The sequence below is a fragment of the Apteryx mantelli genome, chromosome 22, assembly GCF_036417845.1.
Source record: "Apteryx mantelli isolate bAptMan1 chromosome 22, bAptMan1.hap1, whole genome shotgun sequence".
In the NCBI taxonomy this organism is placed as follows: Eukaryota; Metazoa; Chordata; class Aves; order Apterygiformes; family Apterygidae; genus Apteryx; species Apteryx mantelli.
In genome coordinates, this window is record NC_089999.1 from 2,459,845 (window position 1) to 2,520,792 (window position 60,948).

The 60,948-nt window shown below is 44.0% G+C and overlaps 2 protein-coding genes and 1 pseudogene across 2 annotated transcripts; 1 reads left to right on the forward strand and 2 right to left on the reverse strand.

Moving 5' to 3' along the window:
* Window positions 1-1,344: 1,344 nt before the first annotated feature.
* LOC106496096 (eosinophil peroxidase-like) lies at window positions 1,345-19,633 on the forward strand. Its single transcript, XM_067309928.1, has 14 exons — window positions 1,345-1,373; window positions 2,430-2,527; window positions 5,825-5,830; window positions 6,203-6,296; window positions 7,174-7,349; window positions 9,184-9,307; window positions 12,062-12,191; window positions 12,845-13,045; window positions 13,176-13,491; window positions 14,701-14,861; window positions 15,281-15,533; window positions 17,456-17,626; window positions 18,674-18,911; window positions 19,435-19,633. Exons 1-14 carry the CDS (start codon window positions 1,345-1,347, stop codon window positions 19,631-19,633), a joined length of 2,196 nt encoding a protein of 731 aa, XP_067166029.1.
* A 4,147-nt stretch (window positions 19,634-23,780) lies between these two features.
* LOC106496109 (1-acyl-sn-glycerol-3-phosphate acyltransferase alpha-like) lies at window positions 23,781-28,990 on the reverse strand (annotated as a pseudogene).
* A 7,212-nt stretch (window positions 28,991-36,202) lies between these two features.
* MPO (myeloperoxidase) lies at window positions 36,203-60,634 on the reverse strand. The gene is made up of 13 exons (XM_013956696.2): window positions 60,559-60,634; window positions 58,727-58,820; window positions 57,192-57,367; window positions 55,570-55,693; window positions 53,232-53,361; window positions 51,788-51,994; window positions 49,871-50,186; window positions 47,115-47,275; window positions 45,009-45,255; window positions 44,281-44,451; window positions 41,794-42,031; window positions 39,651-39,874; window positions 36,203-36,217 (listed from the first exon to the last, which is right to left on the reverse strand). The coding sequence occupies exons 1-12, from the start codon at window positions 60,632-60,634 to the stop codon at window positions 39,652-39,654; spliced, it is 2,163 nt and encodes a 720-aa protein (XP_013812150.2). The 3' UTR covers window positions 36,203-36,217; window position 39,651.
* Between the last annotated feature and the right edge of the window lie 314 nt (window positions 60,635-60,948).

The window sequence follows — 60,948 nt, forward strand, 5'->3', positions numbered from 1 at the left end:
ATGCTTCTTTCCTATAGTTCAGCATTGTTCCTATGTGTTGTTTTTTTTTTTTTTTTTCCCACACTGAGCATTAGTGATGACTTTTAGATAGGAATTACCATGATATCTGGATTATTGCACACTTGGACAAGAAAAACTTCCTGGTTGCTCAGTGGTTGCCTCCAGCTTTTCTTTGCACATGGGAGACTTTGCTGAAATTCACTTCTGAGCTGCAACACTGAAGAGTCATTGGGTGCCATCTTTAGAACTTTTTCGCTCAGCATAGTCTTTTGAAGTCATTATGACTGATGTTCAAATAAGTAAACTCTTTATACTACCTTCCTGTTTATACACTGAAGTGCATCCTCTTTTCCCACTGTTTAGCTCTTGGAATTCATGCTCAACTACTTGACCAACCCAACATCTTGGCCTTTTCCAGATATTTCAGGATGAAATATCCCATTCTGTACTTCTGACCTATTCTTGTTTGCACTGAGGTAACTTGTTGTCTGTATTAATATACATTTGATTTGACTGGAGACAGCTCTAGTCTGCTTCATACAACTGCCTGGTTCTTTGTCTGGTCTTTGGCATTCACAATGATTTAACAGTGATTTAGCTAACCAATTTTAGTTCAGAGACAGCTTTGGTTTTCCTGGCAAATTTTTGTGGGTGCCTCGAATGGCATTTATCTAACTACGTCCTTTTAAAGTCAGGTTGAAATTTTCAATTTTTATCCTTTATAAACATCATATCTATTCAATCCTACCAAATCTATGAATTTCAATAGCAGATTACCACTTACAGTTTTGTGTTGCTCTCTGATGAACAAATATATCTTTCTTCTGCATGCCCATGGTCTACAGTTCACGTCGGTTATTCTGAACTTACAGAAATTGCCTGCAGCCCGCAGTTCCCTCATTCAGACCTACCATATTTGGACCTCGGTATGCCTCACAGAAGCAATGCTGGCATGTGGCACATTTTCCAAACCAACAGACATGTCAAGGAAAAGGGAAAAAGAAGACAAATTCCACTATCATCTTTTGCAATAATAGCATTAAGACGATCTCTTTTACCTTGCAGAAGAGAAATGTGTGCCTTTATTCCTGTTTTTTTTTTTACTTTTTACTTGTTTTTTTTTTACTTTGTCTTTTTTACTGATTTGTCAAAAAGGAAGTCAACCCTTACCATAAGGAATGGAGCAGTGCACACCTTTCTGCTTAGTCCAGGAAAGTAAAACAACTATTTCCTCTTGGCTCAGTCTTGTCCCAAGTTCTCCTCTTTTGGTCACGCCCAAACCAGACTCAGCTAATTTCTGCCCTGAGCTAAATGCAGATGCTATAAAAGGCCGCCTTATTCCAAATGCCCTACCAGCTCTGCAGACATGGCAGGTGAGATCAGTGCTTTTTAATTTTCTTTCTGTATTTAAATGCTTTGATATTTCTGGTGTGGGTATTGGTGTGTTCTTTGGATAAGCCCAAGGAGATGAGGAGACAGAGTAGAGCTCTAGGAGCTGGTGCTCCTTCATCCTTCCTTATTCTCCAGCCATACATGAAATACATTTATTTTAAGAAGTGAGAGAAGAGAGCTTTTCTGTCTCATGTGGTGATACCCTGCAGTAAAAGATTGCTAGGAATAAGCAGCCTTAAATTCCTGAAAATATGGTTCAAAAGTTTCCACAGATTGCAAATAAAAGATAACCTGCCCCACTGTATGTAGTTCATTAGTTCTTCCAAACTTTGTCAGTATTTCCTATTGTAATCTGAGTCAATTAAAATATTGACTAAATGACTTTAAATATATCTAATTGTAACTTTCCAGTTGTCTCCTTTCAGGGAAGGTACTCTGCCTCTGTATATAGAACGATTGAGCGAGTGTTCGATAGAACGAACGAACGATCAAATGATACACAGTTCTGGTGTTGGTGTGAAGAAGATTAGTGACAAATATCAGGGATCATGAAGAAGACTAAAGAAGGAGATCAAAGGCTGGAGGACCTGTGCTAGTCTTAGCAGCTTGTTTTGCTCAGCATATCAATAAGAATATAAAGAAGGGGGCAGAGGGGACAGGATGACAGTGGACATATTGAGTCTAATCTTCTTTATGCTAGCCACCTGCCACGGACCCTCCTTACCATTCAGTATACCAGGATGCTGCCCTCTTCCAGTCCACCTGCCTGACAGTCTTCATTGCTGAAGGCTGAACTGTATTTGGCTACCTCCTCCTTGGCAGTTATTTTGTTCAATTTACTGAATGCCCCACATCACAGGTACGGCCCATGTCCTACCAACACTTACAGCTTCTTCAGCCAAGCTACAAACATGATCAGAGGCAGTCTGTATTTTTTTCATAGATTCTGAAAGAAATATTCAAACCAAACAGGAACAGTCACTCTCTTTTGATGCTTTGGTGAAAGCCTGCCCATTCAGTTACAGCTAATTGAGAAGACTTCTGTTGTGTTTCTCTCTAGGGATAAAACCAAGAATTACTCTCTTAGGATCCATCATCACCTTGTGCCTAGTCGGGGCATTGGACTCATTAAATAGTAAGATTCCATTTCTCCTGCTGCTGCTGCTGCTGCTGCTGCTGTGATTAAAAGGGTGTAATACTGTGTGGAGGATTTGGGCCAGAACGCAGTCCGAGTTCTTAGTTAGATATAGTTCAAGTACAAATTTGAAATATCCTGTAGACTTCCTCACCAAAAATGAAATCAATGCCCAAGAAACTTGTCTATATTTGGTCTTCAAAGGGCATGATTATCATTTTATGACAGGCAGACTGAGTCACAGGTCATGTATTTGGCTTCTTCTAGGCATGTTCTAAGTGTATGTCCCTTCTTCGAGGAAGAATATCTTCAAAAAGAAGGGCAAAAAATAATCCCTTCAAAACCTCCCATAACCATGCAAGTCAGATCTGTGAAATGGATGACAAACTACTACTATATGATCATTTACGGTCCTGTAACTTTCAGCGGATTTTTGGTAACTACATCAAACAATATAATATCAGGTCAACGTGAAAATATGCAACGAGTCCTATCCAATATGGGTGCACTGAAAGTACCATATCACAGGCAAAGTGGCTTCAGGACATTCTGGATCAAAATGACTGTCATGTAGGGCCATGCATTATGAAGGTGTGAATGGGTGAGATATAAGGATATTGGTATTTACCCATATAATTGTGGGGAGGGTTCCCAGTATCAGTGGATATGTGAATCTAGGATCAGGATGTTCCCACAGGGCTTCACTGTCATATCATCTCATTGCGTTTACTTCTCATCTCCCACATTATATATGACTGTCACACAATCCATTGCCCTATCAGAAACAAGTTGTTCTGTGTTCTGTAGACATATGACATTCTATTTTCCTATGTATTTTGAAAATGAGGTTTCCACTATTTTCACACCTGAGAAGCATTGTGCTCCTCAGTGGGATTACTTATACAATAAGTAAAAGTAATCTCTTCTCTTTTCCACAGAAGTTTTCTACAGAAACTTCTTTGAAAGTTTCAGCAGAAGTGTGCAGTTCATTTCTGAGAACAAAGTTAATGGGGAGAAGGATGGTTCTTTTGTCACATTCAGGTCTTTTTTTCCATGTCTCAGTTATAGTCTGACTCTTCAAAGAAAATGCTAGCATTTGCAAGATTGTTTTCTTCTATGCTTTTTCATAGGAAGAGATGAACTGTTTTATCTCACTATTAATATCCAACTTACATGCATTGTGTTCATGCACATTTTGGCCCAAGAACTTAAAATTCAGTAACTTCAAAATCAAATAATTATAAGTGGATAATTATAAGTGGAAATTTCACACAACTAACTTTACTATCTTCAGAATGGAGACTGTAAAAAGGACCTTGTGCAGGTGGCACCTGACATAAAAAGAGACTAGGTTCAAGGAACCAGGTGGCCCTTTACATGCTTAGTTCCAAACTCATCTCTTCTAACTCGCAGCATGCTCCAGAATAAAGGTCACAACTACAAGCCTTCACTTGCAGTAGATGGGACAGGATGGTGCCTGGAAGGGGAAGCTAGAGAAAATCAAATTAGAAAGCAAGCAGCAATTTTTGCTTGAGATACTCTTTCAAACAATTCATGCACAGACATGAACATGCCATGGTTGTACATTGCAAACATGTGCAAGGGTACACTTTAGCATAATGTATAGCCTTAATGCAGAAGCAATGGGTTGGGTTGTGTAACTATGCTGAAGGTCTGATCACCATACAGTGAACCAAAAGGAGGATGACCAGCAGTTTTCTCTGCTTTGGGAGAACTGTAGGACAGGATGTAGCTGTTGCAACACCATCTAATCCAGAGTTTTATTCTGGCAGCAAAGGGCTCCAAGACCCTCAAAGTCATGTTTGTGGGTTCAGAGCACCCCAGGCCAGTAATCAAGCCAGGGGCTGAGGTGGGACAAGCTGGGGGCAGGAACCTTGGAATCAGCTGCAGGCAGAAGACTGAGCAAGTGAGGGTAACAGCACCTTGCAGAGGAACCCAGTGACCCATGCCTAAGGGCCTCAGGAGGACCATGTGGGATGTATTGAAATCATGAAAGCCAATGAGTGGCTGAATAGAAAGTTAGGCCCCACTGAGACACCTGTACACGTGTGAGAAAGGGATGTTACAAATGCCTTTGTCCTCTTCCCAGGCAGATCTGAATTTTCTCTGTACTAAATTTTGTTGTAATAAGACCTAGCACTAGAGTTCACAAACCCTGTTGTCATATGCATTTAAAAAACATTATTGCCAAACCCACCCAAAAACTCTGGCAGACTTGTGGTCTCGTGTGCTCTTAGAACCCAGTCCTGGGGAGAACGGCCTTTCCTCCAGGATGCCAGAGCTCAATGTTAGGGTCATATCATGCATGATCAGGCCTTATTAGTTCAGTTACACCCAAGTGAAACAATTGCTGATTATTTTTAAATCCCAGCTGCAGCAAAATTTGCCTGTCCTTTCACACAAAGGCATCTGTCAGGGAAACAACTAGATGAACACTAAGGGGACCTGATAGATAATGCCTGTCTTCTTTTCTCACTTTTATCCATTTTTCTCTAACTAGTTTTCAGCTATTTTTTTAGGAGCCAGGGCTTGTCCAATCACTCTCTGTGTGTATCCATGCAGCCTCTTGTACCCATTCAGTTCCCATTATCTTTATGAACCTGTCGGCCAATTTTTATTGCGTTTTGGAGCTCTCAAAGGTAATTTCAGTTTTGCAAGATCTTTTGTGTCATTTGTTTGCTCAGTTCCTTGTTGCACTTCCTGTTACTGCTGCTGGAGCTCCTTCACCCTGTCCTCTTCTCCCATTCTTCACCGCCATTCCTTGTGTTACATATTGTTGCTTTGATGGCAACTGGAGGATATGTTTTGCTGCTCCTGCCATACTAACCTGGCAGCTGCCCTCCCAGTAACCTGTTTCTGCCCCTCTGTCATCTGGTCAACAGGTTGGTGCAGTGGGAGCAAGGTTCTGAGACGAACCTAGTGTGGACAAAGCAGAGTCATTGCCTGTCGTGAGCTTCAGCACATCTAGCTTGAGGTTCATCTTGCCTCCGTTGGGCATCTGCAATGTAGATGCCACACTCAGCGTGGCCTCCCAGTGAAGAGGGGGAGATGCCTGAGGGTATGATTTGTCTGAGCTATTTTGGATGTGTACCTGAGCACAGCTAGGTGGTGCCTGGAGTGCCCAGAAAGGCCAAGGACTAGCCGAGCTGTCTGCATTTAAAGTTAAGTCAGGAAAGCTTCCTGTGGTCTCCAGCTACAGCTTCATACTACACATTTTTGCCTCATCTGGGATAATGTAATGGGATTGCCTCTAACCTGCTTTGCTCAGTGTAGCAGCCACATGTAAGCTTGAAATGGGAAGGTAAAAAGCTCCAGCAAAGGCAGACATCAGCTCAGACATCCCTACACATTAATTTCCTTCCTAAAAGAGGCTTGCAAGGATGAGTACAAAGATCCTGGTACAAGAGCTTTATGCAGAAGAAGCGAAGGGAGAAGGACAACTAGGCAGAATTAGCCCTGTGGGAAAGATGTAAGTCATCAAGATAATGAATCTAAATAGTACCCAGATACTCGGTCTAAGTTTAGCCTTGGTTTTAAGTGCTTCAAAATTTGTCCAAGATATTCAAAGCATGATGTATGAAAAAATGTGCTCCTTTAGCTCCTGATGTACATCACAAAGTGTCTTTATGTCCTGCTCTTTTCTTTTTTGAGTAGGGTACTCAAAGATGCTATCAGACTCATCTCTCTTGAGCAGCATTAGTGAAGCCAGACAGCTGGTAAATGCAGCATACTTACGTGCCCGAGAAAGGTGAGTCCAATTTGCATGAGGGGCTTAACATTACAAAGAAATAAGAGAAAATAAATTTCTTCTAGTTCCTAATGCATATTCATTATGGAGACACCTTTGTTCAAGGGGTCTCTTTGAGGTAGTCAGACAGATTCTTCTGCTCAGCCTTCCTGGCCTCTAGTGCCCTCTCTCAGCCTCAGGACCACCCTTCATCACCCTGCAGCACCCAGCACCACTTACACCACTGTTACATGCACTCTCTTTGTAGTCCGTAGTGGTATGAGTAGGCCAATACATGTTGAGCTCTCTCCTGGGTGCTGAAGTTCTGTCTTTCTCCAAAAGGAGCAGAGTCATGAGAGAGCTGTGCAGATGAATACCCTGTAACAAATAAGCTTTGGTGGAACTCAGAAACTAGGTATCCCTCTGTTTATTGCCCCAAAAGGTTGAATCCAGGCAGCAGCCTGTTTTGGAGAGGAGCATCTCTCTGTTCACCCTATGGAAGGTGTTTCATTGTGCAATAAAGATCCATGGGGCCAGAAAGAGAGACAACATGACCAAGACTGTCTCTCTGTTCATAGACTGTATCTTGTGACATATTAAATGTAAAAAGTTATCCAGTCACTGAATAAATCATTTTTTTCATATATTGTTCCAGCTTTACACATAATTTACCAAAATTTATTGTGACAAGAACATAATGCAAACTGAAAATAAGGGATCACAATCATTTGTTTGCCAAAATTCAGCTAAGAATTGGACATGTGTAAACTTGATGAGTAGCCAGCTTGTTATAGGTGAGCAGAATAGTGATATTGTGTACATGAACATGACCCAGCCCAGCACAACAGACCAGGTCTGATTTTGAAGATGGTGCTTAATGGGACTCTTTTATGTTTAGCTCAAAGAGAAAACTAGAGGAAAAGGATGCCACACCAGCAGATTTCCTGAAGCACTTAAAAGAGCCAGTAGGAAGAACCAGATCTGCAGTCCGTGCTGCTGATTATTTGGAAACTACTTTGAAACTACTGAAAAGGAAGCTCCAGCTGTGTGGGAAAGGGGGTTTTAACGTTACAGGTAATGTGCTTTAGACCAAAATATCTTGCATACAGCTAATAGCAGAAAAGCTATCACAGAAAGAAAGTCAGAGGGCAGCTCTGCCATGATTCAAATAAATGGTGATAAAACCCTTCACAATAAAGGTGTTTCCACTTGACTTTAAGGCCCCAGGTGACCAGACCTTGCAAGTGGTAGAAAGATAAAGCATGTCCAGAGGCAGACCCAAGCTACCTCCTATTTTAATCATCTTCTTTGGCAGTGCCTTTCTCATACCTTTGACTATAAAAACAGCCTAGGGTGAGAAGGATAATAACAGGGGTGCTAACAATAAGTGAGCTAAATCTGGGGCAAAATGCGTTGAGTGCTGGGAGACTCCTGCCCCTGGGAATAGAAGCCCACCTTTGACTTCTGGTCCTCATGCCCAGCTGTCCAGGGTGTATCGTTCTGAGAGCTCCCGATTTTTTTTCCAGTTTAGTGTAAAATATTGCTGGTGATGGTGCTCCCCATTATTCTCCTGCAAGACTGTTCCATGCCATACCAGCTTCCCTTGCTCAGAGATTAGAGCTGATCCACAAAGGGGTTTAGGCACCAAATTAACAATTCAAATCCAGATGCTATACCTCCACAGTTCTGACTCAGCTCACAATTTAGCATGACTCTAGATGCCCAAATCCTGACAGTGCTAATGAACAGAAGGGATTCACAGATTAGAGATTTCTCATCTATTTTGCCTGAATGTTTCTGAGATATCAATCAAAATGGGCTCTCCAAATCATTCCTGTGGTGCTGACGGCACACCTTGTCTTCTTCCTGATAGATCAGTTGTTAGAGGAGTTAAAACAACTAACACATGACCTTCATGATTAGAGCTAAATTCTGTCACTTCTCAGGAGTGCGTATCAGCCACCAGGACATGCTGGGCTCAATGCTCATCTACTGGAGCACAGACTGGAATGCAGCTCTTCCATATAATAGGCAGCAGTAGCGTCCTTGTCTACCCAGCTAGCATCGATAATTTGCCAGTGCAAAGCAGTTCCTGTGCAAGGCTTCATTAAGAGCTGAGCCCTGTGGCATTGTCCCTCTCTCCTAAAACTCAGTGTCTGCCTACTCTTCTCATTGTTTCTCAAATCTCCACATCACCATTTTTTCTTGGAGGTGATTTGTCTCAGCTGAAGTTAGCTGCATGAGGGCTAGGTTTTAGGTTGAACAGAATTTTCATAGAGAGGAAAAGGCACTTGTTGGAGGTGTTTTATCCCATATTCCTTGGGATCTGCCTGAGGAGAGGATGAACCACCCACTGGACTCTCCATGGATTGTGGCTGACAAGGGTAGACTTAGGTATTCCAAGAGTAATTCTGGTTGAGCTAATGGTCTATGGCAAGTAGAGGGGCACAGAGACACAAATTATTCTGGGGAAACCAGTTACTGAATATCAGCTGGTGCAGAGTCACTTTCTGTGTATATGCTCTTAAATCATTATATGCTGGGTAACAAATATCTGTAACAAAAGAGGGACAAGTGGAGACCTAGTCACCCTAAGGTAGATGCCTACATTTGGTCAGATGAATCATGTTCTGAATTCCGTCAGTGTAAAAAGCCCTGGGTGTTCTCAGAGAAGCTGTCAACTCTAGACACCCAGAGTTAGTGCATGAACCTTCTCCATTTATGCACCATTTTCAGAGAAAAGGTACTGAACTGTCATTAGATGTTTTAAATCTCCCCCAAATTAGTATTTTCTTGTGGGATTTTGTGGTTGACTTATTCAGCATAGACCTGCTCTGTTTTCCATGCCAAGTTTCTCATGTTGCTGAGAGATGGAAAAGAGAAACTTTGTTACTGGTTCCTCTTGCAGACCTACTAGATAGACAACAGAAGGAAATGATATTCAAAGAAACAGGCTGTTACTACCAGATTCGTTCCATTAAATGTGAAGAGGATAGCAATTATCGGACCATCACTGGAGAGTGCAACAACAGGTAGGATTTGTCTGTGGACAAAGAGAGTCTCCAGTCTGTGTATTGACTCAGGATAGATGCCTTTAGGTCATCTGCATAAGTTTCTTTCAACAGAGCAGCAAGAAGGACTTGCTCATTTCAGTGATGCCTGTACAGTTGCTTCATTTCTGCCTATTGCCTGGCATGAAAAAGATGTCTTTTCCATGAAATTTCAAATTTGAGCCCACTGCTCTCTATGTGCTGCTTAGGCTGAAGGGAAGCTACTTCTTGGGGTGGTGGAGATGAAAAGAAGAGGAAAGTAGATATTGGGACTGTGGCAGTCAGAAAGTGATTCCAACTCAGCCTCTTAACTCATCTTGAGACCTCAGAAAATCACTTCTCTTTCTTCTTTGATGCGGATAGGATTATTTAGCCCAGGTTCAGGCAGACACCATTCTTTGAATCTGTTGAGTGCATTGACAGTCAAATTTCAGATGTCTTGGACTGAATACGTGAGCAAGATTTTTAAAAGCGTAGGTCTCCTGGACATTGTGAATATAAATAATCCATGTTTATTGTACTCACTAAACATCATGGCACATAAGTCTAGGTTTGGTGCCTTGTTCATATGTTGCATAATGCAAATGAAAGTATATTTATAGTTCTCAACATATTTGTGTAGCTACCCAAATACAAACTTTGTTGTGATGTATAAGGATGGGAAGTGAATGAAGACTTTTATTCTTGGCTTTTCTAGCTCTGGCTAGTGTGATTCTGTGAGCTGAAAAAAAAAAAGAGTTCTTCAGCTTTTTGGGCATACCCTCACTCCTGCTTTGAACCTGGGATTATACATTTATTTGCTTATTTGCTCTTTAGCTTTTTTTTTTTTTTGACCAGAAGATGACAAAATTTCTAGTCTGATACCTGGAAATCAAGGGCTGCTTTCCTGTTCTTTGACAGATTTGTTGCCTTGTGTGGCATCCCAGACCCCAGATTTGAGTGGGGTTGTATCCAATGTGTAACTGGTATGAAACCAAATGCATGTACAGAGCACAACCCTACATCACAAATGCAGGAAGCTCACACTCACTTTGCACGTTTTTTTAGTTAGTCTATACTTTTGCCCATGGTCCCCAGGACCTTCAGCACCCACAAGGGCAACAATGTCCATGCTGTTACTTAGGCTTAGATTAGGGTTGTCCTCAGCCTTCCTAATTCACCTAGCTGCCAGAGACAACCTTGCACTCAGAAGGAAGGCAGTTCTGTGAAACTTAAACATTTCTACAAGGATCTCACTCAGCCTGAGAAGCACACCATGAGTTAGTGCCTAAATATTTTGTAAAAATCTGTCTGTAAGGACAGTCATACCAATCAAAACAAGAATTGTGGTGTTCCTGCGCTCTTAATATTCAGTGGAATTGCTTCAGCTACAGTGTGCTAATTGTTCTAGGGTACTCTTTTATTTCACAGCACACTGCTATAAACTGTGAGCATGGCACCCCTTTCTTTTAATATGGGCAGGTATTATCCAGCATTTATTGATGTAAGAGCTTATATACAGAGAATTGCTATGCAGCAGCTGATATTCAGTAACTGTTTTCCCCCAGAGAGCTTGTGTACATGCATCCCTTTATATGCCATAGATCATTAGCTCAACCAGCAATACTTTTTTTCTGAACAAGTGTTACTGAGTTAACTGATGACATTTTTTAGAATTTAGAATAGTGTAGAAATACATAATAAACTACTGCCTTTCAAGTTTGCTTAGTTTACTGAAGTTAACTTTGAGTTTATTGACTAAGTGATTTCAGAGGATGTTTGGGGAAAACTTCTGATGTTTCATAGTTGCCTACCGGGAATTTGCTCTTAGTGCTTCTGCTTCAAGTCTCAAACCAGGACTAACACTATTATCCAAAGTCATCTGAAGAAACCTGCCTTCAAAACTGGTAGGCATGCAGATGTGTTGAAGGGTGCACTCACATTGCAAATGAGCAAATTATATCAGAATGAACATGACCAACAGTTGAGGGTCCAATTTTGGATCCCTGAGTTCAAGAGGGATGTGGAAAAAGTGAAGAAGGCTCAGAAGCAGGCTTCCAAGATGCTCCAAGACCTGGAGCATGTGGCATCTGAGGAGGTGTGGAGGGAGCTGGGCTTGTTTAGTTTGGCAGTGAAGAGGCTGAAGGGAGATGTAGTTGCTGCCTCATCTGTTTGAAGGGTAGTTACAAAACGATGGAGTCAAAGTCTTTTCAGTAGCATGAAACAATATAATAAGGGGAAACAGTCAAAGGCTGTAGTTTGAGAGGTTCGTGTGGGACGTGGGAAAAAAAAATCCTGAAGGGACAGCCTTGTGACAGGTCCCCACAGAGGTAGGAGATCTCCATCCTTGGAGGTTTTCAGGCCTCAGCTGGACAAAGCCTTGGCCACCCTAATCATTGGTGACAGTCCTGCTGTAAGGCTGGACAACAGACCCCAGAGGTCCCTTCCAAACAGCACTTCTGTGAATCTGTGTGGGGAAGCCCTGGAAACAGATATGATAAGAAACAAAGATTTAAAATACAAATAAAATTAATATAGTCACATGAGGACTCTTTTTTTAACCTCAGAAAAGTTGATTTTTATTTACAGTAATAATCTTGGTATGACTTTCTCAGTGTTTTCTGGACAAAACGCAGCCATCACCTCTGTTATGTAGGAATCAAACATGATTTAAAGGATTGCAAAACATTTGCATCTACAAACCTTTTCATTTGTGAAATAATACAGGTGTTTGTGTTTCTTTTTCCAATATTCCAGAAAGCATTCTCATTTTGGAGCTTCCAATCACGCATTTGCTCGCTGGCTACCTGCAGAATATGAAGATGGAGTGTCTGTTCCCAGAGGAGTAAGCGAAGGAAAGCTTTACAATGGATTTCCGCTCCCTCTGGTAAGAACCATTATTTTTGCCCAAATAATAACAGTGAAAACTGCCCTTATTGCATCCATTAGAAATGAAACAACGACAGCATCCGGAATGCAAACTGGTTGATACTTTTCTCTGATCTCAGTTACTGACTTGGAGCTTGTTTTCTACAGTTGATCTGTGGCTTTGGCTGATGTGTTTGTCAGAGACAGAGCTGTGCAAAAATGTTGCAAGTACTTCACTAAGCAAAATATGGGCAATATCATAACATCTTTTAAAACGCACCTCCCCAGGTTTTATGCAGATCATGCTCAGACATAGCAGGATTTTTTATATAAACAATAAGATGCATGTGTTTCTCAGCTGTCTTCCTGACTTTCTGGATGCGTGCACACACATGAGTTTTCAGGCACAATAAAGGCCTCTTCCGAAACTTGGCTTAGCTGAGTGATTGCCAGGCGTGGAGTCAAGATGGAGCAGCCAAAGGGCTGGAGGCTATTCATTACACCAGTTTTGACAGAGCTGGGGCACAGTGTAGGTCTATTTAATGCCAAAGGTAACTCTTATGAGCCTATTTAAGATAGTCTTGTCCATGGTCTCACAGGAGGTCTTCTACTGAGAGATAAATTCATCCTGGTAAAGATAGTCAAACACATTTTCATTTTGGTTTTCTGCAGGTTCGAAAAGTGTCAAATGAAATTGCTCGAACAGCCAACAGTAACATCACTCACGATCGAGAGCTTTCTCTTGTTTTCATGCACTGGGGCCAGTGGGTCAACCACGATATGGATTTAGCCCCTTTCAGTAGCGCAGGAGTGAACCAGGAGCTTCACTGTGAGACTGATTGTGCCTTCAAGTCCCCTTGCTTCCCAATTAAGGTATCATGACCTTCATTCCACTCCATGCTACCTTAAAACACCCCCAAATACCTTAAAACGCCTTAAAACTTGCTAAAAAATAACAGCTCACCACTTTCTCTCAGGCATTGCTTATGTTTGTTTGCTTTAGTTCCCCCCCGATGACCCACGGATGCAGAGATCAAATTCTTGTATGCCGTTCATCCAGTCAGCTTCAGTGCGCAATCCCAGGATATTTATTCGAGAGCAGATCAATGCAGTCAGCTCATTCCTTGATGCCAGCATGGTGTATGGTAGTGAACAGTCTGTGGCAAAGAGTATTCGAAATCAGACAAACCAACTGGGTTTGATGGCTGTGAACCAGAATTTTACTGATGCAGGGTTGGAATTATTGCCCTTTGAGAATAAAACAAAAAGTGTTTGTGTGTTCACAAACAAGAGCATGAACATCCCCTGTTTTAAAGCAGGTAAGACACGTCTGTGGTGCAGTTTTCTGATGTGAACAACAAAAATCTTTCTCTGGCCTATAAAGTCAAAAAAGATCATTATGGTCAAGTGACTGATAACTCATTATATTTGTATGAGTCATTGGAAGACATTGTGTAAGGTAAAGGATAGAGAAAATTAAATAGAACAAGAATTGAACAAGAATTGTTGAACTGAACATAAAAACAAATTTTTTTAATTTTCCAAAAAGGTTATAGGAAGTCATCCACCCTTTAAAAGTTCTTTCCAGAAATAGAAGAAATTTTCCATAGAAAAAAAACCATTATTTAAAACTTCTAAGTGATTTTCTCACCTACCTAGAATTCACCATTCAGTTTTCAACTCAATACTAACTGTTAATAGCTTTTTATCAGTACAGTTAACTATCCCTAGTACTACATTCTACATTTTTAATAGTTGAAAATACTCAACTTACTTCAGAAGATAAGTCTAGAAATTTCAGTCTGAAATTTAAACAAATTTACATTCAGAACAGAGAGTTTTTTAAAATGAGAAGTGCTCCAGCATAAGCAAAACATTAAAAAAATTATTAGAAATGTGAAGTTTGCAAAGTCAATCATAAGAATATAGAGTGTATATCCTATTGCACATTATTGTCTTATTCCATGTGTGGGAGAAAAACTCCTTGCTGAATGAGCAGATGCTCAGTGTTTCTTCCATCCTCCTCTGTCAGAGAGACTTCACTGCATGCCATCCAGCTTTCTGTCCAGCATCTGTACTAAAAGTACATTCACAGATCTCTCAAAGGCATTTATAACTTGGGTGAACTGGGACAAATTTTCAAAACCAAAATTTTACACTGCTGATACAAAGGAATATCATTAAAAGCCTTGATGTGCATAAGGAAGGCAGGCATTAGATTTTCACAAAATGAGAAACAGCTGACTCATGAAAATGTGCAATACATTTTAAATTGGCAAAAACGCCTTCTCCATAAGAGCTAAATGGTTTGGAGAGGGAGAATGGTCTGTCTGTGCTGGAAACAAATATCTGGCATTAATGGTTTTGTACAGTGTGTTAAACCAGACCTTGTGATGACCTCTAGGCAGCTTAGCCACAAGCCTTAATACCAGTCATGCTATCAGATGTTACTTGTCTGTTCTGACATAAAAATCTGCTATTGAAATAAAAAACAGTTTACAAAATTCCTAAGATATTTTCATTTGTAGGTGATATACGGGTAGCTGAAAACCTGGGACTTTCTGCTTTGCACACTGTCTTTCTAAGAGAACACAATCGCCTGGTTACAGAGCTGAGGAAATTAAATCCTCACTGGGATGGAGAAAAGCTTTACCAGGAGACTCGAAAGATCATAGGTGCTATGACCCAGGTACTGGTCACTGCTCATTGTTTATCATCCATATGCTTAGCACTATTTTTCTCTCAGAAAAGGAGGAAAATCATGCTTTGTAGAACTGTTAGAGTTCTTTAAGGCAGTCAAAAAGCTTCTGAAAAAAGACGGTCCGATGGAGATGGTACACTTGCCAAGGGCTTTTGTGAAATCCATGTGTATTTTGTTCAGCAGATGTTAGGATGTTCCAACTCAGCAGTTCTTCTTGTCACCTTCTGTAGTAATAGTCAGGATGGAAAGCATAGAAAGTCCTCCTCCTCTTGCTCAGATGCAAATGGCTGCCTTTCAGCATTTTTTATTACTTATTTTACCCTTCACATTCATGTTCTGCATTTGGACTTTTGATGTCATTTCTGCTATAACTACTGACCACAAGCTCTGCTTACATGCTCTTTCAGATAATAACATACAGAGACTATCTTCCACTTCTGCTTGCAGAGGAGATTAGAAAGTGGATTCCTCTATACAGTGGCTACAATGAGACTGTGGATCCTGCAGTGGCAAATGTTTTTTCCCTGGCTTTCCGGTTTGGTCATACTTCAGTACAGCCTTTTGTATCCCGTTTAGATGACAATTTTCAACCTTTAGGTTCACTCTCTCATGTTCCTCTTCATTTAACTTTTTGCGCTTCCTGGAGAATTATAATGGAAGGTAAGAACATGTGGCAGCCAGCAGTCCTGCTCTAGTCCTGAAGCAGATGTTCAGGTGGTAGTTAGCTGGTAAGACATGCAGACCTAGACACCAAAAACTTCTTCAGCTCCATTTATTTAATTGGTGTCACCCAAATTACGGTGCCATTCAGCTTGGAAGATGCTCATGGCATGTCTATCCAAGGGGAGGCAGTCAAATTAGTGGTCTGCTAAACGTGGGACAACAGGACAGAGTCCTGCAGATACAAGCAGAATTGTCTCCAAACACAGCCTAGTAACATTGGCGCTGCATTGTACCCAGGCAAAGAAGTCCTGCCAAAAGTCATGTGTTGTTATGCTCCAACTGTTGAACGTCCTCAAGCACAAACTTCTCAGAGAGAGCCACTTTAGTGGCAATGATAATTGCATCCATCTTCTGAACACGCCAGTAAATAACTGAAAAACACAGCAGAGCGAAGGTATTTCTCAGGCTGCTGCCTGTCTCAATTCAATGAGACCTGACAGTGTGTGCATTGTACATCGGCGCAAACTTAGTGCAATTGCTCACGTTATTCTTGGAAGCATCAGCCTCAAGGCACCAAATGTCAGTTAATCAAAATTTAGGTTAGTCTAAACTAGTTATTTTATATTGCTGTGTAATTAATAGACACTGCCAGAAGGTGACTCACCCAGTCTAACTGAGCTAAGACAGGATAATTGCTTTCTAGTGGTGGCCATCTCTCTTCATAACTCCAAAGAGATTTTAGACACACTGCTTACATAACTGACATCTGCAGTCATGATTCTTACCAAGGGAGACAAATGTTGTCTCTTCCAAAATAAATAGTCTAACTAGTTCTGGAAAACACACCAAAATATACACATGCTTCCAGTTTTGCTTTGTTTTAGTAATTCTGTCTTCTTAATGGCTGTGAAAACAACATAGCCAAAAAGAGATGAGCTGATGTCACCATTGCATTTAAAGTATTAATAAATAATTGTCAATTAATAGCTAATTCCGAACAAAATAATTGCAAAACATAAACCTGGACCTGAACCCCATGCATCAGTAGACACTGGGGACTGACTGGCTAAGGAGTAGCTCTGCAGAAAGGGACCTAGGGGTCTGGGAAACAAGAAGTGGGTTTAAACCTGGAGAAGGGACAGCTGCAGGGTGGGTGGAGGGGAGAGAGGTGGAATCTGATTGCAGTCTACCTGGCTAATGAGGGGGTTTATAGATAAGATGGAGCCAAACTCTTCTCTGAGGTGTACAGAGAGGGAACAGACACAAGCTACATCAAAGGAAATTCCTATCAGACGGAAGAAAAAGAGTCTCTGGGACAAGCGCTGAAAGACCTGGTGGGATCTCCATCCTCAGGCAAATTCAAAACTTGACTGAACAAACCCCTAATCAACCTGTTCTAGTTTTGAAACTAGTCCTGCTCTAGCAGGGGGTTGGAGCAGGGACTTCAGAGAACCTTTCCAACCTTAATTCTGCTATCATCCTAAGATTTAGGGTGGGAATTAGGCATTGCTGTCTGAACCAGGAAGGAGAGCGTGTAACAGTTTTCTGTTGGAGTCTTGTGGTGGAAACTCTGCTCCTAGTTTGAAGGTGGACTTGATGAGTAGATGAAAGGGATTCTGCCTGTAAAAGCAAGGGACTGGATTCAGTGCCCAGAAGGTGTTGCTACTACTGTATCTGTTGCCCTTCCTGGAAATTTCACTTGAGATCAAATGATCATTAGAGTTACTCTATAGTCATCCTTCCAAAAGGTCTAAGCTGAAGGTGGTATAGTCTCATTTGGCTGGACTAGGTGAAATCCACACTGCCTAAAGTAGAAAGGACATTTACTGCAGCACTGTTTCAGCTGCACAAAAGGGACCATCAAAGCCAGAATTAGGTACAAAAAGTCTGTGTCTTTTCTTGATTTGCAACAAACACAGGTGGCATTGACCCACTCATACGAGGAATGATGGTTGATCATGCAAAGCTGATGAAACAGAGTCAACTGCTCGTTGAGGAACTCCAGGATCACCTTTTTGAACAGACAGCGATAATAGGTTTGGATCTAGCAGCTCTGAACTTGCAACGGGGAAGAGATCATGGTCTTCCAGGTAAAGAGATACAAGTTCACACTTCCTGTGGACAGTACTCCTTTTTCCTCAGCTATTTAAGGTAGCTCCAAGAGTGTGCTAAGTTTTTTTTCCTACCAATGGGAAGAGGCAGCACCCTGATTTGAGGAGGAAAGATCAGTGGACAGTTAGGTTCTGGGAAGAAGAGCTCTCTGTATTATAAAGGTCTTTTTCTGAGGGATTTAAGAAGAGGACAAAGGGCTTGGAAAGAAAAGATGATAGCTGGCCTGATGTATTAAAGAAGGGGGGAAGCAGTGGTGTATTGCAAAGCAAAAGCACATGGAGTTTAAGTGATGCATTTGTAAAATGATCTTTGCTGAAGTATTTGAAATAGTTATTTCAGAGGAGACTGCATTTGTGAAGGGGAAAAAATATATATTAATCAAAACATGGTATCAGAAAGGCCTAGATATGAATTTGGCATTCTGGGATGAATCAGAAAAACTGTAACCTAGAGTAAATACACAGAAAAACCTGGCAGAATTTAGATATAACCTACACAAAAGATGCCAGAGAGCTCTAAATTGAAGAAACAGGCCCAAGAAACCAAGTTCAACCTTCACACAAGTTAGGCAGAGCATCTTGGCCCATCAAGGCTTGTTTTATGTCTTTGCCCGCAGGTGTGATTACCACTGGGTCTTGGAGAGGAACTGGTGCTCTTGGGTTAAGCACAAGCAAATAGTACTATTTTCTAGGATTTTGATCCTAGAAATTTAATTCCCACAAAATCACATGAACTGGTGCACTCAGTCTCACCATCAGATAGTTTTAACCTTTACAATGTGCTGAATCCTCAATGTTGTGTAAAGACAAATCAAATTGTTAGTTTAGTGTGTGCATACAAAAAGGACCTTTGAAAACATCATGTTTTGTGACTGTGTCCACCTGGAAAATACTGTCTCCCAGATTCTTTAATGACATGGGATGAAGCAGGCATTGCTTATGAGCAAAGATGTGTGTTAAGCTCCTGAGTCTAGGCAGACAGTGGGAAGACAAGGGTCCTGATCAGTTGCCATTCTGCTTTTGCAGGTTACAATGCCTGGAGGCGCTTCTGTGGGCTCTCCCAACCTCAAAATGTGGGTGAACTCTCTGAGGTGCTAGGCAATTCCAAGCTGGCCAAAAAGTTAATAGATCTGTATGGGACACCAGACAATATTGACCTCTGGATTGGGGCAATCACAGAGCCTTTTGTTCCCCAGGGCAGAGTTGGACCTCTCCTGGCTTGCATCATTGGCACCCAATTCAGAAATCTTCGTGATGGGGACAGGTAGGCAGTTCTAAGAGCAAACCTTCTCCACAGCATTTGCTATGGGAAAAAATGGTGATAGTTTATGCCACACATTGATCCAGTCCACCTCCAACATGTCAGTGAGTGCTCCCAGCAAGGTTCACACTTTGATTTTAGTCCCAGCTGCCAACGGGCTCTATTTGCAGCCCCTACTTACAGACCCATATGGTTGGGGAGTGCCAGCTCCATGCCATGGATAATCTGAAGTTGTTCCTGCCTGAGGTGACATTTGGTCTCAGGGTACTAACGGGGAGGATCAGTCACTATGTCCTCTGTGAGGCTATGTAGAAAGAGGTGAGTTCTCTGCCCTGCAGATGAGTGGAAAAATCCAGAGGTGGCCCAGATCGCCCTGGAGACACTTTTTTCAAATGGGTGCACCTAGTGCTTGATGAGTCAAGGTGGATCTGAGCAGGAGATGTTGGCCAGATTTCCATCTTGGCAAATAACCAGCACCAAATGCCTTCAAAGCAATTATGAAATGCTTCTGAAAATATCTTTGCAGATTCTGGTGGGAGAAACCAGGAGTTTTCACTCTGCAGCAGCTGCATGCCCTGAGAAAAATCTCACTGTCAAAAGTGATTTGTGATAATACTCGTATCAGAAAGATACCCAGGGACATGTTCAAGGTCAGCATTTATCCTGAGAACTTTGTAGACTGCCATGAGATCAACACACTCAACCTCTCATCCTGGAAAGATTAGCCTGCGAGTGGCATGAAAGGTATGCAATGGATTTTCCTTGCTTGAGGCCTGTCAAAAATAAGAAATGACCTACAAGATCAGGGCATTTAGAGAAATAAAAGAATTAAGGCCATTGTAGTGACTCTGCCCCCCAAAACACCTTGACTATCCATTCAACTCCATGCTCAGAGAGAGGTGTCCCCTGCTAGTCCCATCTCAGACACCATCAGAGGCACTCACATACTGCTAGCCTAGTCTCTCTGCAATCTATCATTTTCATCATTCCTTAGTAGCCTGTCTCTTTCTTGTCAACTGGATGAAAAATTCCAGGCAATCCAATCTGTTTTGGCCCCTGTGAATGTGTGTTCCTCTAAAAGTGCTTTATTCCAAGTCAGCATAATCTGTTTCAAGACTATTTGATTCCTTCATGGATAGTCTTCCTGTCAAGAAAGATCTATCAGAATTAGTCTATATCTGCTTCAAAGTCAAACTCTGCTGGTTCAAGACCACACTCTCACCTTGCCTTCCCTCAATCTTTAAAGCATCTTAAGACATATTTCGAATTGTTTTGACACTGTATGGCCTGACACCACAATACTATTACACTCAATCAGTGATTATGATCTGCCACATCCTGAAAGACAGTAAGACAGTGTTTATGTAGAAGAGAAGAGGAACTAGAACTAGCTTTGTACTCCTACTGACGTATTTTTGGCATAGGCTCTCCCAAATGGAAATGATGAAGGGAGAACTGAGACAGGCTTGGCTTGAGCAGAATGGATTTGACTGAACTTTTCCTTCTAGCAAACCATGTATAGATTATCACAGTATATTAGGATCACTTGTGTCCTTCTGCAAGGCACAGACTGGAAAGCATCTCCATGCAGTTCCTGTATTGAGTGTGACTAGCTGTTTTTGAGACAGAGACTGACTTTTAAGCAAGACATGCTCCCACCTGATGTAAAGACCCTAAATTTTGGTCATTCCATCCCAGTCTTCAGGAATATCTTCCAGTTGCTTCTCTCTAAACAACAGACGCTTCCAGATTAGTTTTATTTACTTAACTTTATGGTCACTGAAATTTTCTGAGCCACTAGCTGTGGCCTTTTTTACTACCAGGCTGGAAATGATCTGAAGCGTGTTTGCATAACCTAGCAACGTTGAAATCCCAGGGTGTTAAACAGAAACTGTTAAAAGTTAAACATTCTCAAGTGCCAAGAAATTTCCCCCAAAAGCACAAGTCCAAAGGGTTTTCTGGCATTAGGTCATTGAAGCTATCTTTTGAAAGGACTAGAAGCACTGTAGTGTCTCAGATCTAAAAAGATAAACAGGCAAACCTGGGTATCTGGCTCTGGGTACTGGGTGTTCGGGGAAACTGAATACCCATGATCAATGACTGTTTTAAGCTGTGGAGTCAAGTAAAAACGTTAGGAGAAATATTATGTCCAGGAAAGACTTTCTGCCTCTCAGTAGCCTTTTCTGCTTTATTGACAGTTTCTAATCTTATTCCTCGGACCAACGTTGGGAACTCCTAATGGTGCTGAACTGCTCTTGGAAAACTGCTGCCTGCATCATGCTTAATCTGATTGCTGTCAGTTGAACCTCTTGCACATGCTTTTCCTGGAAAGAAACTAAAAACTGCATCTACTGTTGTATACTGTGATTTTTAATTCATTCATTTGCAAAAGCTTCCAGCAGTGCAACTCTTCAGACAGAAGGGGTAGTGACATTTTGTTTTCTGTTGTCCTAAATGTTCAGAGGTTGGCAAGACTTAGTCAGGTGCTGTACAGTTTACGATTCTCCAAAGAGATTAACAACCAAGACAGAAGTTTTCTACTTCCCATTTTGAAGGGGCAGCAAATCTGAAAGCTGCAGTGCTCTCATGAAACAGGCTTTAAATGTCATCTTTGTTTACAATCTCTTCATTACTAATTTAGCATTCTAAATCAAACTCCTTATCCTTCATACCTGCTCAGAAATTAGCAAGTTCATGTAATCATTATCACAACTTTCCTTATCAACTTGTTTTGCACAGGAGCATAAATTGTTTGGACTGTTTGTAATTAGCACAGAGATTTCAGTCTTTAAAGACACTGGAGAATGGCAGCTGCATATTGATGCCTAGAGGCATCTATTATTTAAATCCTAAAGTGAACTGTGTTTGGGTGTGCTAGGCATTAGTAAAATACATAGTATGCACTTATCTACTTTTGGCATCAGTTCTGGTGTGAATTAAACATCTGTCCAGAACTTCTTTGACTATGGTTCATAGCTAGACCTAGCAGCATAAAAAAAACAAGCCATAATGTAATTCACAAATGTTAGGATTAAAAATTAATTAACTGGCTGGAGTGATAACTCCCAAGATACTATTAATTCAGTAAATACCAACATGCACAAATTATATTGTTTCCATCTCTCCTTGGCACAGCTGGAGAGGAGGGCAGGAAATGGGAGCAAGACTAAGTTACAAGCAGTGGCAACCTAAGCTAGACTCAAGTCTGAAGTTTCTTGGTGGAGTAGGTGACTCTCTGATGAGGAGTCATTATAGCCTGGTAACACCCCCTGGCTACAGAGCCTGCATGCAGGCTTTGCCACGGGGATGTGCTGGTGAGCCAAGCCCATCTCACCCCAGAGTGCTCCAAGAAGGCCAAAGAGCTGCTGCCCACCCATGACCCAGGGAGCCCGATGAAGACCAGCTGTACTGCCAAGGCCTGGGGCTCAGCAATGGAGAGTGGAGAATGTGCCGCATAATAAGCCGGGCCACAGGTCAAAACTGCAGGGACCTCCAGGCAGGGAAGGCAAGACTCCAGGAAAACCAAATAAACAGCAGTCTTACAAGTGGTGGCTGTTTCCAGTAATGTGCCTGAATACATGCCTGGCTCTTCTGCAACTGGTGCCTTGTGGGCTGGTAGGTGCCTGTGCACTTCTGCTTCCAGAGACCTGCAACCTGTTTTTGCAGAGTGGCACAAGATACCATGGCACGCTAGCTGTGCAGCCTGGTTTCCCAGATAGCACTGACTGGATCAAAGTCTCTCATGCCAACAGAACCTCGTTCACTTCCCAGATGTATCCTTGCAGGACTTCTTGGGAAGCATGGTGAGCTGCTGTCTCTTTCAGGCCATGGACATGAGCCTGGCCCATATACAAACACATACCATCATTTTTGTTTTTTAATCATAATACAGCTCACAGCAAAATTGAAGTTAAGTGCCTGAATCTCAGGCTTTCTGCTTTGTTTTGTTTTGTAGCGCTCTGTTGTCCATGGCCTGCCATAGCTGTTGCTTTTAGGACATTAGAAGACAAAGCAAAACCAGGCAATATTTAAAAATCAGTGATCTCAGAATGCATTTGGATTGAAAAATCTTTAGAGTGTGTTAAAAACCATGAGATTATCAAGCCACTGCCAGTGTGTTAAGCAATACATTTCTGTTGTTTGCCTCTGGTACCTAAGTCCCTTGGGCCCATTCCCAAGCCCAACCACTGAAAGCAAAATATTGCTTTGTTTAAAAGGAAGTCTGAAAAAAACAAAGAAACCACCAACCCTTGCAGACACATGTAATGTATGTATTGGTCTTTAATTCCGCTCTCCCAAAGCTGCCTTGGCTCCCCCATCTTGTGGCAGAAGTTATCCTCAAGTCCTTCCCCACTGAGAGGCAGGAGACAGTGCTTCCTCCTGAATGAGCTTCCAGGTGAATGTGGTAACCCGCCGCCCCAAGCTGTATTTCCCCAAGGGTGTCAGCTGGGGGGGCCCAACATCTGACGGGATAGCCATGGACCCACAGATAAATGTCTCCACCTTGTTGGTTTTGGATAGAAAAAGGTGATTATAAACATGCAGCAATGATCGTAGGAAGGGTCCAGCTCTGTCTAAGACTGGTTGGTGTCCAGTTGGACAGAAGTTCTTAGGGTTATGATTAAAAGACATGTCCTCCTATCCATGGTGTGTTTAGGGCACAGCTCAGGTGGCCCAGGGGGTTTTTTGGAAGCAACAAGGGATGATTTCACCAGCTTCACTTAAAGTTCTCCTTCCTCTGTGGACATTTTGCTCATCACTGGTATGTCAATGTTGCAGTCCAGGGTTGTCTCTGTTTCCAGATCTTCCTGTGGCTGCCATGCCCTCTCCCTAAGCACCTATACCCAAAACTGGAGCTGAAAGATAAGATCACTAATGGGAAGACCCATTCATCATGCCTGATATCCTCTGATAGGTGGCAAGCATGGAGTCACGGACTTGCTCGGTGAGCTTGGGAACATCGTCTGGGCCCAGGTCAAGGGTCTCCACTTCTGGCAGGATCTGGATGGTGATTTTCCCTAGAAGAGTAAGACAGGAGGTTCAGAGAGAGGAAAGGAAGCATGTGAGGATTATAGGAGAGCCAGAGAAGGTGTAGCATAGGGATCAGTGCAAATGAAGAAACAAGACAGAAACAAATGGAAATGTCCTCTTCCACACAGCAACCCAGTCGTGTCCCAAATACACACAGCAGAAACCCAAACCAGACTTACCTTGTTCCCAGAGACCACAAAATCATAAATACAGAAACAGGTGAATCTCTCCCATACACTAATCCCCTAGTATATCCAAAGCAATAATTCATGTGGAATAAGGGGCCACTGTGGGTCGCAAGACAGGGAACAGGCAGTAGGAATAAATGGTCAGTTTTCACAGTGGAAAGAGGTCACCCACAACTGGGTAGTTCTAGACTTCAGGGTCTGTCCAGACCAGGGCAAAGAGGATGAGATGTCTGTAATACAATACATCCAGACTGGCCATGCTCTGATCTATGTATATTCAATATAGCAGAGTTGTCCCTTCCAGGATGCACTTTGGGATGAGAGAAATCATGCCAGAACTCTCCGTTTGGCCAAGAGACAAGAAGATTAAGCAACAGACTGCTGGAAACAGGATGAGTGTTTTGAAAAGTTATCATTATACTCTTCTGTTCTTCCACCCACTGGCCTTTATTCTTGCCAGTGAAGACAAGAGACTGCCTGTACATAGACCCACCTGAAGACCTGGAGAGTGTCTGTTTTACTTTTTAACTTTTTAGCATGTTTTCATGCATCTACAAGTGTGCTATGAAATGAGATCCAGAAGAGCTGCTAGTAAAACCATGCAAGGAAGGTGAAACAGAACCATAGAGAAGAGTCTTTCATAAAAGAAGAGGATGTCCTCCCTGCCTGCATGCAAATCCACAAAATTCATTCCATCCAAAGCTAAGCATGGTATCTCAGGAGTCTCCTACACCTCTCTTAGCCTTGCAGAAAAAGTTGAAGGATGACAGGGCTGTGCTGTACATGTAGTGCTGTCAGGCTATAACAGACTTCCCACAAGCACCAGACTTCCTCCATGCACAATAGACACCTCCAGTGTGCACAGAGTAGATACGAGACTGAGCTTTCCAGAAGTTCATCAGCATACCCTGAGCCCCTGCTTAGATGGAGAGTTGATCTAAAGGATCAGCCATCCTGACATGCAGAAATCTTGGCTCTGTGTAGCACATCTTCGAAATCAATCCTGGCAAAACTTCCAGATGGGTAAAGTGGTGGTGGTGGTGGTGAAGTTACAGGAAAAGCTCATTGTGGTTCTTTCTCCAGCAGTGAAGGTCCTACCTTTTTAACAATCATCAATTTGGGAATGACTGACCCTGCAACATGCTTAGGGGTCACAAAAATCCCAGTTAACCATGAACACCTCGGGTGAGGTTATTATAAGGGCAAATGTACATACAGCTGCAAATAGTCTTTCATAAAAAGCCCAGAGAGGTTGTGGTATCTCCTTCCTTGGACTGGACAAGGCACAGAGCAACCTGATCTCTCTTTGGAGCTGGCTTTCCTTAAGTAAGAGGTTGAACTACTCCAGAGGTCCCTCCCCACTCCAGATGACTTTCCCAGGAAATCCCCTCTGATTTCCCAGGAAAGTGCTCTATCTTGGTTGTACAACTGACGAGGGATGTTATGGGTGAAGAGAGGATGGAGCAGGCTAGCGGAGCAGGCTAGCAGAGCAGGGCAGACAGCTGAAGTCCTTGCTCATGCTCCTATCTGACTCCCGCGCAGGAGAATCCTTCCAATACCAAAAAGTTCTTGGTATTTGACAGTTTTTTCTGCATTTTCCTTTTGAAATACAAGACTTGTGTCTTTTTTTCTCCATGAAATTTTATCAGTGACCAGCAGAGAGTTTGTCATCATAAATGGATGACACATGGAAAGAACGTGGTAACTGAGAGGAAGCAGGATTCTGTGTGACATTTTATGAAAGCTCTGTTTCCTTTTGCTCCCCAACTCTCCGTGCACCTGCAGATCCAAGGACAGTGTGGTGGGGCAGGGGGCAGCATCTGCCCCAAGTTTCTGCTGCTTCTCCCAGGTTCCCTGGTACAGGTCTTGAGTAAACTGTGAGAAATTCATGGGGGGAGGCAGAAGTGTTGTCTGAAATCTCACATTCTCTCCCCTCCTGAGAAGAGAGAAGCTGCATTTGTCTGGCTGCTATTCCCATGTTGCACATACTCCTCTACTCACCCACCTCATAGCTCCCTCCAAGGACTCAGCTAGTACCAACACCCAGACCATAATGAGAGAGAGATCAGGAGTTTCTCTCTGCCCCAAGTAACTCTTACCTGTTGTAAATCTCTTCTCCTTCTGGCTGTAGAAGTTGTTGTATGAAGAGATCACTACAGGAATAATGGGGACCTGGAGGGGAGGCAGTCTACAGTGAGTGAGTCTACAAATCTCCCAAATTCCCTCTCCCCCCCTCAAAGGGAACTGGTGTTCTCAGGTGAGCTAAGCATATTGCTGATAATTAGACAGCTGCTAGTAGAATTTCAGAGGGTTATTTAGATAATTTAACCATATCTCCCAATATCCTCTCTGTTGGATTTCACCTTTACATCTCTATACTGAGGTCAACAATGCATGGATTGCCAAATCACTATTATAGTGGCCTGTTCTGCAGCAGCTGTGGAGAAACTCCTCCATGCAGATCCAGGGCTATTGTCAGGATCCCTCCACCATTTTCTCAAGCTGAGTCACGGAGGTTTTCCACCTGTCCCAGCCTGTGCCACTCCTAGCGCCTGCTAAACTCCTTAATGTGTACACAATCCAAAGGAAAGCCTTGGACCAGAAGCCTTTTAGCCCTGGTTTGGTGGTGGACCATGGCAGACAAACTGCATCCCAGTGGGGCGGGAGGAAGGTGGCTCTCACCTGGGCTCTCACAGACAACTGGAAGGCCCCACGTTTGAAGGGCAACATGGACCCACCATGATTACGAGTTCCTTCAGGGAAGATCACGACTCGGAACTGCAGGAGGGAGAAGACACTGAGATGTAGGGACCACAGTCCCAGCACTATCTTAGACCACTGCACACCACTTAAAAATGATCTGTCTGCTCCCAGCCATGCAGATACATCCTCTTCCTCCATCGCAAACACTTTCAGGACATTCAGCACATCTATCCCACCTGAGGTGCTCTTACCCTGCTGTGTTCTGTGCCTAGCCCAGAGACAAACATCCCCTTCCAGCCACATCAAGGGTCACATTTTCAAGTGGCACAAAGTGCCTCCTGCTCCCCTCCAAACTGTTCTTCCCACTCACATTCTCTTTGTGCATGGAGTGTGCCACCTCTGTCAAGGTATTGATAGACTCTTCTCTCTTCTTACAGTTAATGAAAAAGACGCCTGAAAGCCAGCATGCCAGGCCAAAAGTACCCATGTATAGGATTTCCTTCTTTGCAATGGGCACACAGTGACTTGGTAGTATCTCCATCGTCACTGGAAGGGGAGAACAGGGACAGAACAAGTTGGCATCTGCCCTGAGGTTCCCTCCAGGCTCTAGACTATAGCACACCACTCTGGGAGATGTCATGCCTGCAGCTCCTACTAGACCACCCAGCATCACAGGATCATAGCCATGTTGGGAAAGGGACATTGGAGGTTTCCAGACCAACCGCTTACTTAGAGCAGGATCATTGCCAACACTGAATCAGAGCAGCTGTGACACAGCTGTGGTCAGTCAGTTGGCACTCTTATCCTAGTTCTCTTGCAAAGAATGAAGTTGTTTTAGCTGGAAAATTCCTGTTGGGCTGTAATACCCTGGAGAATAGCCCTGGCTTGGGGCTGACTGGGAATGAATTATATCACAGCCAATACTCCTGCCTTTCTGCCTGTGGTACTTCTGCTTGGGAGAAGCTGCAAGAAACAAGCCAAGACTTACGCTCCCTGCCTGCAATCCCCCTGGAGTAGTTGGTTTTCCTCTCATACTACTGTCCTGCCCAGAGCACTGGGGGCCAAGAGCAGGGCAGGCAGGATCTCTACATACCCATAATGTCAAGGGAGGTCTGGTGATTCAACACAATTACGAAGGGCTTCTTAGTTCTGAGGTTCTCCTTGCCCTTCACCACTAGCTTGATACCAAAGATGTATCTGAGTGGCAGGAACACCATGCGAAGAAACCTGGAAAACAGGGGGCAGACACGAGCCAGAGAAAAGCTGAAATTGGATGGAGGGGCCAAACCCCACCCATCCAAACTAGTCCATCTCACAGTCTACTCCTGTGAAGTAGCCTGTCTCTCTGCTGTCCCAGATTTGATCCATGACTTGTCTGTCTTGGAGCACAGCAACTAGTATGGCCCCTCAGCTCATTATTTCATTATATCCTTATATATCATTATTAACAGGTGTTAAAAGGAAGAGAATATAAGTAAGGCACAAAACAATTTAAGAACTGAAGAAAATTTCTTAAAGTGAAAGGCTGAGGCTCAAGTAGGAGGTACGTCTGGGAACTCCCACTGCAGCATACAATACCTTCTGAAGTAATAAATCCTACTTTTGTAGCTCTTCAAGAGGCTACAAGCCCTATCTTCCAGAAGCTACTGCTGTGTAGCAGAGTCAGCAGAGGTGAACATTTGCTTGACTTTTAGCACCCTGCTCAACCCACACCCCAAGAGCTTGTCTATTAATGTAAACTGCTACTAATCACATGAATACATCCAGTTATGCAGTCTCCAGTTAAGTTCTGCAACTTGTTGCAGACAAATATGATCCTGAAAACCACATCCCTCTTCTGCATTACACGGCCTGGCAACTCTCCACACCAATGTACAACTAATTCCTCCCCACTGCAGCAGAACTCGCGTGACCCTCCAAAATAGAGTGCAAGTCAATCAATGCGTAGAGAAGAAAGAACTCACAGCCAACTTACTTTATGTTTTCCACGTTACGTCCACGAGGAGCACTCATGATGATAACAAGACAGGATGAGATGAAGATCCACAACTTTTATAAGGACATCTTGCAAAAATATCTGAATCTGGGATTCACATGATAAAAGACTAGAAATGTGATGAGCAGAAAAGTAAAGGGATAGTGAATGGGCAATATGTCCATCCTTTCGGCCCAGACTTAATCAGAGGAGTGTTACACAGAGCAGTAAATGAGTAACTGGCTCTGATATTGTGGGGCAGAGCTTAGATTCACTTGATCAGCTACATGTGGGTGATGCAAAGCTGTAACAAGATTCAGGAGAGGTGCTTCAGAAAGTACCTGCTTTTGTCTGCTGCTTGGAGCTAAAATAACATTGGAAAGCCGGTTTAGCAAGCGAGCTCCAGCAGAATCGTGTGTGCAGGAGCAGGCTGTCAAGCAGAGGAAAACATGCAATAGCAAGATGGTTTTTGCAAAGGGGGAGTGTGTGGTTTGGGTTGGTAGAGCAATGACTGTTTCAAGAGATGTTCTACCTTCAGGGACAGGAACACTGTATTGCAAACATGTCTTTTCATCAAGCTCTGTGCATGGGAACTACAAAAACTGTGAGAAAGTCTTTGATGGGAGGGAGCAGGATGGGCAGGATAGCATAAACGTGTGGCTGTTGTACTGTCCCAGCTATCTCACTCTCCTTTGGGAAGCACCAAGCATCAGTGTGGAAGTGAGCTGACTCCAGCAGATACAGGAAATCAGAAATTAGTATTATGGAGGAGAGAAAGAAAGAGAAAACTGATGATCTTAGCAGCCAGTTCCTGCCCCACACATGTAGTCATTAAAGAGACCAGGCTTAGCAATCGGGCATTCCTCAATTAGAGTGGGAAAAGTGACACAATTGCCACATGTCTAGACAAAAAGACAAACAAAGCAAGAACAGCTACTCTCGACTTTTTCATAGCCAGAGGCAGGCACATGTTTAGACAGCATCTGCATACGTAACAAATAAATCAGGAAAAAACAAGTAGAACCTGGGAGTGCTCCATCAGTATTTCAACTCCTAAAACCAAAGCATGAAAAGTATCTTCACAACAAATGTAATGACTAAGATTAGTGTCTCATCAGCTGCACAACAGGCCTTGCTCAAGCAGCTATCACTTAGAAAAAGAGTAACAATATTAATTTCCAAACAGGACCAGGAGCTGCAGATTATCAGAGGGATTCAGAGGACCCATAAAACCACACTGATCACCACCTGCAATCTGGAAAATAAGATCAAATCCCATGGAATAGTAAAATGAACAAGCCTGAACAATAATTCACAAAGAAGCTGGGGAAAGGCATGACAATAAAGAAAGGCATCAGCTGTGCTCCCTGCTTCCATGGTTTAGCCATCAGCTCTTCTCCTCCTCCTGTCTTTCATGCTGCTCAGGTTTCTTGAGGTCTCCCTGCAACCCCAGGAGAGGCAGCCAAAGCAAAGAGGGTGGACATACCATTGTGGGGGATGGGCATCCCAGAAAAGTCCTCCCTGACATGAACAGACACCTATGTCTCCCTGCATCAGCATATACAAAAGATAGGCACCTCGTGCATGTAAAGAGTCCAGGCGTTCTTAATCCTCTGGCCAGCAACCAGTCCTCAGTGCTGGCACCACAGTGATTAGCTCCCTTTTGGATCTGATTCATAGACAACCAATGACAGAGGCTTTGTGTGTATCCAGAAACCAAGTTCTGATCGAGGAAATAGTTACACTCCTAATGTCTCTTAACCTTCCTAATATCCCATCAATATCAGTTATGCTCTGTCACATTTGGGTGGAAGTTGTTTTGACAACCAACTCATTCATTCTGAGCTACCATGAGAGAGGTTCCTGAAAGGTGATGCCAGTGAAAGAGACTTTGAATGGTTCTCCTGCAAGAAGGAGAGCTGCAGCTTTCAAATCAAGGCTGCCATTGTCAGGTACCTAATGAGAGAGGAAAATCTTACACAACTCTGCTCATGAAAACTTGCCCAGAATGTCTAGGGACAGGAAAGCATGCAAACAGAAAGTCATCACAAACCACTGAAGAGCTTTATTTTTAGTGACAGACCACAGTTTTCAAATAATTTCAGCAAAGGCTCTAATGAAGTTATACTTCTATAGCATCTAAGTGCATGACAAAACAGATACCAAGCTGTAGCACATTGCTGTCTTACCAAGAGGAACACGGCAACCCCAAAGTACAGTTAAAATACAAAACCACAAGTTCCTGAACTGGAGGGAAAGACAGAAAAAAATGTCTTCAGCTCATGTGTCCACATGATGAAAACAAAACATAGAACCAGAGAAGGACCCACTATAATGGATTTACAAGTGTGAAAATTCATTAGTCCTTTAGCACGCCCAGTTGCTAGTGGAGTGGCTCTCCATGGCATCACGAGGCTGGGGAATAACCAACATAATCTGGGCATCACCAAACTGTTCCATGCAGAATAGGGAACTCAGCACACTTGAAGCACTAAGGACAGACATGGTGTCAAGGACACACCAGATGTTCAAGAGTATGAAGCTAGGTTCAATGTATATGGGGTTTTCAAGAGCTGGTAAGTATCTCTGATGAGTATGGGAGAAAGCAAGGACCAAAAGAGGTAATAAAAAATATGCCCTTCCCAACTCACCACAGAAGGATAGCCGGCTCAGATCTAACAAAATGTTTAGGCTCCAAATCCACAGATACTAAAATCCTCAGATATAATTTTCTTCTGTTGCAAGGAGCTGTAGCATCTAGACCCATCATGCTCCCGTTTCAAAAGCAGTCAGGTTTTGCCTAACCTGCAAAGCATTTTCAGGAACTGCAGCTCTAATGAAGGTCCTGATTTCTAGCCTAGATATATCCATGTTCAGTTGACTCCCTTTTGCCCTGGGTTTTTGTGCTCTTATCAGAGTGCCCAATTTAAATGACTCTTAAGTAGGGGAGGAGGGACTTGCTCATATCATGAGTTTTTATGATGCAACTGTAATGACACTACTACTCACCAACTTTACTAGGCCACACATTGGCCAGGGGAGAGAGGTGGAGGCAGGGAAGGCGATCTAATCTAATGAGAAAAGACTAAGAAAATCGGCTTGTTCACAGTAAGCAGATGAAGGCTGAAGAGAGAACTGGCTGCTGTCAGTATAGAAAAACTCGAGAGAGAGAAGGGCTGCTTAACTTAAAGATCACAGCTGCCTTCTAAACTGGACAGGAATGATTTCAAGATGGAGATAAGAGAAGTGGTTTCTGAAATAGGAGCAATTCCCACTGGAAGCTTCTGGTGCAAGCAGTTCCATTGGAACAGACTGGAACAAAAGGGTATCAAAAGGTAAAGCTTTGGGACTGCCCCATGCCAAGGACCATATCAGCTACACAGTCCTTGAAAGGAAAGTGCTAACGGGATTTCATGTATTGCATATAGCTACTAGACAGTTAGACAGTTGGAGACAAAAAAAAAAAAAAAAAAATCAAAAGAGTTCCAGGATGAATATATTAGACACAGGTCATCAGAATCCCAGAATCACAGAATGGTTGAGGTTGGAAGGGACCTTTAAAGATCATCTAGTCCAACCCCTCCTGCTCAAGCAGGGTCGCCTAGAGCACGTTGCCCAGGATTGTGTCCAGACAGCTTTTGAATATTTCCAAGGAAGGAGGCTACACAGCTTTTCTGGGCAACCTGTTCCAGTGCACAGTCACCCTCACAGCAAAGTTTTTCCTCATGTTCAGACAGAGTTTCCTGTATTTCAGTTTGTGCCCATTGACACTTGTCCTCTTGCTGGACACCACTGAAAATAGTCTGGTCCCATCCTCTTGACACCCTCCCTTAAGATATTTGTACACATTAATAAGATCCCCTCACAGTCTTCTCTTCTCCAGGCTCAGGAAACTGTAATTATCATGCTCTAGCTGTAACTTCATGATAAATCTATGCATAACAGTTCTACAAGGCACAGATTAACTCTGGCTACCCACTTATGAGTGAAGAATATCTGGAAATTTCCATAATCACAGAAGAAGGAGGGTTTCTGTGAGAAAGTATGCATAGGCTCATGAAGATTCCCATGGCATCCAGAGAACCCTGGAGCAATTCATTGTAGCTGTGATAGCAATGTAGTGCAACAGACTATAATAGCTTATGCTATAGGCCTTTCATCCACAGAGGTATTGCATAGCACAGCCAGGTGAACTAAAAACTGGAGAATAAATCAGTTTATCATTATAAATTACAGAATCAAATAGAAAAACTAAGGTGCAAAGAGACAGTTGGAGGTCTCTAGTCGAAACATCTGCTCAGAGCAGGAGTAACTCAAAAAACAGATTTGGTTAGTCAGGGACTTGTCTAGCCAAGTTTGGAGTATCTCCAAGGATGGAGATTCCGCCACCTCTCAGGTCCTTGTCTCAGGGTTGCACCACTCTCACGGGGAAGACTTTTTCTTTGCCTAATGGAAATTTCCCTTGTTGCTACTTGTGTCTGTTGCCTCTCATCCTTTCACTGTGCAACTCTGAGAGATATCTGGCTTTATAGCTACTCATTAAATAGTTGAAGACTGAAAATGAAATCACCCTCTCTCCCCTTCTCTTCTCCAGACTGAACAAATCCAGCTTCCTCAGTCTTCCTTTGTGCATCATGTGGTCCAGTCCCCCGAACAACTTGGTAGCTCTCCACTCAAGTGAAATGCATTCACTGCTGGGAGATGGTTTTGAGCAAGATGGAGCCATGGTGGACATCCTTTCCTGCAGCTGATGCACCTGGAGTAGGCTGTGGGTGAGAAAGAAGGTGTATGAGAGGCCCCAGACAGAGCTAGGAGAGAGCACTGCATTTCTTAAGTCAGCAGTACAGGCTGAGCATGACAAATGGTCCTGTCCCTGTTCTGGTGAGGTACCTATCTCTTGCAGGCTGCATTTCCCAGCTCCGTGGCTCCACCAAGCAGGAGAGGCACACTCTGGACAGTCCTATGCAATAGCCCTGATTCCACTACACACCAGCATTTCCATGAGCTTGATTAAGCAGTTTGATCAAGCTGATAAGCTTGATTAAATTTTCTAAATTTCAGCCTTGTGCTCATTTAAAGTTGGAAGAATGTGTCCTCTGTGCTTAGCACAGAGAGAGCCCATGTGTGATTTTGAGCCAGTCATTTTCTCCCTCTTAAGTTAGTTGCTGAAGTTAAAGGTAATGAATGAAGCCTCCTCTGCCACCAATGGACTGAACAGACACTGACCGTTTGGAAGTGCACACCTTAGACTTAGATAACTAATACTGGAAAACTAAAGCTAGAGAGACTGAGACACACAACATCCTTTGTAGTCAGGCATCTCACATCCATCAAATCTATTGATTCCCTTGAAGCGCTTGGCATCAGGGATATACCCAAGAAATCGTGGGCTTAGGCACATTTGCATGTAGGAACTGATGTTCAAAATAATTTCAGGCTTGTGTTTGTCAGCCTACACACCTGGGGTGGACCATAGCCCCAGCATCACCTCTCCACTCTAGCCAAATGCTGTCAGAATTTGTATCTGTGTCTCTTCCTTTTCTCTGAGTACTTCCTAGGGACTTTTTCCCATTTTGGAAGAAATAAGGAAGAGATTATTGTCAGTTATTTATTAGAACCAAATCATTCCCTGGCCCTTTCTCTAAGGAATCTAGTGCCACATGACAGAGAAGCACGGGCCAGAGGCTCCTCCATGAATACTTTCTTTTTTTAGAAATAAGTGTGTACTTCACTTGGATATGTTTTGTGCAAGATCCTCATACAAAACGTATCACCATCCTCCACCTTCCTCTGGTTACTGCACCTGTTACAATATGCGAGGAACATTTCAGCCTCAGCTCAGAATATCTTTTATTGATTGATAAACTACATGTTTATTGATTGCCAAACTACAGGAGAAGGAGAAAACAGTTTTGCTCCCTTCAACAAAAGATATTGAGGCAAAAAACTTGGAGTGAAACTAGATAAGCTATTCCTTTTTTGTACTTTAAGAAAAGTGAAGTTTGTTCATATCCAGAGGACCATGTACCAAACTTCCCCGAAAACTGCCAGTTCTTCACAGAGAAACAGCCACAGATTTTGATTATACCTTTAATTCTTTGAGCCAGCAGAAAAGCTTGTAACACCACACAGTTAGAACAAAGATGGTCCTCTCTCAATGCAGCTCATTCTGATACAATTTCAATTCAATACAGTTCTGATACAACACAGGACAGAGGCAGTAGTCTAAGGTGAACTCAACTCTGAACAGAAGAGATGGTGTCAATATGGCTTTCAATGACTGCTGTTCATTTCTCAACTGCTTTCCCATATTAGAAGATCTTTGGTAGCTTTACCCTGGTTAATTTTAAATTAAAAGACCATGTAGATTAATAGTCTGGCTCTCCAAAATTAGGCTGTATATGAGGCTATACATTGAGTCTCTGTTTCATCAGAAGTTTCTTTGCACTAGGCTGACATTGCAAAGCAGCTCTAAAGTGCATCTGCCAGAAGTCTCAGTCCAAACTGACTTTTGCTGGGAGGTTTTCCTTCCTAAGAATGTCGCTATGGCTTTCATATCACCTTCCTCCTGCCAGCAAGGCAGGAGCCAGGTGAGATGGGGATAGGAAAAAGGGAGCATGGTTAAGATATACCAGTATTCCCTGGATTTTGATTTTAGATTGTTCTAGTCTTTGCCAGGACACATCCCATCACCTCTACAGACCAGAGGTAAGTCATACAGACTCATTTCTGGCTACAGGAATATGTTGTCACAGTTTTCCCTCACACTAGATGATGCCTTAATCATTCTGGAGTAAGGGCAGGAATTGATGAGACAACATCTTCTTTCTTCTGTGTGGACAATTCCATGATTCTTCATGTCACTGCTTTGTTTAAATGCACCATGTAATTAGCAATTAGATTTCCTCTGGAAATTAAAATCTGTATTTTTTGAAATAAAACATTGCAGAGCAAAAATAAGCAAGAGACGTGAAAAGTTCCCAAAGCCTTAGTTAGACCATCTCTTTCTGTGTGGGCTGGCAACTATTTGCTGTCATGCAAAAGGAGAGTACAAAATATGTTTTTGATGGTAAAGCTTACTGAAATCCAGTATATATGAATTGCTTAAGTAGTCCGTTTGATTGGTAGTCAGTCTTTCTTGATATGTCATTTTGTTCTGCTTTGTGATATTGAGTAATTTGCATGGAACTGGAACATCTTTTAATAAAGTTCTTTTATCGCTGGATTCTATCCCACTGAAAAGGTTTCCTGCAAACTAAATTGAGCAAATAACAGCAATTATGCCCAAATATTTTCAGCAGTAAAAGCATAAGCGTAGTAAAAAAAAAAAAAAAAAAATCTGAGCAGCTTCCAAGTCAAGACGTCTGGGGAAATCCTCAACATTCAGTGTTGAAAGTCACCAGATGCTTCTTCTACAGGATATGAAAAGCAATGTGTTAACAAAAGAGAGAAGACATGCTGTGGCTCCCTGTCATCTTGTGTGATTTACTTCCATGGGTTAAGCTGGGAGAGTGAGACAAGCCTGATATTAGCCCTGCTTTGAGGAGGAGGCTGCTCTAGAGACCTCCAGGAATCCCCTCCCTGCTTACAGTTTTCTATGGTCCTACAAGTTTCTGTCCAGGGCTACCTGCAGGTGATGGCTGGGGGAGGCAGCGTGCTCTGCAGATAGATGGAACAGAACTGCTGGCGTGTAAATAACAGTGGTGGGAACCAGGACCAAAGACCTTCTTTCTCCTCCTGAGGAAGAGCCCTAACACTAAGCCAGTTTTTCTCTTGTCTAAGCTCTTTCTGGCATCATGAAGATCACATTCTTGGCTGCACCCTGCCACAGATTCAAGCTCATGATCCATAGCCCTGTGGAGAATGTGACTAAACATCCTCCCAGGAAGTGGAAGCTGACTGCAGCTGGAGTTATCTGAGGTCCTAAATATTGCTTTTAGTTGCAGATACTTGTCCTTTCTCACAGTCTGAATCTGGGCATGATCATGTGGAAGGGCCTGACTGTAGGAACAAGGGAAAGATCATGGCTTTTAGTAAAAGGCATGGTCCTAAGGCACCAAAGCAGCCCATCTTTTCTTAGTGAGAGTCACTTTTGACCAGATTCACTTCCCAGGAATTTCACAGAGCATTTTGGAAGGAAAGTGTTAAAACTCCAGAACTTTACAAATCCTGAAGCCAGCTGGTGTAAATACCACAAATATAGGAAAAATCACTGTGTTCAAAATCTTTCCTTGCAGGAATCAAACTCCACAAACTGTTCTATGAAGTGGGAATCTCTATTTAGCTGCAAAGCTGCTTTTGGTCTGACCAGGATGTGCTGACAGCACTCTCAGAGCTTTGCAAGGTAAGAGAGATCAACTGCCTAGATGGAAGGACCATCCTCCCTGATCCAGGCATCACTTCCCACGCAGAAAAGCATTAACATCAATGAAAACTGAACATTACCACAAAAAATCCGAGAGCAATGCAGTTAGCTTTGTCTTTTAATGCCAGTGCTGGAAAATCTACTCACAATGGACCTGATGAAACAGAGTTATCTAAACACATGTATTCAGACCTATGTTAGCTCTGTTTTAGAGCCTCAGGGTCAGGTGTAGAGCTATTTGGTTGAGGTTGGAAGGGGCCTCTGGAGATCATCTAGTCCAACCCCCCTGCTCAAGCAGGGTCACCTAGAACACAGTGTACAGGATCACGTCCAGGCGGGTTTTGAAAATCTCCAGAGGAGACTCCACAACCTCTCTGGACAACCTGTTCCAGTGCTCTGTCACCCTCACAGTGAAAAAGTTTTTCCTCATGTTCAGATGGAAATTCCTGTGTTTCAGTTTGTGCCTGTTGCCTCGCGTCCTGTCACTGGGCACCACTGAAAAGAGTCTGGCTCCATCTTGACACCCTCCCTTCAGATACTTGTACATGTTAATAAGATCCCCTCTCAGCCTTCTCTTCTCTAGGCTAAACAGGCCCAGCTCTCTCAGCCTTTCCTCATAAGAGAGATGCTCCAGTCCCCTAATCATCTTGGTAGCCCTTTGCTGGACTTGCTCCAGTAGTGCCACATCCCTCTTGTACTGGGGAGCCCAGAACTGGACACAGTACTCCAGATGGGGCCTCACCAGGGCTGAGTAGAGGGGGATGATCACCTCCCTCGACCTGCTGGCAACATTCTTCCTGATGCACCCCAGATACCATTGGCCTTCTTGGCCACAAGGGCACATTGCTGCCTCATGCTTAACTTGGTGTCCACCAGCACTCCCAGGTCCTTCTCCGCAGAGCTGCTTTCCAGCAGGTCGACCCCCAACCTGTACCGGTGCATGGGGTTGTTCCTCCTCAGGTGCAGGACCCTGCACTTGCCTTTGTTGAACTTCATGAGGTTCCTCTCTGCCCACCTCTCCAGCCTCTCCAGTTCCCTCTGAATGGCAGCTCAGCCCTCTGGTGTATCGGCCACTCCTCCCAGTTTTGTATCGTCAGCAAACTTGCTGAGGAGGCACTCTGTGCCTTCATCCAGGTCATTGATGAAGAAGTTGAACAAGACTGGACCCAGTACTGACCCCTGGGGGACACCACTAGCTACAGGCCGCCAACTAGACTCTGCACTGCTGATCACAACCCTTTGAGCTCTGCCATTCAGCCAGTTCTCAATCCACCTCACTGTCCACTCATCTAACCCACACTTCCTGAGCTTGCCTATGAGGATGTTATGGGAGACAGTGTCAAAAGCCTTGCTGAAGTCGAGGTAGACAACATCCACTGCTCTCCCCTCATCTACCCAGCCAGGCATTCCATCATAGAAGGCTATCAGATTGGTTAGGCATGATTTCCTCTTGGTGAAGCCATGCTGACTACTCCTGAGCACCTTCTTTTCCTCCACATGCTTGGAGATGGCTTCCAGGATGAGCTGCTCCATCACCTTTCCAGGGATGCAGGTGAGGCTGACTGGCCTGTAGTTCCCTGGGTCCTCCTTCTTGCCCTTTTTGAAGACTGGGGTGACATTGGCTTTCTTCCAGTCTTCAGGCACCTCTCCTGTTCTCCATGACCTTTCAAAGATGATGGAGAGTGGCTTAGCAATAATGTCTGCCAGCTCCCTCAGCACTTGTGGGTGCATCCCATTGGGGCCCATGGATTTGTGGGTGTCAAGTTTGCTTAAACGATCTCTAACCTGATCCCCCTCAACCAAGGGAAAGTCTTCCTTTCTCCAGACTTTCTCTCTTGCCTCCAGGGTCTGTGGTTCCTGAGGGCTGGCCTGAGCAGTAAAGACTGAAGCAAAGAAGGCATTCAGTAACTCTGCCTTCTCTGCATCCTTCATCGCCAGGGCACCCACCCCATTCAGCAAAGGCCCCACATTTTCCCTAGTCTTCCTCTTGCTAGTGATGTATTTGAAGAAGCCCTTCTTGTTGTCCTTGAAATCTCTAGCCAGATTTAATTCCAAACGGGCCTTAGCCTTCCTCGTCACATCCCTGCATACTCTGACAACGTTCCTATATTCCTCCCAAGTGGCCTGTCCCCCTTTCCACTTTCTGTATACTTCCTTCTTCTGGTTGAGTTTTGGCAGGAGCTCCTTGCTCATCCATGCAGGTCTCCTCCCTCCTTTGCTTGACTTCCTACTCATAGGGATGCACCGCTCTTGAGCCTGGAGGAAGTGATGTTTGAATATTAACCAGCTCTCTTGAGCTATTTGAGCGCCTAAACATGTCAACAGTCATTTCATGGCTTTTTCAAGAGTATTTAAGAAAGCTATTTTCCTGTGTAACTCTGATGTGTTGCTTAGACACTTGAAAACCCTTAAAATCTGGACTTAACCTGGTTACCTCACATGTTTGCAAGTGGGAACTGTCTACTGTTTAAACCTTGTACCTCATTTTGTACCTTCTTCAGTCCTCCTTGACTTCCAAGCTCTGAGGTCCAGCTTTGGGATACAACTACAGCTCACAAAGTCATGAGGATATCTGTTGGCCCGGAAGATATTTCTTGACACTTTAGAGATGTGGGTGTTGTCACATATTATTCGTGACAAGGAGATTTTGGCCAGTGAACGGCGCTGCTGAGGAGTGAAAATCCCTTTATTCTCCCACCAAAACCTGCGGAAGACAGAAAATGACACAATAGATTTTGTCCTCCAGGCTTCTCTGCATTCAAGACTCTTGATACTTTATTTCCTATTAAGTTTCCAACACAAATAACATTTCTTTTTCCAAGAATAAATTTAAATTTATATTATTCAAGTCAAGACCTACCATGGTGGAACAAGACCTATCATTCCTCTCTTTTAAAAAATGGATTCCTATACCTGCAATATCAATACCATTTCTAGATGTGCAATGGAAACCATGTTCACCTTTAAGTTCCCAATGCCAGATTGTGAGCCCATAGTAAGTCTTTCTAGGTCTGTATCTGGCACAAAAGTTTTGCAGAAACACAGGTCATGATCCCATCCTCAGAAAATATTGCTAAACCATACAAGGACTCTGCTTCAGAAAGGACTGGGAAACACTGCTTAAAATGGGGCACATAGCTCACTTCTGCAACTGATGCCCTGAGCAACTCCAAGGAGGACGAGGACCTCAGGTCCTCCTATGATGAAAGCACAACAGTGATTAAACGATTTTGGCTGGCAAGCAGTCCCTGACTCACCATCTCCTTGTGCAAGCCCAAACACTGCTACGTGTTGGGCCACAAGAGTCCAACTCATAGCTAGAGAGGAAAGGAGAAATAGTAAAAAAATCACCTCTAAGATTCTCAAGAGGCGCAGGAGACACTGCTATTGTGCCTCAGCATCTCTCCTAATGGTAATGGTGAGTGACCATTCTCTATAAATTTCCAGGGGCTGCTTGGAGTGCTAATAGTGCTGGTTACACCTTTCTCATTGACTGTGCTTTGGATCCTACCTTTTTCCAGACAACAGCTGGAGATGAAGCACACTAGAGCAGCGCAAAGTTGTGTGTTGCAAGCTCAGGAGATCGGAAAGTGGACCTATGTGTGCTTTTGGCAGATCCTAGCGCAGCAGCCCAGAGGGAGCAATCTCTCTTTCCCAGCAGAAAGGTGCCAGGGACACCATCAATGCCCCTCTGGAGGCAGCCTGGGCTGAGCTGAGACTTAGCCAAGAGAGAGCAATTAATCTCCTTTACTCCCTACAAACCTCAAAGTGTACTAGCCCTTTAGCAAGATCCTTTGGTCTGCAGGCCCTGGACCTTTGCCTATACATAGTCTTGAAGTCTAGTCCTTAAGCAATTTCCAGTCTGTATAATTTAACTATTGGTTAACAACAGAGAAACTACCAGGCTCACTCTCATTGAGAAAAATCACCTAGCATGCATTCACACCTCCTAGTTTGTGTCTCACTGAACCAAATCTCCATTTAGAGGAATCTACACAGTCTTTATGTTTTGTATAGGCAAATTTTCAAAACTACCCAAGGCACTAGCTACCACATCAACAGATGCTGAGCATCTAACAGGACTATCAATCAGTGCAAGCTACTTAGGCTGATAAAACCTACCAGCTTGCTTCTAGCTGGTGGAGTCAAACCATCTAGGGTCTGTTTTTTCCATCTTTAGAGCTGTACCTTTGGTACATCTGTTCCTCCTCTGTACTTCTGTTCTGTTTAAGTATTACTTATACGTTTCCATTTGCTCAAGTGAGCTAGTGTTTGAACACATAGTAATGTGGTCATCTTTGAAATAACTTTTCTGAACACAAAGAGCTCTAACATTCACACTGTACACTATCAGTGTGCAGAAAGGCAATCCAATTTGCATAGGTAATGACAGGCAGCTGAACAGTCTGAGAGAGAAAATGCTTGTCCGGGAAGAGGTCTCAGCCTAGGATCCCAAGCATGATAGACCTAGACTGGAAATAAGAACACTGCCAGAAAGGGAAAAGAACACCTGGAGGAGTAATAAAAAACAACTAGAACCGATTTCAAACTGTGCATAAACAAATCTGCATATCCCCAGTCTCCCTTGTCCTCTGGGGATTGTGTAGCTAGCTCTTCTCTTACCTGTCTCCATCACGTAGGTTCCTGAACTGGGTGCCAATGATACAAGCCATGAGAGGACCAACTCTTCCTCCATTTACAAAGGGCTCTGCAAGTGACCCAATCCAAACATCAATATTCTTTGGTGTCCCATACAGCCGCATGAATTTCCTTGCCAGACTATGATTCTTCAACACTCGAGCAAGTGTCCTTAAATTATGAGGTTTTGAGAGCCCACAGAATTGTCTCCAGGAGCTATAACCTGCAAGAAAGTCAGATATCAGAGCAGAGAGCAGTCAGTAACTCATTCATCCTTCCTGGGAAGGACACTTTTCCTCTCTTTCCCAGATCCAGGGCACAAGTAGGTTCTCAGTATGTTTAAAATCTTTTTCCAAATTCTTCCGTATTTCTGTTAATACGTTACATTTCCACTCCTCCAGAGCCAATTTTTCTTGCCTGGCATTTCAGTGTTGTCTAGGGAAGGGCCATTTCTTTGCAAGTGGGAGTCACTCTGTCACTTCCCATTGTTGTTTTGCTTTTCCACTTAGTGCCAAAGCAGATGCCTGGACAAAAGCTCTAGAGTCACGGTGTATCTGAAACAACTTCCTGGCAATGTGACACAGGAACCGCAGAAGAACCACACCCTGCTGAAGCTGCAGCATAAAGCCAGAGGATAGACCCCAGGGCATTTCAAATAGCAGTGGAGACTTGTATTCAGGCATCTGAACCACACCTTGAGTGTGTTGTGACTGCTCTTAACTCTGTTCTCTGGGTGCCCATATGAAGGCTCTGGGCATTCCCAATTGCTGCCTGATCTTCACTGCAAACCAGGAACCCAAGGGGTCTGGGAGCCCAGTCAGACAACAATAGGATAGAGGTCCTCATAAAACTCATGATGTTACCTTCTTTGAAAGTGTATCTAGACAAGATGTTGCTACTACCACCTTCTGTACAATATGATAGTGGGCAAGTACTTCTCCAGATTTGGATTCATTTGTCTTCCTTTTTAGCTACAGGGACAAGCCATCCCACTTTACAAAACGAGCTCTGTATAGCCTGAGTTACTACAGGTGAGAGAGGGGCACTGGACTTTGCCAGCTAGACTAATTTTTGTGTACAGCAAATAAATGAAAATTCACTGGAGCAGAACTAGGGCACAATTCTACATCTTGCTGGACAGGCTGCTTACCCATCAAAGGACATGCTAGGAATCAGTTCTCTCTCTGTATTTTATCAATGACTGCTTAGGTAGAGGAAAAGTCTATGGAGCCCTAATGCATACTCCTTCCTGCCAGCTCAATGAACTGTTAGGTGCAGAGAAGAGATGATGCTGCAGCATACATCTCTGCTGTAAGCAGGCTGTTTAAAAATTGGGTATAATTCAGAGAAAAAGATGCAGCATATGATGCCTGGATGACAACCTTAACAAGCAGTTCAATGAGACCAACTATTGCTTTATCAGAAAAAGAATTAGGAAGCTTTTTTGATCTTACTATATTATCATCTTTCTAGACAAGTCTAACATAAGGGAACACAGCAGCACTCAGCGGTAGGTTGAAACTCAAAGGCTAGAATCTGATTTACATTAGATATACATATTAATTCTACCACAGTAAATCAGCAGCTGAAGATAGAAACTCAAGATTTTCGTTCAGATCGCGTTTTATTCCCAGTTTGCAGCATGGAAAATCAAATCCCTCTGTTGCAGGAAAGGCAGAGTAATCCTGTGATTTGATCATGCATTTGAATGTATTGCAAACGTCTGTATGGGCTTAGAACCTGTGAACCTAGCGTTATTTTCATCACAGTTTTAAAGTGAGCCTTACTGCCACTCCCAGCATGTTACTGACACAGCATCTTTCATCAGTTTTCATCAGCCTGATAGCACTGTTATGCACCGGCACACCCAGAATCCAATTGTAAAGGCCTATCATTAATCTGTTTCTCAAGACTATCTTGCAATGTCATTACATTGTTTTTGCATCTTGCAGAGCCCTGTGAGCAGTTCTGACATGTTCTTTTCTGGGAAACAGTCTTTACAGAGAAAATAGGATGAGATTCATACATCATGATCTGCTCTTCCAAATTTGTGTGGCTGGACTAGACTTGGAGACATACACATGCTTGGAGAGAGGCCGCAGTGCACTTCTGGCCCCAATTCCATTAATGATTCCTGGTTTTGCTATTTAAATAACAATGCATATAAGTTAGTTACTGAACACTTCTGTCTGTGCGATGCAAAAGTTTCTTCTGGTTGTGTGCCTCCATGTGTCTCCTACAGTTCCAACCAGGTTCTAACTTCATTGCATAACTTCCTGTTTACTTATCTATAGCAGTACAGAAAACATGGAAAAAATTGGAAAAGACTTCTGAGGAATTTCAGCCAAGGCAACTTATGTCGAAGTGTGGGCATGTGAATGGAAGTTGGAGATCTTTATCTGTGTTCAACTATAAAAGTGCCTGATTTTCATCTGTTTTTCTTTGGATGCCCTGCTCCCGCATCCAGCTTACCTGGGAGGCCGTGATCTCTGCAACGCTGCATGTTAAGTGCAGGTAAATCCAATCCAATCCTTTCGACCTGCTCAAACATCCGATCCCTTAGCTCATCCACAACCATTTGTTGCTGTGTCATCAGCTTGGCCTGATTAGCCATCAGGCTCCGGAGAAGGGGGTCAATACCACCTGCAACAATTATGCAGTGATTTGTGAGCAGTGTAGGGTGGAAAGCGTATGTGAAAGAGGCTCAGGAAAGTTAAACGCTGCTTATATTTACTTATAACCTTCTAGTACAGGAACTGTTGCACTTTAACTGAGGCATCTTAGCTCCTGTGATTTCACTGTATGTCATATCTCTAGTTCCCCTCCTGAAAAATGAGATGTGTGCTACATAAAATGTTGACTATAGTAAAGAAAGTGCATTAAAGGAAGGAAGGAATTGGATAACCTAGGAAAAGGGACAAATACTACATGTCAGAATCAATTTTCCTGCACTTAAAGCATTAAAAAGAAAATGCTTTGAATAATGTTCTCAGAAACTACACCAAGTAAGTTATCAAGCTGCATACTTCATAATAAGATGGGTCACATTTTGACTGCAGAGAACAGCTACATTGTGGAAAGCTCTGGCTGGCAGTAAAGCTCATTTATTGAAAATGACTTTTAAGTTTGGCTGAAGCAAGAGCTCATCCAGGGAGGGCAGAAAGGGCTGAATGCACCCAGCAGTGCAAGAAAGACTTTACCTCCTTTCACAATCCTCCAAACAGCAAAGAAGGCTTTGCTGAGTTGGATTTTGGGGCCTGCAGGCTTGTAATATTTATTTAAGTGATCCACGGATGGGGGAACTGAAGCATGTGCAAAACGAAAAGCCAGAGTGAAGACATTAGATACTCGAGGATCCACAGAGTCATTGTAGCCTCGGTAGCAAGGTATCATTCTCTGGAAACGAGTTCCCAGCAGAAGAGGCAGGTAGTCCCTGTAGGTTATAATCTAGGGGGAAACACAGAAAGGATGAATCATTAATTGCTTAAACATCAGTTTCCTTGGAAGCACAATATTGGGAGAGTTCTCACTTATGTCTCAAACCAGAGGATTTATCATACTGAACTGCTTCAAGATGATTTCTGTAGGAGATTTTGCCAGCACAAGATGGGGGAGAGATGGGAGAGAGTACCCAGGGCCAACTTCTCTTTCACCTCATCAGACCTTAACCCAATCACTTTCACAGTCCAGTGAGGATCCCTTGTGGCATTGCTGAGTGACATTTTAATTTCTTCAGCTCTGGCATTGATTCAGAGCTGCTTCTTCACCTGGCCATTGTATCATGTCACCAGTGGCGCAGCTCCAGGCACAGACATAAGCACTGCAAGCCACTGCCTGGACTCCTGGTTCTGCCAGCCATGTGTGGTGGAATCTCAGCATTCTCTGTCACTGATAAGGGCATGAAAATGTAAAGTGGACATAACTGTTGCAGCAACATCAGGCAATAGGAAGCACAGACACTGCTACTGCCTGTCCCACATTCATCCTCTGTGTGTGCCCTAGGATCCTCTGATAGCAGAGGTTTCCAACCCTGGTCTCATGATCTCTTGGGATATTGAGGGGGCTGCAGAAGATAACTCATAAAAATAAATCCATTGGCAGTAGGATGAAAATGTCTTAATTGTCTGAAAATTATAAGAAAATGGAAGCATTGGTCTAGACATGATGAGGGACCACATACTTCTAGTGCAATTGTTTAACTCTCTCCACATTGCCTTACCCAACATTTTTAAGGCTTTTTTCTATATCCATGGATATATTCATTCAATAATACCATAATACTTAATTTTGACAGTTTTGAAAACTTAAACCTTCCGACATTCCTGAAAGAGGGTGTTTTTTGTTTTTTTTTTTTGGTCCAGCCAACTCAGAAGACAGGTTTCTAATTAGGTATGACTAAGGACTGTCTTTGGAAACACAAAATCACACACAATCACAGAATGGAAGGGACCTCTGGAGACGATCTAATCCAACCCCTCTGCTCAAGCAGGGTCACCTAAAGCACCTTTCCCAGGAACCTGTCCAAATGGCTTTTGAGTATCTTCTAGGATGGAGACTCTACAACCTCTCTGGGCAACCTGTTCCAGTGCTCAGTCACCCTCACAGTAAAGAAGTTTTTCCCCATATCTTCTTCTCTCATAGAAGTTGGACTCTTCTGACACATCACACCTGAGCAACCTGATCTGGCTTTGAAGATAGGCCTGCTCCAAACAGGAGGCTGGATTAGAGATCTCCAGAGGTCCCTTCCTAGCACAGAAAACTTTCTATGACCCTAGGACCTCAATCAGAGGGAAATCTGTGATGCAGACATAGACACAGTCCTGAAGAGGCTCTTTGACCAAAAGCAGTAAGGACAGAGGACTATCACAGCCTATTGTACCTGTCAGCACATGGGGCTACTTTAGAGGAGGAGACTCACAACCAGAGGAATTTTAAACCAATCATCAACAGTACTTTTATCACATACAACACTGCTTAGAAAAGTTTTTTCTCTGATTTTTTTTCTCTCTGTATTCCTCAAACAAAAACCTGCAATTTAAAACACATCAGCAATTTGGAGATTCAATGTTAGAGAGACACCAAAGATTCAGGGGGACACCTCTGTGCTTCTTATTTCAGGTGTCTCTGGATGATTTTGCTTTTGACCGAAGGGGCAGGTAAAAGACATTTGATCATTTGCCCCTCAAAATACTGCAGTCTTCAGAAACCCTCCACAAACAAAGTCCATCATGTGAATTTTGTGAGACTGCAAGACAAGGAGGAAGAGCTGGGACAGACAGTAATACATATGACATTGTGGCTGATACCTGGATCATGGCACCTAGGATCTTCCGTGCCTCCTGGTAGATCTTCTCTCCATTCCAACGGGGATTTAATCTCTTCAGCCCTCTAGCCAAGCGGTTGTGCTCCCGCACAAAAAGTGTGTGCATGGACACCAGCTCCAGCATCTCGTTTGCTCGAGAATCACCTAGAAGTATCACAAGTGAGAATATTTGTACTGACAGTTAGCTGTGTGTGCTTGGCTGCTTTACACTGGGAGCAGGCAAATGTCACACTTGGGAACAATACACAGAGAAAATTTAGATGTATTGATGTCTTCATCATGAAGCAGATGGGTAAGAAACACACAGTAGTAGAAGGAAAACTGCATCTGGGCCCAGAGGTTTGGAGAGCTCTAGCAGAAAGCCTTATCCCCATTGAAGCAGCAAAAGCAGAGACTCCACCACCATTATGTTCAGCCTTAGAAAGAGACATGACCTAGAAATGGGGGAGTGTGTTAAAAAGGAGCTACTAGAGGTGATTTAAGGCATTAAATACCAGTAGGCTTCCTCCAGGCCCCCATATTAGAGACACAGTCTCACAGCTGAAGAGAGCAATGAGAGTGGGCAAAGGGAAATTGGAATGACTAAAGGAGTGAGAAGGCATCCCTAAACCGACTGAAACTATGGCCAAAGCAAGCAGACAGGATCAAGTGCTCTGGTAAGTAAATGATGAGTCACACACAGTGTGTCCAACCTTGGAGGAATAAATTACAAAAGGTAGCACAAAGAAATATTAATCCCCTCTTCAAACATCTAGAGCAGGAAACCTGAGAGCAAGCAGGTGATGAGAGTAGGAAGAGGCACCTGGAGAAGATAATGCCATACTCAAAGCAAGGATTTGCTCCTGCCTTCAGCACAGCAAAACTTGGGAGGTTCCCATGCCAGAGTCTTTTCATGAACCATCGAAGACTCTGTCTCAAAGCTCCTGTAAGAGACTGTGGAATAACAGACAAAACAAGCGCCAGAAAGTTGCCATGAGTGGAGAGCATCCACCCAGGGCTTCCAAAGGAACTTGAGTATGAAATCACTGAACCCTGCTAGGCAGCTGCACACTTAAAATTTCATCAGTACTCAAGGACTGGAAAAGTCACAAATATGGCACTGAATTTTGAAAATGGTTTGCAGGGGGATGCAAAGTGCTGCAGAGTAAGCCTAAAATCTTCACTAGAAATTCACTGATGGCTATGTAACCAGCAACATGACATAGAAACTGCTTAGGCAGCTCCTGAGCTGCAAAGTACTGGAGGCAGGGAGACTGTCCCAGGAATCATCCAACATGCCTGCTTGTTTTTCTGTTCCTCACCAGGCATCCACCTTTGGCCATGATTCCTGCAGGATCCTCATTGAGGAAAGACCTGCACAGAACTGGAGAAGCAACTGAAGACATGGAGCAATGGATGGGAAAACAGATATATCTGAGAGATAGAAGGAAATATAAAACATCAAGAGCTTAAAATGAGGGAACTGGAGGATGGCACCAAACAGAGCTATTCTGCTGGTCCCACTGCCAGTCCCTGATGGTATCCAAGGACCCAGAGGATTCCATCCAGAGAAGCTTGGGCCAGACTTGGGGCACCAAGGGAATAGAAATCAGCTCCACAGCTGAGGAGATCTGTTATACCTTCAAGCTTTCTCCTCCAGTGCCATGAGCAGCCCAGTGCGACCAGAGCCAGGAGGAGGCTAGCAAGAAGGTCCTGCTGACAAAAAAAAAGACCAAGGAGTGAGACGCTAATTCACAAGATGCAATCAGAAACATTCCTCTTTCTGGCCCCAAAGGCTTGTGGCAGCATAATGGTCCTCACTGGCAGGTGCCAAGGAGAAGGGAGCAATGCTGAGAGCTTTGGGAATCAGGTGATTTTGGCCCCCACGCACTGAGGAGATGAGAAGACAGCAAACAGCAGCAGGTGGGAAAGTGGTGGTGGCTGTGCAGTATTTTGACTGGAGTGGGGGGCATGGTTTTGAGAAGCTCTGTGCAGGACAGAAGGAGTTAACTTGGAAAGAAGAGGTGGTCAAGAGGATGCCAGAAGTCTGACAGAGGATAAAGATGTCCTGGGAGACTGCGCTGACAAATAGAGCAGGAGGCCATCTCAATGTGTTAAAGGCCTGTGCTTGTGTTTCGGCTGGAGTGCAGAAGTGGTGCAGCCCCAGCACTCTCGGTGATGGGGGCACATCTTAAAAGGTCACCTTAGTCTGCAGCTTGTTTCATTCTTGGTCCAGCTAGGACCTGAGATCCTCTCACAGTACAGTAGAAACAGAAAAGTACAGCAGCACAGGCAAATGCTTCATAGCAGTGACCCAGCTCAGCACGAACACACCTGCGCCTGTTTTGAAGGGAGAGAGAGAGCCGCCAAATGACAAGCACAGACAAGCCAGCACCTTCAGGCTAGTCTGCTATTGCTGCATTCGCTCAGCTCCATCCACGAGCCTTATCTGATACTGGTTCCCAGTGCCCCTTTGGCAGCACCATGTGCTTACTAGGTCCTACTCAAGGGCTTCTGAGCACACCTGGAACAGTTTCACTCCAGGCACATGGTCACAAAAAAGACTCAGATGAGAAGAACTCTCTTGTACCTAGAGTTTGCCTAGAACAGCCTGTTTAAGTCTTTCATGATGTTTTGCTATGCCTCATTTTCTACTTAAATTAGAAAAACAAGCAATCAAAGAAATAAAATAAAGCTAGTGGAGTTGTGCACTCTAGATTTCAGTGTTAGGGAGCTTCCGGATGCCATCACTCAACTTACCTGCAATAAAGCATGGGATTTTATCTCTCTTGCTGACCATAAGACAGGGGTCCTTCCGCATATTGTCAAAGGGCATAAAAGACATCCCTCTGTCAGTGAAATTCTTATTAACAGCCATCAAGCCCAGCTGGTTGGTCCGGTCCCTCAATCTGTTGGCCAAAGGTGCTTCACTGCCATATACCATACTAGCATCAAGAAAGGATGTGAGTGCGTTGATCTGATCTCGAATTGCTTTGCCTCCATCACAAGCAGGAGCTGAGCGGAAAAACGGAATACAGTCTTTTGTGTTTTTAATTCGTGGGTCATTGGGTGGGATCTGCAAAAAGGTAAAAGAATAATTCATCACCACTTCAGAGATGCATAAACTCTGCACTGATATTACAGTGATAAGAAAAGCCAGGCAGGAACCATTTCAGAGATATTTCCCATGGTAGATAGTGTGGAGATCAGTCATAAATCCCAGATATGAAGGGTAACATTCACAGCAGAGATGCTGTTTTGGAAACCCAAGTCCCAAATACCCATGAAAGCCTGGAGATGCCTACATTTCCCTAAAGAAAGTCCTATGGCTACTTTTTCCTCTAGATATGTACATATCTGATTGAATCTTGCAAGCCCAAGTGCTCCTTTCCCACACTGGAGTTTAGTGTCCATATCTACACTGCGGACAGCTGTCTGCAAATTGTGACCCTGGCTGTATTCTTAAGTACACTTTGGGCACTCAGGTGATGCCCCATCCCTTCACAGTTTTCTTTGGAAGGAAATACAGTTTCTTGAGGGGGCAAGAGCTACAGTACATGTTCAAAAGTTCTTGGCAGGAGAGCAGGGCTGCAGGGTGGACCATGCCTCTGACTGCAGTGTAGACAGGGCCCAAAGTTCGCAGTGTAGTGTTTCCCCTGCTGTCTACCTGCTGGATTGTTTTCTGAGCATGTCTAAGCCCACCCAGATATGGGCAGAAGGGGATCTGGTGCCTATCTTCCCCCAATACATTGGCTCACAAATGGATGATCAAGATTCAGAGCAGATTTGGAGCACAGCTCTCCCGCCATTGGAGAGTACACTAAGTGCTGAATACTTCACATTCCCTGGATTAGGGCTCAGTCTTTCCTGTCTGAGTAGGTCAACTCTGTGTACATTATTAAGCATTTATCAAAGCGGAGACTGTAATGTGACTGTAATGCTTTCCAGATGAATGCCTTAGCCATTCATGAGAGTGACTCTACTTCCTCACCCCATGCGACATTTAACCATTAAATGAGCATGTATTTTCTGTTAATGGGGCATTGACGCCCATCAGCCCCTGCCTCGGACACACTCACTATAACCGTCACACCATCCATGTTGCCATTGCACTATACCTCCAGAGAAAAACCATAACATTGAAGGAGATGGGGCTCATGGTTGGAAGTGGGGGAAATACAGGCTGTGACTGTGCCTGATATGCCAGGGCAGCCCCTTGGGCCCAGCACTGCCACCTCAGAGGCAGCAGTCTGACCCCCCTGGCCTGCTCTGGGAGGCTTTCCTTCTGTGGGCAGGGATACAGCAGGGAGCTGGGTGCACAGGCTGGAGCCCTGGGGAGCACGCTCTCCTGTGGCATGCAAGGAGGACCTCAGCCAGCACTCTCCGCTGCCAGGTCATGTCCATGCCCCATTGCAGACAAAACAGCCCCAGCTGGAGAACTGCTAAATTGGAGACACTGCCGTCTAAGAGACTTGACTTGGAGAAAAGATTTCTCGTAAAGGGGCAGTTGAATCCAGTGGACAGAGACATGGCCTATGCAAAACTTATCAGACTAGGTGCTCACAGTAAATTCTTCTCCCTTTTAAATTTCACCCATCTTAGGCACAGGGAGAGTCACTCTCAGCTAGCGAATGGGTGCCCTCCCCCACTTCCCTGAAAGAAGCCAGCTGACTGTACCTTGATGGGAAAGCAGGGGGGTTGTTTGGCACAACTGGTCTCACAGTCCACCTTGCCACTGAAGGAAACTCTAGCAGGAGTGTGGGGACTGAAAGACAGATCGTGGTCAATAAATTGGCCCCACTGCATGAACATGAGTGATCTCTGCTGGTCCAGCTTGAGCTGCTCAGGGGGGAAACGAACAATCTCGTTTGACACTTTTCGAACCTGCAAGGGATTAAGGCAGAACATGTGTATTAGGAAATGACCATAAGAATGAGTGCATCAGTTCTTGGGGGTCATCAGCAAAAATTCATGCAATGTGAGTTCCTCTTAAACAGAAAAAGCCAAGCCTTTGTCCAAGTTGGAAGGCACTGCTGGGTGCTCCTTTTGTCGAGCATTTTACTGTTCCTGTTGCCGACTAGGTCTCTTAGCCTCTAGCATGAGCCAAGCGCATCCCTTCATGGATGTATGGAAGCAGTTAAGCAAGAGCCACTACTGAATAGACCAGAAAATGGGGGCAAAAGATTTTAAAATACTGTTTTGAAATAGCAGTGTAAAAAAAAAAAAAAAAAAAAAAAAAAGGTCGGTGGGAATTTCTGAAGGTTTTCTCAGTAAATTCCCTCTACTAACTTCCTCTAGTTAGAATTCTTCACAGTGCAAATTCCTCTTGTTAAGCTACACTCTTTTCATAGGCAGGATGTTCTCTGAAGTCCCTTCTCTTCTTGTTCATCCCCCATCCACTATAATTCTTCCACCAGTTCTTTCTTCAGTTACCACTACAGAAGAAGTGGTCAAAACTCTGCTCGAGCCATGCTATTGTACTGTATAACAGAGTTTAAAACTGCAATGAAAGCATGAGCAGAAGGCACCTAACATTGAAAATCTCAGTGCTCCTTGTTATAGCTCTCCTCGCACCGAGCTCAAGTGATCAGAAGCCACCTCAGTGTCTCTTCTGCCCTCCAAGCACTACAGAAGCTGTACGCCTACACCCACAGACCATGCACACCTGTGGACCCCCACACAGAGTTTCTAGCTAGATATTCTTTGATTTGTGACAAGTGAAGTCACTTGTTCTGTTTATCCTCTAGGATGTTGCTTTTCAGGGGATGATTTACCAACTTCCACAAACCAGATCAAAAAAGATGAGTTAAGACAAGATAAGTTGGCTTAAATGCACTTGATTTAAAAGAATGCATCATCTGTCTTTGTCCTGTGGTTCTGAAGTAATTAATTTTCCTTTGCTTCATCTGCAAGCATGGGAAGTTAGAATGTATTTCTATTAAATCACAGTGAAGATTCACATATGATCAAATGACACCTAAAGATAGAGTTTTCAGCTTCCTGCCTGCTGATCCCCACCATGCTAGTTGGTGGACTTACATTTGAGACCTGTGATATCTCCAAGCACTGAGAATCCCTAAACGCTGTTACTGTATTTTCGGACGAATGTTAGAAATATTACCAATGGGAAAGGGAATCCAGAGAAACGCTTTCTTTCTGTCCACCCATGGGGGAGTGACACACCATCCTCATATTCTGCTGGCAACCATCTGACAAGGGCTCTGTTTGAAGCTCCTAGTGATGGGTTTCTCCTGTGCAAGTGAATGAAAGAGCAGCAAACTATTAGTAGCATTAGGATCGTGGTAGTGCCAAGAGCTCATGAGTTGTGACCCAGCAAGTTCCTCCATGTGATACTGTTATGCTGTGCAGACAGACACCACATAGGGTCTTCCCACAGGGTGATGGAGTTCATCTTTACCTGGTGCTTGAAGTGAGTACAGGAGTGCCTTTGAGGCCTAATCCAGCCCAGCAAATACGTTCACATTTCCGAATGACTCATACTCCCTCAAATGAAGCAGCGAAACCAGAGGGACAGCTAAGCCCAAGAGGAACAAAATCGCAATCTGAGTCCTGCTGTACCTAACTAGTAAGTGCCTGATCCCTAAATAAGGATGGAGAAAGCTGGAAACCTTGGAAAGGGATGACACAGCTATGTACAATAGCAGGGGAGATGCGGGAGCCCTGTGGTGCAACCAGTTTGGTGTTGCCAACTTCCAACAATAAGCCTCAGGCTTAATAATAATAATAATAATATACACCAGGCCTCAGTAGATGCTAGGCCTTGCCTGGGCTTGCCTAGTCTTGAACATATCTGAGCTTGACTTCACCTATAGCTAAAAATTATTTGAGAACCTTTTGCTTTGCTTGCAACTTTCTCTAGGATCAGATGACTATTGCCTTGGCTGTAGCAGCAAAATCAGCCAACGGTCAGTGTCTGTTACTTGCCCTGTGATCTTGAGCTTGTTGTAATTATATTATTACCTTACTCATTTTAGTTTTTTAAGTTTTGCCTAGCTATGTGCAAATGGATGGTTCTCCTTTTAAAAGACATAATACGTGGAGAAGGGCTAACCTAAGTAAACAGGGTAACTAGCCCTTGTAGACCAATAGTATAGGTCTACTAAAGACTGCAAAAGTATATCAGATTATATCAAAGAGTATAACATAAGTGGCATTGAAACATATAAAAATAATCTCAAGGGAAATCAGCACCAAGGAGGAAGAAACCCTCACCGTTGTACTTCTCCCTGACAAGAACTGTGGATTCTGGCAACTCACTGAATCATCCTACCTGAGGAAGAAGGGCCCTCATAACATCAGAGAAAAGGAGGAGAGACTTGTGCCTATTGATTTTACTGAATTACCAATGATCTTAACGGAAATTGGGTGATTTGCATTGTGAGTGTTATTGTGTTGAAACTGGACTAAGAATAAGTAGTTGTTATATATTGATTAGACTTTTAAAGCCCTAGTTAGACTACTAATAAATTTTGATCTCGGGGTACATGTATACAGTGTGTTCTCTAATTGCCCATAATGCCTGTGGATGTAGCACTGCCTATGGCCAAGCAATGGAGGGACACAGCACACCAGGGCTTCACGGTTTGGCTCAGGTCTGACAGATCCGTCCCTGTCCCAGAAACCAGACTCCCCCCTCCTAAATGAAGCCACCACTTTCTGAAAAGTGAAGGAGGCAGGTAGCTCTCTCCTCCCTTCTTTTACAGAAACCTGAAAGCTAAAGCATCCTCTAGGCAGACAAACCTGACTGAACTCCTTCCTCTGCCTGAGGTGCTTTATGGCCACATGTCCCAGGAGATGCTCTACCTTGGTGACTGCGGAGGGATGGGCTCCTATACTGTCCCTTTGAAACCGCTCCACTGTTTAGCACAGTTTCCCCTTCATTATGCAAAGAAAGCTCTGGATACAAAGAGAAATAACATTTTATATCCTGCCTTACAGTCCTGCCCCCCATTTGTCTAACCAAGGGACATGGACAAGGTGCTCCCTCCCAGCCTGTGGGCCCAGATTTCTTCCTGGGCACAGGCGGCACAGTGTGGGGCATGGAGCCAGACCAGATCATGCCGCAGTACAGAGCTGGGATGAAGCCAGGTCACATACCAACCTGGGAAGCTAGGAAGCACTTTGATGCCTTGCAAGGGGCAGAGCCAGACAAAACCAGGAGAAAGCAGAAAAATGCAGCCTGGTGACAGAGGCTCTGGGCTGGAGGGTCAGTCACCAATATAGATTTGTTTGCATTTTGGCCAAAGAGCTAGTTCATGTACAACACCACAAGCCCTTGAAGTGAGACTGGAATTAAAATCTCCACATGCCTAGGAAACAATATAGTGGGTTGTAAAACCCTAAGGAAGGCATCCTATATGGATCATCCTGACGGATATAGGTCTTGATCTACTGAGAGAGGAACCAATTATCCATCCTCTGTTGGCACAGCCCCTCACCTGTTGTTGCACTCGCCAGTGATCGTTCGGTAACGGGAAGCAGATTCGCAGTTTATTTTCTTATTTTGCTGGTCACATCCAGTTGCCTTGAAAATCATCCCCAGCTGAGCTGGTGTGAGCATGTCTGTGAGATAACAATAAGAAGTGAACATACTGGTTCTGCTGGGTAGGGGTGCCTCCCAGGCTCAGGAAAAAGATTCCCTTCTTGTAACCTTGATTTGGTTTCCTATCATAGTATCATCCTGTACAGGAAGAATGCAAGAGACTGTCTTTTAAGGTCATCCTGCTCAGACACGTCTGTGCTGAGGATGTTCTCCAGAGCAGCAGAGCTCTCTTTTTGGTTTGGAATGGCATCAAAAACCACAATGCTGTGTTCAAATCTTAAATATAAGTACGTGTTAAGAATGGGCAGAAGGGGAATTATTTTCTGGCATTAACAATCTTTTTCTCTTCCTCTCCCCTCCCCTTTATCTTCACCATAAATTGCTAAAAGCTACAGTTATCCCAGTGATCTGTTAAAAGTTTCTTTCCCTATGGAAACAGCCACCAGTCTGCACCACTGCTGCTGAGTACACATTCAGAGAGAGGACTGCTGTCCGGAGAAGAACCGATCAGACTGCTGGACGCCACAAGGGGACACTGGCTTTGCATTTCCACTGTGAAGATTCCCCTAGAAATGGGAGGTAAGTGGCTGACATTAACCAATGAAGCCTTCTTGGCCATTGCTGCTAGCTCACTACAGTCTTTCAGAGGTTTCTTAGCCACTACTGCCACCAACAGTTTCATCGATGTTTTTTAGGAAGCAGCTGCTGCCTCCTGTGCAGATGCCCACTGATGAGAGGTCACAGACGTGTGGCCAGGTGAGCTTGTCCCTCTGAACAGTACTGAGGGGCAGAGCTCTGACTTCAGAGAGGCAGGAGCTGGGCACGCTCAACCTGTGCCTCTTGGATGGATGGCCACCCTTGCACGGCCCTCTTGCCTGCGAGTGCCAGATGGACATTAGCACACAGCAGCTGCTCGCAGAGCACGTATGATATCCAGAGGGAGGAAGGAGCCTGAGGAGGGCAAACGAGTTGTCAGTCCCTCACAGTAACTGTGAAGCAGCCATCTCTGACTCATGCTCTAGAGGAGGCACAGCAAGACCTGTTTCCCCTCTGGTAACAGTGCTATCAGAGGAGTGGAGCTCCCCAGGGAAAACCCAACCCCAGCCCTGCCTCCCTTTTTCCCTCACACCCTGTGTGGAGTGATGCCAGGGCTTCGGGTCTTGGCCTGCCAATGCTTTGCCTTAATGCCAGGGATCCCCATGAGTTCATTAATGTATGGCAAGAGCCCTCCCTGTTCCTCCCTGGACTGTTTCTCTAACTGCCCCTAACTTGCCTTCCGCTCTTAGCAAACAGGTTTTGCTGGTAGGTCGGGACCTCCACATCATGGAGGAGGTTGTTCCTCAGCACAGCAACAAGAGGCTTCACTCTGCAGTCAGATGGGAGGGATTTGAGAAGTGACCCAGAATAACCCCCCTTTTACTCCTTCCTCCCAGGTCCCACGAAGACCTGTTGACCAAGCCCCACATCTTCATGAAAGAGCACTGCTCTGCCTTCCTCCTAGCAAAGTGACATCCCTACCTGTGACATTGAAATCCCCCTTCAGAGTCCATCGCAGCTTCTCCTTGAGGAGGGTCAGGGTGGTTTCCATGTAATCTGCAGCCCGAACTGCAGCCCGAGTCCCTGCCACTGGCTGTTTGAAATATCCCAGGAGCTCTATTGGGGTCAAGGCATTGTTCTGCAAGTTCTTCTTTATGCTACAAGGTGGAGGGGAGGGGGGAAGGGGAGGAGGAAAAAAAAAAACGCATCTTCTGCAGAACTGCACTGGGGCAAACCCAAGAGTCCTGCAGGTTACCCATCTGATTCTCAGGCACCTCAGCTCACCACCTGGCATGTTAGTCTGAACTGCCAAAAAAGGCAGGGTCAGTCTAACACCCTGCACTTGGAGAGGTCAGGGCTGTTCCTGCCACTCTTGGCAGAGGAGCAGGGTGGGTAACATGAAGGAAATCTCTTAAATGACAGAGCTCCACCTTCCAGAAGACAAACATCAGAGCTCTTAGGTCTTTACATCCTTGAGGCAATCAAACATCAGTCAACTATTCCCTAACACCAGTGGATGCCTGTCTCCATCCAAAGGTCCACAAGGTCCCGAACATCTCCAAGTCATCCTGTCTTAATGCTGCTGGAGTAGTTGGAGCCCTGAGCCCAGAAAAGCTTTTAAACAAGGGCTTCCATAAGCCAGCAAGTGACTTCAGAAGACAGCTACTGATGGAGGCTGTGCATGAGCTGGGAGGAAGCTGTACACCCTCAAACTATTGGCGTCAAAAGCAGGGCTCTCCTGTCAGACCCCCAAAATACCCTCACTATGACCTACAGCAGTTCACTCCCTCCGTAGCTGGTGAACAACTGGAATGCAGTAGGGGCTCCCCTCCTCCTCAGGATATCCATAAGGGATGAAACAGAGCCAAGTGATACTGAGCTGGGAGGGACAGCAGGTATGCAGAAGACAAGAGTCCCAGCTCAAAATAACCCCACAGACTGAAGACATGATGTAAAAATAGGAGGAAGCCAATAGGCACCAGGCGGCACTATAAGCTGCATGACTGTGACTAGCAAAGCCCTGTGTGGTTACTCACCAGAGGATCTGTAGATGAGAGTGGGCTGCAAAGGATGGGTAGGAAAATCAGAAGTCGTATATGAAAGGGAGACTGGACACCCACCAGCAGTGAAAGATTATGGCACCTCCAAAACGTGACAGAGTAGCCCAGGCCATCGACAGGTCTCATAAGCATGAGAAGGCATTATGAAAGTTGTCTGTCCCAAGTGTGTGGCCCACAGGGCTGCATCTATCCGGAGGAGTGGCACTAAGTGCATTTTGGGATCTTTTTCTAGTTGCAGCCTGAAGTATAATAACACCCTTGGACTTTCCAGCTGGGCAAAATGCCGGGTTGCAGCCCATCATGTTCATGGAGAACCTTGCACCTTCACATGCTATACTGGAGTTAGGAGGAAGAGCCAACTGTTCTGTAGCTAAAGGACTGCAAGGCACAGTAGCACCCACTCACAGTGAGAGCATGCAGCATATTCAAGCAGCTAAGCCCAGACCCCACTCTCACCTGTCACGTGTGCGCTTGTAGGCTGAATTCACTAGCTGCTTCGCTTCATTGACACTGCTCAGGAGTGATGCATCTGACAGTTCCTCTAAGAGATCTCATCAAAGGAAAGAAAAGGGCAGAGATGAGAATGCTGTCTTCCACCCTGCTCACTTCAGAGGTCAGAGCTTCCCTGTGCTGAGGCTGCTTACTCTGACAGCCCTCTGTGCCTCCAGCATCCAGGGATACAGGCACTGCAGTGCTGGAAGTAACTGTCACCACTCTCTCCACTTCCTATCAGGCCCTGCTCAATCTCATGAAACCAGAAGGAGATATACATATACATATGTATATATATATTTCTCAGGGGAGTCAGTGAGAGTCACTCTTGGGCATGGAAATGGTATCTCCATCAGCAGAGGCTTCACATAGCCTCCATGAAAGATGCAGGCATGATCTGTCCTGCCTACTCCTGCCTTACAGGGAAGTATTTGATATTTCTTTAAGATATTTTGCAGCCCAATGAATGTGATTCTTCTTATTTCTATGACTCCAGCAATAACTAACTGTGGAGGACCTGTGCAAAAATCAAGATATTGCTGGCTGCCATGATGAACAACAGGGCAGTGAGCTCTCTTGTCTTCTGGTTTTTCTCATCATTGTCTTTGTCCCCACCCTTTTTCTTCTAGCCTGGTTGTATCCACATTTGATGATATGTATATGCTGAATTTGGCTGCTTCCTCTTGGCACCAACTAGCCAAAGCAGTAGCTCATATATCTCCCTTACACCACAAAGCAGAAGGATTTCCCCACTGCTTTCCCCAGTCTGTCTGTCTATAAATGTTCTGCAACCCCCAGCCCTTCTGCCACTCTCACTGCTTTTCCTCCTACATTGGGGAGCTCCTGAAAATGAATGAGAAGCACAAGGACTGTGTCCCTGTAATCTGATATCTGTGGGTAACAGAACTGGAGAGGACAACCATTGTTGTGCTGCTCTAAGTGAGAGTGTTTTCCTCTAGCTTCTAGGGAAGGAGAAAACTTCAGAAAACAACACAAATGGGAAAAAATATCCAGATTCTTCCCAGAGTCTTTAAAATATCTTCCTGGATCAACTTAGAGTTCACGTCTTTGACAATTATGGTAGGAATACTAATTGTCTGAACCAATATTTGAGACAAATGAAAGGTCAGGCATGTGGTTTCTGTAAGGATTTTAAATGATAAATTAACAATCAGAGTTCTCTGTAGATTTTAGAGGAGTAATGCAAGGCTGGAAGAGTGCCAGGCAACTGCCCCATGCCTAAACATCAGAGCTCTTGGTAGCTCTGCTTCATCAATTACTATGGCAGCAGAAATGAGTTCACTTCAAAAAGAGACACTAATTCATTCCATGCTTTGAGAGTGAGAATCAGCTCCCACAGCAAGCGAGGAGTTCAAATTCCAGCCTCCATAAAAACATAACATGAATGTGATAATGGAGGTACCTGCTATCAGCATTGTAGCCCAGGCAGAGTTGAGCCATGCTCACCCAGGAGGGACTCGTGCTCTGTTTTGCATGGCATGCATGGTGGGAGGACAGCTGTGCTGTGGGGACAAGAGCTATTCTGAGAACTAACCTCTCCCTTAATGTGATTTTAAGAAACCAGATGATAGGAAATTAACTGATAAAAACCTGAAATAGTCAGGATTGCTAATGCAGTAGATACAAACTGTACATGAGGCTACATTCCTGATATCTCTTTGGGTCTTAGCTGTTTACAAGAGAGTAATTCAGGTTCTGTTAAACTAAACTTTATTCTTTTTCCTACTCGGAACATAAAAGCCTCTGATCTGTTAAACCTGAGAAAGGTTCAATACCATATGAAGATGATACAGATGCTTGGAACAGGCTGAGGGTCACCAACAACCCCAGAAAGAGGATTTCTGCCTTCATCCCTGAAAAAAAATGCAAGAAGTGAAGAAGACCAAGAAGTCATGGATTTCACCATGCATTGAAAATGTCAGTCTCCACACTGCTGATGGCATGTCTTAAGGGAGCCCATAGCTCTAACCAAGGTGTCTTCTTCCCAGTGCAATGCTCCCTGAGAGCAAGTGTGCTGCCAGGGAAATCCTTGCAATGATATGGTGACTATGGTGGATAATGGTGAATTGGCCTGTGCCCAGTGAGATGTGTGGGAGTCTGGAGTCTCCCCACTAATCCAGCAGCATCACATCGTGAGCCAGCCTGCGCCCAGCCAGTGTTTCAAA

Excerpts from the sequence above, each read along its gene's own strand:
- LOC106496096 (XM_067309928.1), top strand. The coding sequence starts at position 1,345 with ATGCCCTACCAGCTCTGCAGACATGGCAG. Across the intron at positions 13,492-14,700 it reads CATCCCCTGTTTTAAAGCAG|GTGATATACGGGTAGCTGAA; the intron begins GTAAGACACGTC and ends TTTCATTTGTAG. Across the intron at positions 18,912-19,434 it reads AATCTTCGTGATGGGGACAG|ATTCTGGTGGGAGAAACCAG; the intron begins GTAGGCAGTTCT and ends ATATCTTTGCAG.
- MPO (XM_013956696.2), bottom strand. The coding sequence starts at position 60,634 with ATGAAGGCAGAAATCCTCTTTCTGGGGTTGTTGGTGACCCTCAGCCTG. Across the intron at positions 53,362-55,569 it reads ACTGGCGAGTGCAACAACAG|GAGAAACCCATCACTAGGAG; the intron begins GTGAGGGGCTGT and ends TCACTTGCACAG. Across the intron at positions 45,256-47,114 it reads TCCTAGGTGCCATGATCCAG|ATTATAACCTACAGGGACTA; the intron begins GTATCAGCCACA and ends GTTTCCCCCTAG.